General features: G+C 35.0%; 2 protein-coding genes and 1 pseudogene across 2 annotated transcripts; all 3 read right to left on the bottom strand.

Annotated features, from left to right (window-relative positions):
* Positions 1–15,438: 15,438 nt before the first annotated feature.
* Positions 15,439–37,447, bottom strand: LOC149553608 (transcription termination factor MTERF8, chloroplastic-like). The gene is made up of 2 exons (XM_089789026.1): positions 35,945–37,447; positions 15,439–15,718 (listed from the first exon to the last, which is right to left on the bottom strand). The coding sequence occupies exon 1, from the start codon at positions 37,169–37,171 to the stop codon at positions 35,969–35,971; it is 1,203 nt and encodes a 400-aa protein (XP_089645152.1). The 5' UTR covers positions 37,172–37,447; the 3' UTR covers positions 15,439–15,718; positions 35,945–35,968.
* On the bottom strand, positions 25,971–27,252 carry LOC149553609 (uncharacterized). The gene is made up of 2 exons (XM_089789928.1): positions 26,827–27,252; positions 25,971–26,731 (listed from the first exon to the last, which is right to left on the bottom strand). The coding sequence occupies exons 1-2, from the start codon at positions 27,125–27,127 to the stop codon at positions 26,115–26,117; spliced, it is 918 nt and encodes a 305-aa protein (XP_089646054.1). The 5' UTR covers positions 27,128–27,252; the 3' UTR covers positions 25,971–26,114.
* A 32,826-nt stretch (positions 37,448–70,273) lies between the features above and the next one.
* LOC149553610 (transcription termination factor MTERF8, chloroplastic-like) overlaps positions 70,274–72,089 on the bottom strand; it is a 2,451-nt pseudogene continuing 635 nt past the window's right edge.

The raw sequence follows: 72,089 nt of genomic DNA on the forward strand, positions 1-72,089 counted from the left end.
CAATGTAACAACCTCTTGTTTGGACTTGAAAATCTCATCTACCTTATCTTTTAAGGCTTCTTCTGTATCTATTTTTGCTTCCATATGTTGACCCATTTTTATGGACAAAGCTTCCAAATCTCTCTTTATATTCTTCTCTTCTAGATTCACAAACTCATTCTCCAAGGATAACTTCCAAGGCTTCAAATTCCTTAGATTTATTATTGCTATACTATGTTGGTGGTTCAACAAGATCTTGTCTCTTGTCCCTTGAATGCTTAAGTTGATCCTTCAACTTCTCAATAAATTCCTCAACATTTGCAAGATACTTCTCAAGTTGTCGTACATATCTCATTAATGTCTACATATCTTCCTTTAAGGATCCTCCTTAATTGTTAGTCTTCTTCAAGGATACTTGGCTCTAATGCCAATTGTTAGTATTATAAGGAACTGAGAGATGGTGGAGAATCAATGCAACAATAGATAATACAATTCTTTTAATCAACTCTCAAATTAACCAACATATAATGGAAACTATAACAAAGAAGTGAAGTAAATTTAACATCAACACCACACAACACAACACCAATCTTTTTTCATGGAAACTCGTGGTTAGAAGGAAAAACCAATGTGGGAATCAACACTCGCAATGTCTAACTACTATAACAATAAGATTTTTCCTATTATGAGCATTAAATCACCCTGTTAGAGGAATACTCAGTTAAGATTGTCTATAGATCTCTAAAAAGCTATTACAAAACTCATGTTAGAAGCTTCTTAATCAAGGGATTGGAACTCCTTCCTAGGGTAACTTGGTTAGAGGATTTAATATTCATACATATTAGGATCCTTCTCACCATATTAGGGGTGGCCTTGTTAAGGGATTTAAACTTACAAGCCTTTTAGGATTCAACAAGTGATGGATCTTGGATCCAACTTCTTGATTATGAGGGTATCCCCTTCCAATGCAAGACATGCCACAAGACTGGACACCTTGCTTCTCATTGCTCCTCTAAAAAACCTAGACAGAAGAAGTCTCCTTCTTGGTGGAAGGATGTTTCAGATAATCATTACATTGTTCGTAAAGCCCCCTCTATTGGGGATGGTGACTCTTCCCAAGACAATTTGGTGGCGGGCACGACTGTTGTCCTAGATGAGGCACTCCTACTGCCCCTCTATTGGTGGCCTCCTCTGTTCCACCCCTGTCTGCCTCTAGCTCTGGTGTTGTTTCCCATCTTGTTGCTCTGTCTCTGGATGGTGATGCCTAGTCTATTGATGTTTTTGTCCTTGCTTCTACCGTGATTATTGCTAATCGTGGTGATGCTGGTTGTGGTGATGATGGCTGCATTGATGCTAGTTGCGGTGATGATGTCAATGCGTGGCAAGAGGCTGCTAGTCTGGTGGAGGATGAATGGACCACATTAAAGGGGAAAAAGGTCAAGCTATCCACTCCTCCTTTTGATATGGCATTACGTTCTTAGAAAACGAGACTGAAAGGGAAAGGTTGATTCCCTTCGTCATTGTCCCGTTTTTGTTTCTCCTGGCTCCTTTGGCCTATTGTTTGTTGTAGTCAGTCATGGTTTGTTTTACCATGGGGTTTTAGGTGCTCGTTAAAAACCTATTTTTGTGGCTGGAGAATATTGTTTATCTACGATGCCACCCCAGTGGCTTGTTCTAGGTTGTTGACCTATTTCCCCTTGGGCCTGTTGTATTGTTGGTTTGGGCTTCATTGTAAAATTTATTTTATGTACGGGGTTTTAGAGCCCTTCAAAACTTGTTTTCCTTAATCAACAACAAGTGATGGTGCTCTAAAAATAACACTCGCTTCTTGACAAATTCATTATTGTTTTGCTGAATGCACTTCTCTCAAATGCTTCTACAACACTCTTAACACTTCTGCTCTACCTTCACCAATCACATTTATGCATCATAACTTGTAACAATACAATTTACATCTCCTTTTCTAGATATTTTTCATGTCATTAAAAACCCTAAAAAGTATTACAAAAGTTAGTCTTCATATCAACTAAAACATGTGTGGAGCAGGTCAATTCATCATTTGAATTCCTTGATGTCAGCTCTAAACTCTTCAATAAGAAATTAGAATGTAACTTTTGCTCCAATCGATTTATCAATTCTATCAAACTTACTATGTTAGTTCCATGTTCCAACTTCTATCACTGGTTCTCTTCCTCATATCTCTTTTTCTACTATGAACTAGTTGATGTGATTCTAGACATAGGTTTATATGATATTGACATTGATTCCACGTGAACGACACAACCTAAAACTATTTTACTATCATCATCATTGATCATCTTTTCTATAACTAACTCTTCTATAACCAATATATTGAATACTTAGTAATTTTGTTTGTTTGATCCAATCTATTGTTGATATAGTTGATCCATCACCTCCAGTATACTTTGTTGCCAACAATGACAACATCACTCTTATACTTCATGCTCTCTAACTCAATCCTCTTCATCATTATACCAACAAAATCTCTACTAAACTCACAAAGGCCTTGCACCAAAGTAGATTTTGTTAAATAATATTACTCTTAATTAACTATAGTGACAAAATAATACATATATGTGAAAGTATTTGGTCTTATATCAAGGCACCACTAAATTTAATGTTTTCATGAAATGTGAATTTTTGATTGTTCTATTGCCAAATAAGGTCTATAAATTCTATAAGCTCTATCATAATAAGACAAACACAAGTGGGTTCTCCATTATATTGAATATCAACTCCACTCTTATAGTATAATAATTGCAACTTGTCTTATATTAATGTATCTTTGGATTGATCCATCAATTTATATAAAATTCATTGGTAAATAAGTTATGTCTAATATTATATAACATTCATTAGTAAATAAGCTATGTCCAATACTATATATTTATGTCTTATTTTATTTTAACTCCTGTGTCGATGGCTTAAACGTCACATAATAAGGCTTGATTCATAGGCTAAGAGTCTTAAATACTCAAACTTGACTTAATCAAGTGTCAACTACATTTTGGATGTGTTCGGAGTTATTTTTCACAATTTTGGAACAGAATCCTTTCAGCATCAAGTTATTGTTAAAAAAAGGTATGCTTAAATAATGTATATTTCATTTAAACTTGACTAAGTGTCAAGTGCATTGTGGATGTGTTCGGAGTTATTTTTCACTATTCTGAAACAAAATCTTTTCAATATCAAGTTATTATTAAAAAAAAGTATGCTTAAATAATGTATATTCATTTAAACTTGACTTAATCAAGTGTCAAGTGCATTTGGATGTGTTCAGAGTTACTTTTCACAATTTTGAAACAAAGTCCTTTCAGCATCCAATTATTATTAAAAAAAAAGGTATGCTTAAATAATGTATCTTGATTTAAATTTGACTTAATCAAGTGTCAAGTGCATTTTGGATGTGTTCGAAATTATTTTTCACAATTTTGAAACAAAATCCTTTCAGCATCAAGTTATTAAAAAAGTATGCCTAAACAATGTATATTCATTTTTCAACTATTATAAAAATGTATGTTTAAATAATATATCCATTTATCAAAATAAAAATAAAATTTTATAAATAGTATCGACTAAAATCTTGTTCCACTGTTTGGTGCAAGTGCTAGTATAGGTAACAAGTCATTTTTCTGATGTTATAGGTGAGTGATAAATGTTAAGAGTACACTTTTGGCTAGTTCTTTGGAATGCTTTTCAGTATTTGCTATGTTACCGTGCAACCATTGCCTCCTCTTCTGTTAGAGGATTTGAAACGTGACATTTTTTCAAACACAACATAATTTCATTTCTTTTTAAAATTTAAATGTATAATATAAAATATTACAAATGAAGCCAATGTAGCCAACCATTTAACTCCAACTTGCACACTGAAATTATTTGCTTCATTAGGTTTGGTAATTGTTGATCTTAGTAACTGTTGATATTTTATTGCTTTATGCCTTGTGCTCTTCCTCAACAACAATCTGAAGAAGTTACAAATTGAAATTTTTCGTTCAATTTGGTAACCGAATCATCAATCCACAGAATTATGAGAGTGTATTTGTAAGAAATGATAATGTTGAGCAAGGAACAAGAAACAATCCAAGTAAGTTAAGTGTGAAACAATGTTACCATAAGATAAGCAAACTCCAAGAGCATACACCAAGATGGTTCAACAATGGAGACAAGGATTTATAAGGGGAAAGCAAAGAAAACCCCTTGTGAGTATTATGAATGAAGGCAAATGCCTAGAGAAGAGAGAGAGAGAGTGTTGGAGCAAAAGTAGCTCAATACAATAACATCAAGTGCTAAGAGTGAAGAAGAAAGAAGGAGGAGCATCTCTTATATAGAGATGAGAGAGGAGTTGTATTTGTAACTCCCATTTCTATGAATGCCACATTCATAATAGGTGTGTGCAAAGTGTCACAATCCTCTTAAGGAGGATAAACTAAATAAAGAAATAAACAAGAGTTGTCCTTACATGTGGAATAAAGGACAAACAATGACATGTCCTCCACATGTGTACAAGAGGACAAACTACATTTAGGGACCCTTGGAATATCCCAATTAATATATCCAAGGAAAGATTAAACCTTTCTAACACCCCCCCTTAATCTTTACTTGGGGAGTTTACATCAACGGGTTGTAAACCCAAATTTTTACAATGGAACTGAAATCTCTCTTTAGAAAGTGGTTTGGTTAAAATATCAGCCACTTGATCTTCTCCTTTACAATAAAGAAGAATAATTTTCTTGTCTTCAACTTGTTCTCGAATGAAGTGATGTTGAAGTGAAATATGTTTGGTTCGTGCATGATAAACTGGATTCTTTGCCAAGACAATAGCACTTTGATTGTCACAATGTATAGGTGTAGGTGATTGTTGAGGTAGACCCAAATCGTCAAGAAGTCTTCTAATCCACAAAGCTTCCTTAGCTGCATTGGTACAACCTTTGTATTCAGCTTCAGTTGAGCATAGGGAAATAGAGTGTTCTTTTTTGCTTTTCCAAGAAATTGGACTTGAACCAACAAAGAAAAAATAACCACAAGTGGATTTCCCATCATTGGGATCTCCACCTAGATCGGAATCAGTATAGCCATGTAAAATAAATTCAGAATTTGCATCATAAAATAATCCCATATTAATAGTTCCTTTAATGTACCTTAAGATGCGTTTAGCAACTTTAAAATGAGTTTGTTGAGGTTTAGACATAAATCGAGAAACTAAACCAACACTATAAGCAATATCAGGTCTAGTAAGAGTTAAATAATTTAAACTTCCTACCAACTGTCTATACAAGGTTTCATCAACAAAAAGAGTATTCATATCATTCATTAATTTAGTTCCTAATTCACATGGAATTGAAACATGGTTAGAGTCATTCATCTTAAATTTTTCTAAAAGATCATAAGCATACTTGCTTTGAGAAACAAAGATACCTTTAGGAGTTTGAAAAATTTGCATACCTAAGAAATAATGTAAGATACCTAAATCTGTCATCTGAAATTTCTGTTTAAGTTGGAATTTGATATCAGAAATCAAAGTGTCTGAATTAGAAGTGAGTATTAGATCATCTACATAAACAATAACAATAATAATGTCATCGATAGTATGTTTAATATACAAATTTGAATCATTCTGACTTCTAGCAAAACCTTGAGAAATAAAGAAAGAATTAATTTTAGAATACCATTCTCTAGGTGATTGTTTAAGACCATAAATAGATTTGTTCAATTTGCAAACCAGATTTTCACTACCTTTCTTAACAAATCCAGGAGGTTGAGCCATATAGATTTCTTCATGTAAATCACCATTTAAGAAGGCACTTTTAACATCCATTTGATGAATGGGCCAATTCAGTTTAGATGCTAAAGCAAGAACTAGTTTGATAGTAGGCATCTTAGCAACAGGAGCAAAAGTTTCATTATAGTCTAATCCTTCAATTTGTGAAAAACCTCTAGCAACTAGTCTAGCCTTAAATTTACTAATTTCATTATTAGTATTCAACTTTGTTTTGTATAACCATTTACATGAAACTAGATTCTTGCCATGAGGTAATTTGACTAAGTCCCAAGTTTGATTAGCAAGTAAAGAATCATATTCCTCTTGCATGGCTTTTTGCCAATGAGGTTGAGAGTTAGCTTGATCAAAAGACTTAGGATCGTTAGAATTCATAATAGTAGTCATCAAAGCATAATTACAATAATTAATCCTTCTATGTTTAATTCCACTAGATCTAGAAATATAATCATCAGCTTCATTGATTAAGTTTTGAGCCCATTTAGGTTTACGTTTAGTTGTAATGGAATTATCACTAGAGGAAGAATCATTAGTAAGTATCATTAGTATCTACTTGAATATCATGAGGTGTAGGTGCAGAAATAATAGGTGGTACTTGATTTGAAGGATTAAGAGGAGGAGTAGGGTTGAGAGAAGGAGGTTGGTCCTCCACCAGCACAATTTTAGTGCCACTAAATTCTGCATCATGTGTAGTAGAGCAATCATGGACTCCATTTTCTGCAATACAAACATCTCTACAAACTTGAACTTTGTTAGTAGTGGAATCATAAACACGATAACCTTTAGTGTTTTCATCATAACCAACAAACAGATAAGGAGATGACTTAGCATCTAATTTATGCCTTTTCTGTTTAGGAGTATGAACATAAGCAATAGAACCAAAAATCCGTAAATGATGTAAATTAGGTTTCCTACCAGACCAAGCCTCTTCTGGAGTGATAAGCTTGAGAGCTTTGGTAGGAGTCCGATTAAGAATATAAGTTGCACAATACATGGCTTCAGCCCAGAATTTATAATGCAGATTCTTAGCATGCAACATGCTTCTAGCCATTTCAACAATGGTCCGATGCTTTCTTTCCGCCACACCATTTTGTTGTGGTGTATAAGGAATAGTAAGCTTGTGTTTAATTCCACATGATTTCAAATAAGAATGAAAAGCATTATTCACATATTCTTTGCCATTATCAGTTCTAAGAATTTTAAGTTTAAAACCAGATTGCCTTTCAACATATAACTGAAATTCAATAAATATATCAAGAACTTAATCCTTGCTATGCAAAAAATAGATCCAAGTTCGTCTAGAAAAATCATCAACAAAGGTAAGTGCATACCGAGAACCTTGGATGGAGGTATTCTCCATGGGGCCCAAAAGATCACTATGGACAAGATGCAACTTATGAGTTGCCCGCCATGATTTTCCACTTGGAAAGGGCTCCCTATGCATCTTACCACTCATACAACCTATACAGGCAATCTTGGAAGGTATAATGTGAGGCAAGCCATCAAACATATTATGCTTTTGCATGAAAGTAATATAATCAGAATTTAAATGTCCAAGTCTTTCATGCCATATATTGAAGTCAATAGAAGTATGTAGTGAATATCGTGAAGTAGCAAATTCATAGAATTTAAACAAATTGTCATTATCCATTTTAGCATGAGCAATCACTTTTAGAGTTTGAGGATCTATGATATAACATGTATCTTTGTAGAATTCAACTTTATAGTCCTGACATAACTGTGAAACAGAAAGCAGATTAGTTTTCAAGTCAGGTACATATAAAACATCATGCAATTTACCATTAGGAATAGTAACATCACCTAGTCCTTCAACTTTACAAGTCTGATTATTAGCTAACTGAATAGGAATGTTAGCAACATCAGGTTGTAAAGAATCAAAGATTTCTTTATGAGAGGTTACATGTTGTGATGCACCACTGTCAACAATCCATTCTAAAGGTCTACAAAGATTAAAGGTACAAGTAAAAGCATGACGAGGATTAAAACTAGTAGAGTTACCTTTTTTATGATTTGAGTTTTGATTATTGGTACCATTATTCATAGGTTTTTTATCATTTTGCTTTTTAAAACAGTTATTGATAATATGACCATCTTTGCCACAATAAGAACAATGAGGTTTGGAATTGGAATGATTCTTGTGATTATTAGTATTACGAGTGTTATTATGATAATTGTTATTATTATTATATTTCGCATGAAATTTATTGTTGGAATTATTTGAATTAGTATTATATTGTTTGTGGTTATTATTATTATAATTAGAACGAGAATTAGTATTTGAATTTCTAGACACAAATGCATGTTCAATTGATTTAGCGGTACCAAACTGAATTAGCTTAGCTTCTTCCTGTCTTAATAAAGTTTGAAAAATAACATAAGTTAACTGAGAAGTTAAAGTAGGAATAGCAAGTTGTGCATGAATATTAGTTATAAACTGTTGAAACTGTCTAGGAAGACACTTTTTAAGAATAAGATGAATTAAACGAATGTCCTCTAATTGAACACCTAAGGCAATAATTTGACTTTTAAGAGAATCAAATTTTAACAGAAATTCATCCATACTTTTAAAATCTGCATACCTGAGATCTTCAAGTTGACCCTGTAACTGTATTTTGCGGTATTCATCTCCACTGTCATACTTGGTTTGCAAGATGGACCATGCATCATGAGCCTTAGAATAGTGAGCAATTAACACATATAAATCTGGAATAATGGAAATACCAATTAACCCTAAAGCTTCTTCATTTTTAGATTTCCAAGTATCTTTCTCGTCTTGGGTAGCCGCTGAACCAGGTTCAAAAGAAGGATCAGTGGCTATTTTGAAGAGGTGTTTAAAACGAAAAATAAATGAAATATGAGTTTTCCAAGAATGATAATTAGAATAATTAAGTTTTATTTCTGCAATTAAGGTTGACATGATTACAAAAAAAAAAAAAAAAATTTAAAAAAAATGCCTTGATTTGAAAATCAAATTAATTAAAAAAATGATGTCTTTATATATATATATATATATATATATATATATATATATATATATATATATATATATATATATATATATATATATATATATATATATGTATGTATGTATATATATATTGTTGTTAAAAATTTAGAGTAAAAAAAATATAAAATGAAAAAAAATTGTTTTGTTTGGTTTTTTTTTATAAATAAACTTTGTTTTTTTTTAAAATAAATCTCCTTTTTTTTAATTAAAAAAAGTCCTTGTAAAAAAGTAACCAAGATTGAAAAAGAAATGTCGGTGAAAAGGGCGGAGTTTTATTGTTTTTTTAAAAAAGTGGTTCAAAGAAGATAAGGATGGAGCCGCTGGTGTGGCTGCGCAGGCGGCGGTTAACGCGTGGCCTGAACGCAGGCTGCGCCTTAGGGTTTACCGCGGGTGTGAAGGGGGCGGCCAGAGTGGTGGTCCTGCGAAAAAAACGAAAAACAAAAAACGACTGGAGTTTACGTGCAGCAGAGAACACAGGGTTTATTGTAGGTTGCGCGCGGCGGCGCTGATAGCGAGCGGCGGTGATGAGGGTGCGTGGCGGCGCTGAGTGCACGCGGCGGCGTGCGGCGGTTTTAATGGTGTGCGGCGACGTTGATGGCTCGCGGCGGTGCGCGGGTGGCGCGACCGCCCACAAAAGTTTAAAGAGGAAGATCCGCGCTATGCGCGATTAAAACATGAAAATATAAGAAATTTAAGCAATTAAAATAATAAGAAATGATACCATGTAAGAGATGATATTTGAACAATAAATTAGAAGTTTTTTTTTTTAAAAGAGAAGGAAAAAAAAAAAATTTTAAAGGAGTAAGAAAATTAGAGACTTATTGAAAACTTTACTCATATAATACTTCTTGTTTTGGCGGCATGCCTTCCAAAACAAGAAAAAAAATTAAAATTTAACAAGAAAACCCTTTGGCGGCAAGCCTTCCAAAGAGGGTTAGTAAAAAAATATGAAACCTGCATACACAAGATATGTTAAAAAAGAGCTAAAATCACAACACAAACTTCTTCTCTCAATAACGTCTCCAAATAAGGTGTGCTCCAATGAATGGCAACCTTCAACACAAAACTTAAAACAAGGATTAGATAGCCAAGCTCTGATACCATGTAAGAAATGATAATGTTGAGCAAGGAACGAGAAACAATCCAAGTAAGTTAAGTGTGAAACAATGTTACCATAAGATAAGCAAACTCCAAAAGCATACACCAAGATGGTTCAACAATGGAGACAATGATTTATAAGGGGAAAGCAAAAAAAAACCCTTGTGAGTATTATGAATGAAGGCAAATGCCTAGAGAAGAGAGAGAGAGAGTGTTGGAGCAAAAGTAGCTCAATACAATAACATCAAGTGCTAAGAGTGAAGAAGAAAGAAGGAAGAGCATCTCTTATATAGAGATGAGAGAGGAGTTGTATTTGTAACTCTCATTTCTATGAATGCCACATTCATAATAGGTGTGTGCAAAGTGTCACAATCCTCTTAAGGAGGATAAACTAAATAAAGAAATAAACAAGAGTTGTCCTTACATGTGGAATAAAGGACAAACAATGACATGTCCTCCACATGTGTACAAGAGGACAAACTACATTTAGGGACCCTTGGAATATCCCAATTAATATATCCAAGGAAAGATTAACCTTTCTAACAGTATTTTTGTTTGAACTTCTACCTCACATATTATTCAATTTTATCTTATTTACTAGCACTTGCACTCGAAGGAGATGAAAGAGGTACTCCAAGCAAATCTATGTAAGATAGTTGCACGTGTGTTGTGTGTGCACGCGCGCGTGTAATGCAAGAGAAAATGCTATAAAAAAAAAAAAGTAATTAAACTTATCAAATTAAATAATAAAAGATTTAGTCGCATACATAATTTGTTCTAAATACAACTATGAAATAATATTAAAAAAGGTATTGACATGTGGAGAAAGTTTGATGAATTTATATTGACATTTTTAAAGCTAAACTACAATGACAATAAAGTTGACGTGTATGAACTGTAGAAACCAATTGTCCTAAGATGCTGCCAATTTTTTTGCATTCATAAGAACTATTCCAGCAAATATGTGCTATCACAATATTTTTCAAAGTCAAGAGTTTAATTGTTCAACATGCTTTTCTCATTCCTGAATTTTCTTGCTCACATGCACCTTTGATTTTAATCTAAATGCTATTCTCCAATTATGGGTGTTCCTCATACTTGATATGGATTTGAATATCGGAACTTTGCCGACCTCCTGTGCTATAAATTCAAAGACAAGATCTTTGGCTCTTCATTGCAACATTTAGTCTACTTTTTGAGCTTAAATATTTGCTTGGAAAAGAAGAGAAGAAATTTGTTTCCACTGCCTTTGGCAGTTTACCCAACTGGGGAAGATCTCTTAATTTAGTTGAATGTTAATGATTTTCTTTTTTAAAAACTCCAAAAAATTCCAGAGAGATGTGAGAAGTGATGAAGAAAGACCTATAATGCTTTCATCTTTACCTCATTAGTTTGAGTATCAACAAAACATTCATGTCATTGACATGGTTAACATTGCACAAGCAGAATACAAAGGAGAAGAGATTACTAAGATTGGTGATGCAGTATGTGAAAAATGGGGATTCTTTCAGTTATAACTTGAACATATTTTCTTTGGTTTGAGACACTCTTATAATTAGTTTTTGTAATTGACTGTAATTATTTTATATATGTTTAGATGGCAAAATGAGGGCTTTTGAATTGTGTATGGACAAGATGAAGGAAATGATTTTATCAGATGTTGTAGCTGTGACTGCCCTGGTAGACATGTAAGAAAAATTAGGAAGCATATACAAGGAACCATAAATAAAGAGTGCCTAGATTGTAAAATAACAAGAGGTTGAACAAGAGGCCTGTGAATGGAGGAAAATAATTACCTAAATGGCGTGGGCACATATTTCCTTTATGAGAATGCATGAAAACATTGTGTTTAGAGAGATAATGTAGTCTATTGCAGCAAGAATGAATTTTTTTTACTGAATAAATCATACTTGCCTTGCAATGTAAAGCTTCTCTTGTTGTAAAAATAAGGGAATTCTTTCATCTCAGGCTTCAGAGATTTGATACCTTCAGGTTCTCCTCGTGCCAAGAATATGTGCACATTGCTTGATGTTTCTAGAGTCGTGATAAGCCTAACAACTTATAAAACTTTGAGACATTAATCACAAAGCATAAATCACGAAAGTCTCCATTAGATGAGTTTAAATGGACACGGACAATCACCTAGCAACTTCCGTGGCATTGAGAAGACAAAGACCTTAAATCTTGTGTTCATGGAAGGTCAAATCAGAGTGAACTGTCAAAAGGCTTGGTCAATTTTTTCTCTTGTGGTGAACAATTGCATCATATTCAAAGCTCAAACCATGGATGCATCATGCTCAGACCCACATCCTTCTCAAAACAGGGTAATGTGTGGCCCCTATTTCCACATTCTCTGTGCAAGCTCAACACCAAGTTATAAAATAGGCTCTGCAAATCTGAGGGTGTGGAATGCAAGATGTTAATTGGAAAGCAACGATTGTATTCAATTATGCCAAAAAGGTTTAAGGTTCCCATTCAACAATGTCGAAAAATACGTAAGACGTTGGCTGACTACAGCAAACGATTCTCTCTTGAACTCTTTGTTGAATTCTTTACACGATCAACATCCTGAATTATATCATTGCTTCCTAAATTTGTGCTCTTCCTCCATCAAATTGGTAGCTAATGAATGGAAAGCCAATCGTAGATGCAATCCCTTTGTCTTGGAAAAAATGCCCACACATCCACAAATTCTTGCTACCCAAAAGCTTGAATTATTCACCAAACTAGTGACACGCTACCTGTTACTTTTGCACCCTTCTGGGCGACGAGCGATGCAAAACTGTGTATCATTTATGCAGGGACTGAGACCTAGGACATTTTTGTACAACTCACCATTTCCCCCTTTCTAAGATGAAATTCACTCAGGTCTATTTTTCAATCCTCAGTACTTAATCATTGAACATGGGTGCCAAAATTAATCTCTGTATCAACAGAGATTTAATTTTCTCATAGGAGATCTGATTTAATATGCAGATTTGATTCAATGATTTTCTGTTCACCAATAAAAATGGAGGCAACTGAAAATTTTACCAGCCAACAAAAAACAAGAGCAGTTTCTCAGGTGGATTTCCACCTACAGACAAGTTTTGAGTGAAATGTCCATCTATAATAGCCTATCGGCTAATTAATTTCACATGCAAAATTAATTTGTATTGATGAGAACATATTAATATATATTTAACATTAATTGATTGCTTGATCGGTAATGAAATTTCAAACTCAATTTACTCGCTATGGTTGACCATTTTGGTCATTTTAGAAATTTAAAGATTGTGATATTTGATTATCATGATTTCAAAATTATAAATCACACATCCATCCAAATTAAGTCACAATTTCATTGTTTAATTATTATCCAGATGAGGAGGTTACTATCTACTCTTGAAAACATAATTGACAATGGTTGCTTCATGCATTACAATGTCCACTAGAGCTTGAATCTTGGGCATTTTTTACATTGTTGCATTATAATTTCATAATTGAAGTCCGTGTAAACCAGAATTATGTCTACACAAAAGGCAGTAGATGACTTCCCTACATTGTAAATTGCATGCAAGACATCTGCAGCTATGATTCTTCACAGCACCAGCATCTGAACCAATGTGTGGATTTCATCAATGTCAGAGGGTTTCATCACTTTCTCTCCAAGTCTCTGAACCTATTCTTTGAGGCATTTATTTCCCAATGTTTTGGTATTATATAGCAACTTCTCCATTCTTATAAGCTTGCCGAAAGCCAGGAACACTTTTTGTCATTTTGTTTTTGGAAACTTGTGAAGGTTACCACGTTTACAGGTTCTTTTTAAGGTGGGAATTTCCTTAGTGACTAAAAATTTAGATCAATTGCTTTATAGAGATATCTTCCAAATCTTTGTCCACAACATGCATAGAATTTCACGTTCAACTGTTGCAGTAAGCTACTACAAAGTATGTTTTTGGTATATGTCATCAATGCATATTCCATGTTTCCACTTGTTTTGCATGAATATGTCTGTTTTCCACTATACATGTTAATATTTTGTTTTTGGTTGTGTATTGATGGATTGAATGTACCTAGATATCCTAATTATGGTAAGACATAATATGTCATAAAAAGTCAGCTGCTATTAGGCCATGATCGCCAAAATGTAAATAACTATTCAAAAATATAAAACCAAAAAGGCATTCGCTGTTAGATATGCACCAGATTAACTTATTTAATTGTATATATGCCAGAGAAGAGTAGGCAGCTTTCCACTGTATGACATAAAAAGTGACAATAGATTTTACAATGACTATATTAATAGAGGTAGGAAATGTGAAATTATAGCATGCTTAAAAACATATCATCTGGGATATGGTGATATGCAACATCTTGGTTAGTGCTGCAATTTGCATTCAAGCTGCTGAAAACAGAATACAAGACAATTTTTTGTTGTCACTTGTCTCTCATACAATATGGTGTACATCAGTACAACTTTGTATATATATTAGCTTCCATTACTCATAGCATATACATAAATGACAAATTGCATCTTCGTTTACTCGATTTTGCACTTTATACTTCAAATACTGGTTTTTTACATATTAAGTCCGGAAAAAAGTTCACTCGCCAAACCCATTGAACTATCTTAAAACTCAGAGAGACACTGTCAAAAACATTATTTTGAGAAACAAGTGATGCGTCGCTTGGAACATTAAAGACCTTTCAAAATACATGAACGCAGAAATTGAAGAACATCCATTGTAAAACAGCGGAGAGATACAATTATAAGCAACGGTTAATGAAGCGCAGTTATGGTAATAAGAAACAAGAGTGAATACAGAAGATACATTTTCATTAACATGGAAAACATTTACAAAACTCAAACACCCAACCTTCCATCATTACAGATCTTCAGTTTAAAGTATCCTTTCTTTGCTAACAAAGCCACCCCCTCCTAACAGAAAAAGAACTCTCTATTTTTGGTCATCAGGTAATAGCTGTTTCCCGCCAGTTTAAGTCATTATTTTTTCTTTTTTAATTGATAAATATTGATCTAATTTAATATTTTAAAATAAAGATTTTACGACAACACGATTATAAGTTTGTGGCCTGAGACCTCTCAGAATTCCTTGAAACACCACAGATCTCCAAAAACCAGCAGCCTGCCCACTACCAAGTTTCCATCTACCCATACTACTATAAAAATATAAATACAGTATAACATGCCAACTACAGAATATCCATCTACCCATTCTAAAAAGATATAAACACAGCATAAACTTCAGACCTTCCTTGACTACGAACATGTAGCATCTGATTACAAATATTTATAAAGAAACATGCAACCATTCTCCATCCTGTGCTACAGAGAAGAAAGACTCACAGAAAACTCAGTGAGTAGAGAAAAACTTGTTTTTATAATTTTTTTCGTTTTTATGATTTTTTTTCTTACACAAGTTTTCATGATTTTTTTCTTACAGAAAAAACTCACAGAAATCTTGCACAAAAGTCAGCGAGTCCAAGCCAAATATTTGGTTGCAGCAGCATATAAGTATTGACATCAAACTAGAAGTAAACTTTAGCTTTTTTTTGAATTATTGTTGTCGCTCAAGCCATAAAACATCCTCCCAAGCATATGCAAGGTCATTCACAAGCATTTTGGTCAATTTGAAGCAGTGGATTCGAAGATCATTTGAAGTGGATTTTCCAGCAAATCTGGGAGAAAAATTGCTTCAAAAATGAAGAATCAGAAAGCTGCCGAAAAATGTGCTTGGCGATGGGGCCACTACCCCACGAACCCACCCTATATTGCGACAAGAAGACTGTCCTAGGTGTTGTTGGCGACCCTGCAAGGAGTGTGATGCAGAGATATCAAAAACAACAAATTTTTTTGTAAAACCCTTGGTTTTCAAGTAAATTCAGACCTTCTGTCAAAGATTTTATCATATCTCACACATACCGGCATCTGAAGAATTCAAACCTGATTCATTTGAAAGATATTCCAAGCCCCTAAACATTTATGAAGGATTCAAACCCTTATCCTTCCGCAAAAACATGTGACAAAGCTGGAAACAAGAAAAAAACGTGAAGAACAATACCCAGAATTTTAACCACTGTTCAGTGAATTTCAGTTTTCTCCCTCATACGGAAGAGTCAGAACCTCCAACCAGATTTGTTGGAAAGCTAATTCGAATATCTATCCAACCATATAAGTTTCAGACCTTAACCAGGTCGCATATACAAATGGGAACCAGACAGCGGCAAATGTTTTTTCAGAAAATCAGAAAATCTATCTTGTTTCTATATCCAAACTTGTCAAAAAAACCCTTTTTGCTGTTCATACATTTTCCCTATGATATAACTCGACCAACAAAGCATATATAAATATGACCCTTGACCTTTTGAGCCCTTGTATATTTAAAAGACTCTTATACTTTTAAAATATCTAAAATTTCCTAGTTTTAAAAGAGCAACTTTGTATTATGCAAGCAATATTAAACTACCATGCATTTCTATTTGTGTGACCCCTATGAAACACTTAGATGATCCTAATATTGAATTAAATGAACTAATTACATGCTTATAGGCTAGTTGACAACTTGAACATGATGGCTTATAGGTGTGCCAAATCATGTAAGTGCCTTACAAAATAAGCCATTGTTATAACTAAATGCAATTAAAAGAGTAGATGACATGAACACAACCTATCAAACATGAATAACATGATCTATCTTAATGCATGATGGACATATGTACATGTGGAAATGAAATTAAAAATTTTATTAACAAAACTCTTTATGTAGGTGCTCCTACACCATACACCCCGGGCAATTTTATCTCAAGCCCACTTGAGATAAGCTCTTGTAGAGTGGTACCCTTCTTCTTTATATCTTCCTCTGTCATCCACACAGCATCTACATCAAAATAGCCTCTGTTTTTTACCAAGTACTGCTTGTACTCCTTTCCTCTTGTCCTCTTCACTACTTTGGTGTCAAGTACCTTCTCTAGCTTTGGTGCCTCCTTCAATGATAGATCTTTAATGTCTTCTACATCAGCAATTTGCCCTATATCAACTCCTTCAATGGCTGCTTTAAATGGTGTGAGGTCTGCTATGTTGAAGATGGGAGAGATTCCAATCTCAGGTGGCAATTGAATCTCATAAGCATTGGTTCCAAACTTCTTCACTATTTGGCAAGGACTTAGTTTTCTCAACATGAGCTTGGTATGTTTACCTTTTGGTAGCCTCTCCTTGAGATTAGCCCACACGAAGTCTCCAACTTCAAAATCTAAGTGTCTCCTTTTCTAATCTGCATGCTTCTTATACTTTTCAGAGGTTTGTTGGAGTTGTGCTTTGACTTCATCATGGGTCTCTTTTATGGCTGTAGCAAACTCCTCTCCTTGTGCACTAACTTGTTCTTGTGAACTCATATCTCTTAACTCCAAGATCCCTCAAGGATGAATTCCATACACCACTTGAAATGGTGACTTTCCTATGCTCCTATTGATGGAATCATTATATGCAAATTCAACTTGGGGTATGATTGCATCCCACTTTTCTCCATGTTGCCTTGTGAGTGATCTCAACAAATTTCCCAATGTTCTACTAACTACCTCTGTTTGCCCATCAGTTTGTGGGTTATAGGCTGATGAGAATAATAAATTGGTTCCAAGTTTTCTGTCCCACAAACTTCACATCCCTATCTGAAACTATGTTGAGAGGTAGCCCATGAATCCTTATGACTTCTTTGAAAAAGAGATCTGCTACATGGGAAGCATCATTGGTTGATTTACATGGTAAGAAATGAGCCATCATGCTGAACCTATCCACTACAACAAACACACTATCATGCCCTCTTTGTGTTCTTGGCAGCTCCATTACAAAATCCATTGTTATGCTTTCCCGTGGCCTAGATGGTATTGGCAAAGGTTGATAAAGCCCTGCATTTGTAGTCCTCCCTTTGGCTCTTTAACAAATCATACATGTTTCCACAAAGTTTCTAACATCAGTCTGAAGTTTAGGCCAATAGTAATACCTACTAACCAATTCTACGGTTTTATACAAATAGTTGATTTTTCAAAATGGATCCTATTTATTATTGGGTTATAATATGCTGCTTCCTCTAGCCTCTTGACCCCACTAGGGACTACAACCTCCAAACCCCGGCTTTTGATTTTAAAAAGAAAGGAAGACATTGATGGGGAAATTGTGTCAAATCAAGTTGATATTTTTATACCCACTCCACTTTATTGAATTCACCCTTGTCCTGGACGTCCCCCTGTCCCCTTGTTGCATATAGGTTTGTAAAAACTCAATAATGCCACTTCCGAAGTACTTAGAATTGTTTTCAGAGTCTAATGAACAGGATTTAGCACCATTTTCTCCATTACAAAGGTCAAGCCACAACTGTTTGTGCCAAGCGAGGAGACACAGCCATAGACCTTCTGCCACTCCCCTAGTTTTTACTAGAGCTAGGAAGAGGAAAATGTAAATTGTGTTTATCTTGTATGTACTTATAGTTTTGCAAAGGCAATTCGCTATTTTAATTTTTCTTCAGACTAGCAGGCCACCAGCCATTGGCATTCCACACGAGGATGTCATTTTGTACCCAATTTGCATTTAAATATATTCAAATTCTAGCTTTTTTCTTTTGTTTACTCATTTACTAACTCAGAGATCACATCTCCTCATTGAATTTTGCAAAAAAAATTGCATTTCTAAATAATATTTATACAATTTTTTTAGTTGTCTAGTTTTTTTGCAGGCCTTGGCAAGTGGTTGTTGACTCTGGGTTTTTCAACTACGGTGCTACAAAACATACCCTTTTTTGCCAATAATATAATTGCTCCCGTCCCCTGTGTCTACTTAGTCCCTCGTACACTCTCTTATCACCCAGTTGACATATTCCTTATTGCCAAACTCCAAGCAAAATACTAGAAAAAAGGAGGCAATATCTACATTTATCCAGTACCTGCATTCAGATTCATGTAATCTTACACCCAGCAATACTTCCAACATTTGCATCCTTTCAAAATCATTCCCAAAAATACAAGTTGTTTTAACATTATCAAAATGAAGTTTGCCTTTGGTTTTAGAAAAATGCACTTCTTCGACCATTCTGCAAGCCTCTGCCAACAACTCTGAACACAGACAATAAAACAACATCACCTCCTTTTGAAATGAATTCGCACGATCCCAATTGTGAGTTGCAAGTAATATTAACAAGGAATGAATGTTTTTAATGCATGGTGATGGAGCCTTAATTTTTCACAAAAATTAGGGCCTCCAAAACAATGTTGGAAACTTGATGAAGTATTGCAATTGATATCATCTGAAGCATCTGAAGCTTGGAGAGCATTTGTAGAATAGAAGTTAGAAGAATTGCGGGATAAAGAAAGTAAGAAAGGACCAACAATCATTCCAGGTTCAAACAGTAAAAATTTGCATCAGCCTTTTGCCCCAGCTCATCTGGTAGATATCAGATTGTAATATAAGGAAGGAACTCACATATTATTCACTGTAGCAGTACATTTCTTCCAAGTCAAGCATCCAGAATAGCAGATTCAGTTTGTTACAGTAGATTTGGAAAAGATATTGTGAGCGTTGGAGGTTGAAATGATAGATTCTTGTGGTTTCTCAGTTCAGAAACAAGGGAATTCCTAATCACTGCAAACCTAGACACTTATAGGTGACACGAGGCTACAAAGATCATCAGCTCTTCGTATCTCTCAGGTTTGGCCTTTCCCAGCTAAACAATGGACAGCAGTAATTATAGATCAGATCCAGTAACTATCTGACATGGGCTGAGGATAGAAGTGATTGGGTGGCGCTATCTGACATTCAAAAATTATATGCTGGTGTCTGCCAAGAAAATCAGACTCTCAACAACATCAAAAATTAAAATGATGGTGTAAATTCTCAAATTGATTCTATCAGTCCACCTAGTCATCAGCAGCATGAACAATGTTTATCGTATTAAAAAGTGCGATAGAAGCTAATACATTCACACTACGTTGGAAAATAATGCAACAATAATGGAATATGGGAGCACAGTGGCAGTTTGTAAATAACAATGGCCGATCAGACAGGGCAGCACGAGGGGCATTTTCACTAGGAATTAGCAGCTTCTTTTCTGCAGAATCTTCTTCTGTGTTATCGAATAGCTTTGAAAGTCGTTCATTCCAGATTTTGTATGTATGGCTGTGTGACGATATCCTGGTCCAACGTTGCAGTCAAACATCTTTTGCATCCATGACATAGAAGACTTTATAGCTTGTTGTTGTCAATAAAATCTATATTGTAGCTGATGGGTAGAATTGTATCCAAAAGGGTGCGTGACGGTTGAGTCACCCCTTCAGGAAGGTATATGTACACCGTCCAGAATGGACTTTGTAAGGATCATCATTGTATTTGGATTGTACGCATTGAGTGCATATTGCATATATGAATAAAGTATCTGTTCTGTGTTATATCATGCTATACTACATGCGTTAAGTACCCTTTTACCCTGTACGGTAAACATTTGACGTCATTGCCAGTCGAACCTGGGACAAAGGAAATGTTATGAAGATTAATGCCAAATTTGCTTAACAAAGATATGAACAAGATAAAAGATAAGGATGAAATACGTACAACACAAGAAGTTTTAATTTTAGCACAGCAGGCAAAGCGCAGACAGAAGCTTCAGCAGATTGCCGATGGACACCAAGGGGATGAAGGGGCATAGACCGAGGGAGTGCACTCAACTAGTAGGCCGAGGAGTGCCGAGGAATTGCTGAAGAGACTCGACAGCGATTGAATTTGGTAGAAGAAACAAAGGAGGAGTTCCTTAACCTGTATACGCTGAGGGTAGAGCATCAGAATAGAAGGGAAGCAACTCACATGGCTCGAAGTGTTGAGGAAGCACGAGCATGGAGTGAACTCTTCGTTCTCAATACACCTGACGAATGGATACAAGCAGAGAATCAAACAACTTTGCTTGAGGAAGATTTTCTTTCACTAAGTAATGCGGTTGTTGGAAACAAGGCGGTTGTCCGAAGTAGCGCGATTGTGCAAAACAACACAGGTACTTTGAACAGCATGGGTATTCAAAACAACACAGGTACTCTGAACAGCCAGGTACTTAGAATAGTGCGGGTACACAAGTACCACAAAATCAAAAGAAAGTAGCGATGACAGGACCCAAGGAGAAATTGCTGAAGTTTAATGGTGACAGAACGGCAAATCCGATCAGACACTGCAAGATGTGTGAAACAATATGGACAGCAAATGATGTAATAGATGAAGATGATTGGGTTCTGCAGTTTCCAGCAATCCTGCAGGGTGTGGCAATTGATTGGTTTGCGGATGCCAACCCTCAGAAATTGACTACATGGGCGGATGTCAAAAAGGAGTTCATAGCAGAGTTTCGACTGCTACAAGACAATAATGAAATTGTAACAAAGATATACAACACCAAGCAAGGAAAGAACGAAACAATCTAGGCCTATGCAAGATGGCTTAAAGAGCTGGTTGGGAAGATGGAAAGTCAACCAGCTGACGGATTGAAGAAACGATGGTTTGTTGAGGGGCTACAGCCAACTCTGAAAAAAAAGATGATGATTGTACCACCAACATCATACGCCGATGCATATAATCACATGATGGATTTGGAAAGCGAACAAAAGACAAGTAGGAAGAAGCATAAATCGTCGGATTCAAACGATTCTTCATTTGAAAGTAGCAGTAGTGATGAGGAATCAAACAAGAAAGTTCGGGTGTTACAGAAAGATATGCTATGAATAATGAAAGAATTTAAGAATTTGAAAAAGAATCCGAACTTGATGAAGGGAGAAATGTGGTGCGCGAACTGTAAAGAGGATGGCCACACAAAGGGCTCATGCCCAAAGAAACAGTTTTGTGATATCTGCCACGTTGCAGGACATTCCATAAAGGAGTGCCCATTTAACATGAAGTCAAAAGGACACTAGCAAGTATTACTGACGCAAGAAGTGTCCGCCGGAACAAACACAAACAACAATGCTACTTCAGGAGGATATCGCAACAATAATCAACACAGAAGGGGTGGTAACAATAACAATAATAGCAAATGGAAGCCGGAGCCGAATACAGTACAACGCGAGTGGATGACCAATGATACAGTGTCATGCGTGTAATCTTTGGGGCCACTTCACCAGAGATTGTACCACAAAGGAGATGTCGCAGCTACTATGCAGATGGTGTGATCCGAGAGACCACAAAGATTCAAAATGCTTGAAGCAAGGGATAAATTTATTAAGCATTGAAGGTACTAGCGGTTACACATGAGCAGGCGAAGAAGGCGAAATGCCTTGATGCAAAAGAAGAAAATGAAAGGTTACAACAAGCACAAACAGAACTGGAAAGACAGATGAGAACAGGGAAGTTACAAGTAAAAGACACTGTCGATACCTCGAAAAGGAACTTAGCTGAACAAAACGTGATAAGGTAGATAATGCAAACAGAAGTTCCTATTTAATTTAATGACCTTCTCACAATGCCACAGTTGCGGACGACTATCATGAATATGACACCACTCCCGAGAGTGACGGAGGAAATAGGAAGGGATGATAGTGGAACAACGGTAGCAGACCCCATGCTATTGGCACTTAAGACAAGAAGGCATCCGGCATTAATCGAGATGGGCATTCTAGGAACTGTACTGATAGACACAATTGTGGACGGAGGGTCAAGCGTGAACGTGTTACTGGAAGATACATGGAAAAAGTTAGGAAAACCACGCTGTGGCCACCTACATTCTAGTTACTCACGAGAGCGATGGAGGAAATAGGGACGATAGTGGAACAATGGCAGCAAACCCCATGCTATTGGAATTTACGACAGGAAGGCATCCGGTAGTAGTCGAGATGGGCATTCTCGGAATTGTACTAACAGACACAATTGTGGACTGAGGGTCAAGTGTGAACATGTTACCGAAGGATATATGGAAAAAGTTAGGATAACCCATGTTGTGGCCGCCTACATTCCAGTTACTCACGGCAGGTCAACATGGGATCAAACCGTTGGGAACTTTGATGGCATAGCCGATAAGGATTGGGACGCAACCATTTTTACTAGATTTTGTGGTCATTCCACTGAAAAGAAGAGGGTATGACACTATCCTTGGACGAGGTTGGTTGGTGCAAGCAAAAGTAACGCATGACTGGAAACAAAACACCTATCCATGGAACGCAAAGGCAAAAGATTCATAATTGACTTGCATACACAAATGGTAGGGGAAGAGGCAACGTCGTCAGACTCAAAGGTGAAGGCAAGAGTGATGATGAAGGGAAAAAGAGAATGGAACCGAACAAAGAAGGGGTATTGAGCTAGAAGGAGGGTCAAGCGTATGGTGGATCAATCTAAAAAGGGATCTGCAAGGGAAAGTGTAAACTTATCAATCTAAAAAAAAGCTTACGCCCAAACAAGTAGATGTGGAAACAAAGAAATACAGATACACACAGCCCAGTATATATAAATATACAAACATGGTGCTCAACACAGAGGATATGAATGCACTCTAAAGATGTTGAGTGTTATCCTTCACTCACACACTAGACTCACATATTCCACCTGAAGAATTTCTACTAATACACACAATGAAACAAGGAGCAAATGTCGTAATACATGGAACTGGCTCAATAGCAGGTATCTCTTGACTACAAAATGTTTTTTCTCTATATTTGAAATGATCAGTGAAACATGCTCTTCTCTATCCGAGCATGGTACTGTCGGAAACCCAAGATTAACTTGCATGCGCAAACCAAAGAAAGTGTTATGCAAAGCACTAAATGTTGAAGTGAATGAATGTGTTGCTAACAGATACTTGATGAAAACTAGATGAAAATTGAGCGGGATAATTGCAATTCAGAAATCTGTGAATGCTTAAAGAAAAACTCCAGCGGTGATTTGAAGGAAGTAAAAAATGAGGAATGAAATGTAACTACACAATACATATTCTCCATTATACTCTTATCAGATTAATTAAACACCCCATATCATTACATGTTTGAGCAAATCACCCAATAATCATATGTGAACGTCTATGTTTATCTAATAGATATGAGCAATATTGATTGCAGAAGTGTGCAGTAAGTTTCAGAAGTGGACATCAAGAGAGTGAAGGTGAAGAAATATTATAATCGAGGGAAAAGAGTATTATTGTATGAGAGCTCTGTATGAATCAAAGATAAGAGAGCTTCTAATGCCAACATTCTTGAGCCAGTGAAGGTTTGATTATTTTCAAGAAGATATGACTTTCAAATTTAAAAGGTCACGACCCTCTATATTTGAAATATAAATAGGGATAATAAGAAGCAATAACACGCATTCGAAAGAGAAGAATAAAAATAGAACACACTGTGAGAGGAACAAAGAAGGAGATATATTTATTTGTAGGGGAATTATAAAATATTGAAGTGTACCATTATATAAATTCAAACATATTATTTTAATGAAAAATAGAAGATTTTTGTTTTGTAATTATTCAAGGCAGAGAGTACAAAATACAATTTTGATTCGTCCTTTATGATCAGTATGAAGATTATTGAATTATTACGACAAAGCTTAAGCATTGGATTTTTCATTGCATTATTTGTTTGATTATCAAGAATAGGTGTGAAATATATAGGTGTTTCCTCATCTCTATCTAGTCAGGCTTTCTGCTAGAGAAGTTATTCCTTTTAGACTAACATTGAATTGCATACAAGAATTATCTTCTGCATTTAGATTATAGGGATAATTGATGATATTTTAAACAATTATTGTCTCATAAAGTTCTACCTGATAATCTTCATTGTGGTTGACTCTGTTATTCGAATAAGCGAAGGCACTGGTCTTTTGAATCATTGAATTATAGTTATCAGATTTGAAGTTGAAATCAGCAATCTATACTTCCTTCTTGCAAGCATCTAATCAATTATGGATAACCTTACATAAACAACCAACCATTTCAAGCAATTAAATAACTTTATATTGATCGAGCATGAGGATTTTGCCAACTGAATAACTCACCAAGTCTAAATTCACTATAGAAAAAACTTTTGAACCAGGTGGTCAAGTTTAAGGTGAAGGTATACCAGCCTAGGTGTGGTGAAGCCTAAAGTGCAGGGGAATTGAAATTATTCCCGTTTGTTAGCCAGAACCAATTGAGGAATCCTACTTGAGAATTGGCAAAACTCTTGGATTTCCAATCTGTGGTTTTGGGAACCAGCACATGGTAGTGTCTAAAGTCTACCAACCATCATAAGTGATGCCCTTGAAATCAATGAAAGTCTAGTCAATCTAAGTGTTATTATTGTACCTGCTCACTTCGACAAAACATTTGTCACCTCGTTATTCCCGTGTTTTATGTCAAAAATTTTGAAGCTCCATTTGAATCAATTTAATTAAAATATATATTTTCCATGTCAACGCCTCCCCTTATATTTCATTAATAACAATGTAACATCCCATTTTTCCAACCTTAACTAACGACTGTCGTATCATTGAACACAATTACTTTTTCATATTCATAAGCATTTGAAGGCAATAATAACAGTTATTTTATATGTTCATATGAAAGAGATAAACAATTTTAACAGATTAACTGAATTACCTTAACTCACAATTGAAAGAGCACTTAACCAACAAATGCTATATATATATATATAAGAGGAGAAGCATTGCCAAGAGCTTAACCTCCCAACCGTGGACCCTTCAATATAAGTACACAATCTCTACTGAGAAAGGCCCTCCCTACCTTGGAATTAGGCTTGGGACACTACTATCCAGCCACTAAGCATCCTAGTGCTAGAGTGTCCGCTAGATATCCAACAAGGCTATGGATACCTTCCATTAACCTCTCTGCCAACTACTAGCAACCCTAACCTCTAATGATCACAGCCATAGTTGAAAAACTCGCCAAATGCAAAAACTCGCCAAGCCCCCCAAAAGTTTAATCGGGAAAAACTCGGCGATTTAAAAAAAAAACTTGGGAAAAACTCGAGAACCTAAAAAACCGCTGAAATTTAATTAAAAATACATTTATTTTGCAAAATTTAATGAGAAGATGCATCTAATAAGTTAATTAAAGACAATCCAAAAGAAAGAAAGAAAGTTTAGATATATATAAATGCATAATGCGTACAAAATTGCATTCTCACGCAGAATGCTCATGGTCTAAATAGTTTCAATCTATCAAACTAGAAGTAAATACTAAAAGTCTAAATACATCAATACAATGTCAATCACATCTTCCTCTTTCCACTTGCACTAGTAGGAAAGCAAGGAGGGGGTCTAGTCCTAGAAGAAGTGCCCCGCACTGGGATAGGGCATGAGCTGCGTGACTGTGAACTCTGTGGCTGTGCCCCCTTGCTCGACGTCCCTACTGACTGGCTCGGCATCCTAGAAGAGGATGCATCTCCTCCTAATGGTAATGCCTGATCCTCGCCTGAATCATCATCATCCTCGTCCTCATCCTCAATGTCATCCATAGTGAACTGAAAATCAGTGTTAGCCTCCCCCTCCATGGCTTGCCTCTCCAAATCAGCGATCTCATCTGGTGTAAACAATGGACTTGGCTCCTGTGCTGTCCAATCAGAATAAGGATCTATCTCATCTAGATCAAGCGGACCAGGTAGTTCTAAGAGCTGTGCCTTTTTTATGCGCAACTTAAGATTATAGTGCACATAAACAAGGTCATTAAGCCGTTTTTGAGTCATTCTGTTTCTTTTCTTTGTATGGATGGACTCAAATAAGCTCCAATTGCGCTCACAATGGGATGAGCTACAAGATTGGGATAGGACTCTGAGAGCAAATTTCCTTAAATTGGGGGTATTGCCACCCCAACTTGCCCACCAAGCATCTGCAAAACAAAATTAAAAAAGTTATAAAGCAATAAAAAAAAAATCAGAAGCACAACTTATCAATTAGCAAAAGTTTTAAAGTTTGACGCTTTACCTGGTGCTTGAGTAGATCTTGCTCTCTTTGCTAGCATAGAAGAGAACAAAGGACCCCTTGATTCCACATAGATTTGTTGTTCAGTCACAATAAGGTCTCTCTCCTCTTCACTTGATATCATTCTCTCAATGCATTTAGAGAGACCTTCCATGACCTCTCCATTAGGATCTGAGTAGGAATCATTTGGACTTGGAGCTTCATAGGCATACCACCATGCCTTATCTCTTACATTTTTAGGCCGAGTGCCTATATATCCAGATGGGCATGGTGTTTGCGGCCACTCTTCTTGCGGGTTTGTCATTTTTTTAATGGTTGACCGCTGCCCTACACATAAATATATAGAAAAATGAATAAACAAAGTTAGAACTTAGAAGCTAGGGTTTCAAATGATTCAAACTTCAACCATATCCTTAGCAAACAACAAACTTCAACCATATCCTTAAAAGCTAGGGTTTCAAATGATTCAAAATGATTTTATATGATTTGAAAACATTTACAAACAACAACAAAAACAAAAGAACATTTGTTATAAAAACTATTAAAAGTTTTCAAACTATGATAAGATGAACATACCTGGAAAGAAATTTGTCTTCTAAAACCGGTTAGAATTCTCTACAATCCACTCAAATCCGCCTTGAATCACTTGCAATCAGCCAAGAATGCCTCCAAACCTTCTTCTCTTCACTCCTCAAGGCTCTAAACAATGCAAATACAAGAAAGAATGAGAAAAAACACACTCACTGCCACTTTAATCCGTCACAGGCCATGGGCAAAAATTCCACCAGTAAATCGCAAGTTTTTCATAAAAACTCGCATAGTTTTTGCCGAATACTCGGCGAGTTTTTACCAGACTGCCGAGTTTTTAAATCGGCAAGTTAACTAGTGAAAAACTCGCCGAGCTAGGAAACTCGGCTAGTTTTCCATCTATGATCACAGCAACAAGCATACCACGAACCTACCTTGGCCAAGGATTTGTGCAAGCACTATCAACAAGAGCTATACAATGGACTGCCATGAGCTGACTCAGTTTAAAACACTTGCAGATTAGTTATCGATTGTTCTTTCTCTTATGATGCAAGGATAGCCCATGGTTCAATAATTATCAGTACAAACCATTCATCTCAACCTTGCTGGTCTTCCTTGATGAATTCCTAGGGTGAATCACAGCCAATTACATTCAGAGTGCTCTGGGCTTATGGCTTAACAATAAATTCATGATGCTTGTAATTTATCCTTGACTCTACATAAGAGTGATGTCTCTTATTGCTAGAAATCTAATGGGAAAGTGAGATGTTGAGAGGGGGGGTGAATCAGGATCTCTCAAACTTTTACAACTTCAAACATAAACCATATTCAAACTTAATTCACCACATACACCTCAATGTGACTGATATGCAATATCTCCTCTCTGCATTTCTTGGTCATCGTACTCCTTCACAACACTTAACTTCACTGATTCACCCTCAGCTTCGCATGCATGAATTCCTCTCGCTTGCAACTTCAACAACAAAATTATGTCTTAAACCCTTCTTTTATAATCATTTGATGAAGCTTCTAGATCTCGATCAATGATTAGGATTCATTCCTTTTATTGCATATTCTTTCCTATTTTCTGATTGGTTGATCACGTTACATAGGGATTAATGAAATGTACTCACATGCATAATTACCTCCATGATCCTCTCCTCGAACATAGACGCTGTATTACTCGACACATATGATTTACATATGATTTTGTGTCATTCCAAACTCAAATACAAAAATTGTATTACTCAACACATATATCTCTTGACAAACAACTATGCTTGTTTCTGTGTGTTATCCCTTGTATTGAACTTTGCTCGGCTTGACTATTTCAACTCTGAATTGCTTGGCTTATATGGCACTCGATTGATATGATGTGTTTACCTCAAGCTACTCAACAAAAACTAAATGGTGAACGATGCTTATGTGCTCGGCAGTCATGTATGCCTTGGCACACACTAAACTTATAAACTATTACACTGTATGGCTTGACGTCTATTGTGGCTCAATCACAATGTTGACTGACCAACTCTACCTAGTAAATGACTAAGTGTTTTGCACTAATAGACAATATTAAGATTGCCTTTAGAGTCAACACTTATCACAGAGGGTATATAACTGTATAAGCTACACTAGTTGGATCTTATTCCAAGTTAAGCAACAATTTTGAAAAGAGATGTTATTACAGGTAGTTGCAGATTGCTCGATCTTGAGCATATTTGCAAACTTAGACAAAAATAAAATAAATAGTTCATTTCAGAGCTAGGCTCTACCTATGATATTACTGCCTTCTTTACATTCAAGCTAAGATTTACGAGCCTCTTATATCCATTTATAAAGAATAAAAATAAACAAAAGTATTGCATGACCCGGCTATAATATTGCTTCCTTGAATGCTCAACTCGGACCCTAAGTAATTGCGGGTAGATGTAAAACCATGGTTGCAAATGTAAAGCAGAGAAATATTTGATATAGCCTCTAATGTGACTCGCGAAAATTTTGTGCTTGTGACCACCAACAAGAATGCCTGACACAATATGGCAAGATATGTGCAAGAGATTCCACAGTGAATTGATCACACAACAAAGATGCACAGTTCAATAATCGAGCCAAATAGAATTGCAACTATATGCAACTGCAAGGTTGTATGAAAGAAATCATGGGCAATATGTGATTGTGAAACAATATGAATTTAAATGCAAGCAGTATGTGAGTATGAAATTGTGATATCTCTATTGTGATGTTTCAAATGCTTCTCATTAGGAACCATCACACAAATAAAATTTGTCTTACTTTGTTGCATGCTCGATTACGAGCAAGAAGTAAAAAGGTGGCAAAGAGTTACAAACAAAGAGCCATCGGCAACATATGTGGCAATATTATAAAATTTAAAATGGCCACCGAAAAATATATATATAAGGGCCCGATGAAAGAATATAAGAAATATGGCTGCTCATGATATAATAATAAAACCATTGCCAAGGTTGGAAAATGATAACTTCATACTAAATGTTCTAATATAAAACTATCATAGTATACCTATCATACTTGTATATGCACGTACATACATATGTATAAATATGCGTGATATTCTAACAAACTTATCTAGTGTATACGTCATATTTTGAGTGGGCATATACGGACGTCTCATTTGAATTTACACATACATACATATATATGTATATACATATGCAACTATATGTAGATACTATGGTACTGTTATATTAAGACATGACAGATATCACAAAAAGCTCTAAGATAAATCCAATTTATAAGGTAACACATTAGTTCTTAGTTTGCTTAGTGATTTTTCTTTTATGATACATATATTGATTGGGTTAGCTCATGGTTGTCCAAAGTATACTCTTGTTTGCCTAGTCATTTACCCTTAAGCCATGGTGGTTTAGGACTCATACCTATTTGCCCAATGATAGGTGGTGCCCCCGTGCCCAATTCCTTCTCTAGCAATGCTTCCCCCTCGTTATTGCATTCCTACAAGTGAAAATTTATCATGGTAACAACATATTGCTCAACATTTGACGAAGTCGAAATTATCATAGCATATGATCATATTAGCCATCCATTTCCAATTCATACATCATCATAACAATTGACCAATATTTCATTTTTCCATGAAATCATAACGAATAACCAACACTTCATTTTCATATGAAGCCATAACAAATAACTAATTTAACTAGTCACTCAACTTTGCACGAAGCCCCAACAGCTATAAAGGAACATTTAAAATTGAGCCAAAAATTGGGATGTAACAAATAATTAACAAGTCCACTTCTAAATGAAATTGTGGGACCCTTAGATTGCTAACCCTGCTAAGAATTGATCATGCAGCTTGAGCTTCAACTTCATTATCCATTCCTTCCATCTATTTTTTTTTGGCTCTAAACACAAATTTTCTATTGAGATCTTGAGCTACAAAACCGGCACCAAAGAGACCAAGAGTACCTTCCAATGCCCCATCGAAGTTGACATTTATCCATCCTTTTTGTAACAATCAAACACGTCTAACATAACTAAGAATAAGATGAAACTTTTATTAAAAACAGGGAAACTTGAAAACAACTTACATTCTCCTAGGAACATGAAAAGAACTACAATTAACATTCCGAAATAGTTAGTAACACCTTTTCACATGACTTCTAAAAATTAATTTTCTCAATTTCTTTCAAGGAAATAAATTATCTAGGATATACAAATAGATATTGCTTTAACAAAAATAACTAACAAATCAAAACCCATACATGCTCTTTTTCAATTTTTCCTTTCCTAAAATTTCTCCATCGTGGGCAAAAGAAAATCATCATGGTTTTTTTACCACCTAACCATGTATCTTTCGATTGTGATTATATCTCACCCACGCAACTTTCAATGAAAATAGCCCAGCCCTTCCCATGAGTGCACGAGCATGGATTCCAATTTATTGACATCCGAAACTTCGTGTAGAACCCACAACCTTCATGGTAAGTCATCCTAAAGACATCCTTGCCAACTAGTGGTGTAGGAACACCCTTGGAAGGTCTATGAAGGCTCATCTTTTGAATTGTAATAAGGTCCTTGAGATCATCTCATGACAATTTGAAAGGTTTTGAAACCATTTTATAAGGCCAAAGAGCGAGTCAATTCACTTTGTAAGCCCTATCAAGACCTTATAGGTCAATATGGGTCAAAGTGGTCAAACAAGTAGAGGGTAAGGTAGGATTTGCGTTTTTGAGTCTATTTGGTCATGTTCGGCACAAATATGATGTAATAATGTACATGTCATAGTTAGAGGTGCAAATTGTTCAAAAAGTGTAAAGTTATCTCAAAGTTGCATAGCAACTTTTGAGCAACTTTGGTTCTAATACCTATGTAAGTTTAAAAGTTGGTTGGAATTGGTTCCAACTTTCATAAAACGTTGTTTAATGCCTCAATGGTGTCAAGGCATGTACACTTGATGAAGATTGAATGAATTTGATTAGATTGTTCTACGAAATCCTAGATTTTCTTGCTATTCTTCAAGTTGTACGAACATGTACGAATTGGGAGACTCGATCCTTACACATTTCCAAGTAGAAGAGTGAATTAAGCTTCCATTGCACTTGGTTTGACGTAATTTGGTGGAGATTTGAATATGCAAAGAGCATTTTTTTTGAAGACTCGTTTGAGACCCTCATCAACCTAGGGTTTGAAGATTCATTCATGGAAACTAGACATTCCACTGGCCAAATAAGCAAAAAACCCTAGGGAATGTTAGGTTGGCATGTGTACTCTACAATGCAAGAAGTCTCAAAGTGGTCCCATGAAATGGTGATTTTGAGTTGATGCTCTAGGCTTGGCATTCCTTATGTGACAAGCCAAGAAAAGGCCTGGCATTCCTTATGTGACAAGCCAAGAAAACAAAGAAGTTACAGAGCTACAAAATAGGGGTTTGGATGCCAACTAATGGTGGAATTGTTGTTCTTATCATTGAGGTTTGGTGTAGCTGCAAGAAAGATCTTTTCATGATCAGCTCTGAAATTTTGTATTTTCTTTGTTCAATTGGTTATTCCTGCCTATAGTTTTCAATCCTACATCATTCTGTGTTTTTCTAATGCTTTATGTTCAATAAGCTAAGTGTTGGTTAACAATTTGTCCCTCTTGCTAACTTGGCTTTACCTTGACTCTAGATGCCCAAAATGTAAGGAAACAAAAGGATGTCACCAACAAATGGGTCAGTGTATGTGTTATATCACTGCCCTGTGAATTATAAGGTACAGCTCCCTTATATGCAATATATGCAATGAATTGTGTTTTTATAGATCATTGGGATGGGGGTATGCTCTTAACCTGAGAGCAGAAGAGGATAAACCAAGATGCTCATCACTACAAACATCCTAGGCAGAAATAGATTTGGGCAACTTATAACACCTAGTGGAATGGATATCACAAGTTACCTGAAAGCCCTTCTAATACAACTCCTACTGTAAATTAAATGTAAATTAATCTTACTGAAATGCAATCTAGAGATAGAGCAGAGATGCATATGAAAGATGAAATGGAATCCACCTTGACTGATAACTCTCCACTAAAATGGAATCTAGTAAGATATCACCAACTTCAAATACATCTATCCTACAATCTCATAGAAATTACTCTAAAATGCAAGGTTAGCTTGGCTGAAAGAGACAATGAAAGAAACCAAAGCATGCTAGTCCTAAATGGAATCAGAACATCACATTACCCAGCTGTAAACATCATACGAATCCTTCAATCTATTTAACTCTTTGATTCTCACTCAACATCTAGAAATGCAAGGGGGAAAGTTAGACAGAATTGTCGATCCTTGTATTATCCAAATAAATTACATTTATAGGCCCCCTTTTAGGGTTCTTGGCCAATTATAGATTCATCAATTACATTAATAGAGCACTTGAATCGCTCAGAAATCTAATAGTCATCAATTACAATTCAATACATCAGGGAAGAAAATAGAAATGATAAGAATTCCTTGAAACAGTTCATATATTCTTCTCTAATCTGTAGCAGTCACATTGGCAGCAAATCCATATAATTTGAATCTCAACGATCACAGCATGTTTAAATTCTGGCCATCAATCTTAAATTAACAATCACGATTATGACCTTCCTTTATAACTTCCTCCTCGGATCCCTCCTTGTACACATGTTGGATTGTCTCTTTATCGCATAGAATAACGGTCGAGCAACTTTTTATAGCGAGATAGCAACAACAATGGATCCATCTCAATTTGACGGTGGTAATACAACGATGTTATGTCTCTTGTTTTACGGCACAGTTCCACTCTCCAGCTACGTACATCATGGCATACAGGTGGCAAACAGGCGGCATTACTTTATTGCTTAGAAACTCTGACTTTGAACCTCTTTGCTCCGTGGCACCTCATGACTAGATTCTAACTGTGCTTTGTGAAAAGTAATGGCCCACCGGGCATGTGTCTCATTGTCACTTTTTTGCATTGTCTAAACCTCAAGCATCTTCAGAAAGAGAAAAAGCGATCGACGTCGATCTTGTAAGATCTAATGCATCTAACTTTCTTTTAATATTAAAATGGGACCCGGTCTTGACAGGTAAGCACAACTGGCCAATAGCAAGCGCTCTTTCATTCAATTGATTTTTCAACTTGGTGATGTGGACAATTAGATGTTTGATTCATCAAATTGATTCCAACTTTGATTTTCACCACCTTTGACTGTGTTCTTCGCTATTTCTGCATTTTTAACATGCATTCTGTATTTAAAACAACTAATCTTGCATGTATCTTGTGCTCGTGATCTGCATATAAACCTTTAGCCACAATCTTCAATGTTCTCTGCTGCATTTGCTCTGTATATATTTATGAAAATGTAACCTTCTCTAAATATAGATCTTTGACAATGGAGTTAGAAACTTTCAGAAATGAAGAAATGCTTCCATAAAGAACAGCTTCTCAACATGAATCTTTGTTTTCAACATGATTAGGAACAAGGAATTATGAATCATTAGAAACATCCAGACCTTCTTCTCATCAGGAAAAATGCATAACAAAACCCTCCCAAAACCTAATCACCTAGCCATGGACTGGAAATTTGCTTGTATGATTTCCCTCATTAGATTAACTCAAAGGAAAGATGAGAAGAAAGGCCATCCTATGGGCAATCTATACTCAGACTCAATACATTGACATCTTGACTCAACTTTCAAACCATAAAGCAAAATGATATGACTGAAACTTGGGCAACACTGAGGCAGCATTCTTTCCTCAGAGTTCTTCTTGTTGTCTTCACCTTGTATTGTGAAGAGCAACTTTATACATATTCTATTTATATTCTCTTTTGCCTATTGTGGCCTCTTCTTGTTGATGGCAACTCTATTCATAGTCGGTTTGCATTCTTATTTATCTATTGTGGCTGCCAGATCAATATAGAGTTAGTCAGACACTTTCATCGACTTGTCTTACATGATGACGAGTCAGCTGAGTGTGTATATTTTCCTTAACAACAAAATGAAGGACCCCCTTCGTGTGTGGAAGTCAAGAAGTCTCTTGCGGGAGTTTCCTTCCTATCAACATCCATTCCTTCTATTTGGTTCGAAGTTTTATATATTCAAATAGTTATTCTGTTTGTGTGTTCTGTTGATACTTGGGCTGTACAAGTATGTGATTATCAGTGATATCAAGCTACAGGTTCTGGTTGATCATTGTAATTGTACAGTCCTTTATTATCATTCTGTAATGAGTTTCAGCTATAGTAAGTTTGATCATTTGTAATCATATTCTACAAAAGTATAACAGGGTTACTTACTTTGTTATAAGTTCATTCAAGCAATATGTTATTATAAGAACAAGTTTTGAGAACCTGAGATATTATATTTGATTTTTGAAAATTTCAATAAAAGGACCGATTTTGGTGGGCTGGGTTGTTTCCCTCACTAAGGAGGGTTTTTCCCAGGATATCTGCTTTTTGTTGTGTGTTTACTTTGCAATTATATCTTGATATCTTCTTCTGGTTCAAAATTTAACACTTATGACTAAACAGAAGTGTCCCAATTGGTGGTTGTGAGAGAAGCCTTCTGGTTGGTAGTTCCTTTGCAAACCAAGCTTATTAGCCCTATTAAGCCTGTTTGAGAAGTAAACATTGCACATGGTCAAAGGAGGAACCCGAATCAGATTTTGGAGTATGTTTTGTAGTCAGGCAAAGGCTGCCTGAAAGTGCAATTTGTTTGTTCCACTATAAATAGAAAAGCCTAAAGTTTCTGTTTACTATTTTCACATATTTTTGAAGAAATGACACTGGTGTTCTCAATAATACAACACCAAACCCATAGTCACAACTTATCCAAACATATCAGTGTCGTAAAACTTATTTGTTCAACAAAATGTATGGTTGTTCACTCCTTGCACTATAAGACTTCCCATTACAGAAAAATTTTTGAGATGATTTTCAGATGTAACAAACTTCTGTGTATTGAATATTAACCAATTACATTACAATTAATGGCTGCACCGGTAGCAATTGGCTCACTTAAAAAATTTGATTATTACAAGGCATACCTTGCTTGAAGAGCGACTAAATGGAAAGGGCTTGGCTGCCTACTTACAAGTACTCGATTTGTTGTGGTTTCTCAGTCCCGACTCTCGCCTTCTCCATCCAAAATTATCTTTTTCGTTGAGTTCTGTGAGCGGTTAGGGGCATTAGAGATGGCATTTTCATAAATTTCCCACAATGTTTTAGACTCGGGATGCCCTTCTATAATTTTGCTAACAAACTTTGTCTTTGTCATCGTCAATACGGTCAAAAGAGAAAGCTCGGGGGCATTGATGGATTTGAGTTTCTGCCAAACCAGAAACCTGGGCCTCGTAGTCTTTTCCAGACTGATATGCAGCAAGGTAGTGTGCTTAACTACATAGTTTGCAGGGAGTTCCATGTTATTAACAATAAAGTTCATTTTTTCCTGAATACTTTCCTTAGAGTAACTAAGGACCATAGGAGCAGCTCCCAGCAGCTGCCAGATTTCTTCAGGCAAGAGTCCACAGAGTTTGAGATTCTCTATTTTGGCCTGTAACGTTTCCACGCTACTCACAGCAACTATACTCACAATATATTTATACACTTTGCTCTCTTTGTCAACGCCAATCTTGTTAATGAGATCCACTTGTGCAGGCGTTAGAGACGTGCGTGTGAGAGCACCCGGATATATCTGTAAGAAGCTTACAAGCGCCGTCCCAGAAAAACCCCATCCTTTCCAGAAAGCAAACGAGGGCTTCAGTGTCTTCTCCAAGTTAAAACTGACAAGTCTAGGTGCCCTTAACAGGGATTTAACGAGCACATCCTTAGACTGAAATACATTCTTCAGAAACTCCATCTTGGGAAGAAGTTCGTTCTTGAGGCTGGAGCACAATATGGCGGGATGGCCCGTCAAGAGTTTGGCTAGATTTCGATCCAAAATGCCGAAATCCTCCAGCACTTTGATCTTAGGTTCCAATAATCCAACTGACGACGTGATAAATGCGGGCCGATCCCTAAGCATTTTGGCAATTTGGACTTCGGTGCAACCGTGCTTCTTCAACAAATGAATAAACTGCTCTGCGTTGTGGAGATTTTGAAGGTTCTGCAGTTGGGGGGCCAGCTTGAGCATCCGAGTGATGTCGGCCTCGGACTTGTTAAGTCTGGAGGAGGCAAACTGCGAAAAGAGGCTCTGTGCGTGAGCTTCTCTAGTGAAAACATTGTGAAAATGAAATGGGTGGAAAGCAAACAGTTCGCAGCATAAATTGTAGTTTATGGGAGCTGCACCAACAAAGAGTCTACTGTACAACGTGGTGTTCATCGTGAAATCTGCTGCAACCAGAGAAAAATAGGCTAGGGTTTTTCCCAAGCTCAGTTGTATGCTAGCTACAGCGAAGGATAGGTTAGGGCTTGTGATGTATTGTAGCCATGGTTGTTTCCGTCATAAGGTTGTTTGCTTTGTAGGAAGTAGCCAACGTTTATGAGCAGGGGCTTTATGGAGGCAACGGCTATCCAGCCCCACCATTCGTCATGGCTGAATGCCCATGCCAATGGATGCCCCATCCCGCCTCCAGATTAAACACACTCAATTTTTTTCAAAATTTATGTTTTTGGGATACCAAAATATAAAATCATCAAAGATCAATAGTGCAATTTGTAGATAGGAATCATGTGATGTACATGTATGATAAAACAAATTTGTCCAATATTTTTTATTTTAGCTTAGTTAAGTAATTTAATAGATTAATAGTAATTAAATTTCAGTATTTATGTGTTTTTATTTAAAGTATATAATTTAGAAATTTTGATTAATAGTAATAATATTGTTTAATTTTTTACTAAGTATATATATAATTAATGTCTATTCTACAATGGTAGAATGGGGGAGTGGGATGGTGTGAGCACGTTAATGTTAACTTTTATTCTTCTAGGTTAAATTTGACAACCATCTACATGTCAAAAGTTTAAATCTTATTATAAATAGAACATACTTTTAAAAATAATTTAATAAATAGAACATAAAATATCCATTTAAAATAACATTTGTACATATAAATCATCCATTTTTTAATAAATTAAAATAAAAAGCTTAAATTAGTACTAATTTAATAGAGATAAAAAAAATATTTAAAAAATTAGATGTAGTAAATTAAATTATAGTTATTTTGTAGTGGATATCTATCAACATTTCTTCAGATAGATTTATTTAAGATGTCTATGGTAGTGTTATTTAAGTAGACTTTTTACTTGCCCATAATCATAAATGAAAGACATATTTGTTATAAAAAAAAAAGTGTACCATTAAATTATTTTATAAGTGAAAATTTTTAATCTTTTTTAAGGTATAATAATTCTATACTTTTTAATTTTAGTTAAACAATAAGTTAACAAATTGAGGGTAACTGGTGACCCTCAATTCAATTTTAACATTTATAATTTTTATTTATTTTATAATCTAAACTTTATATTTGAATTATGTTTCTTGTAGGAGTATTATAGTATATCCTATTATTATTTAATTGCTTAGTTTTTTAATGTAATTCTACATAAATTACAATAGAAATGCAAACTTAAAGAAGAAATAATGTTTATTAATTTAATATTTTCACTTTAACTAAGATAGTATTATAAATATATGAACAAATATATTAAAATTTTAAATTATTGAATTATTTTATTTTATTTTAAGAATTTATTTTTACTATACTTAATATGTAACAATATAAAAATAATAATTTTAATAAATAAATAAAAATTAATTTATGAAATATTTATGATTAAAACAAGAGCTCTGGTCACCTATTGCAAAAAGAATGAGAAAATATTATAATTTAAGATATATAACATTAGTTAGAGATATAATATGCAAATAATGTAATATTAACATTTTAATATTAGTTCTAGATATTTTATATTTTTGTTTTGTAATTTATTTTAAAAGATTAACTTTTGTGTATTATAAAATATATTTGATTATAGTTATGTATGAATATTCAGTTAATTTTCATAAATTTATAAACATATTAAAATTAGGTTTATAAAAATAGTGTTTTTGAAATAAAAATCAACCAAAACAAGGGGGTTGGCCCTTACAAAAAAAGCTGGTAACTTGCACACTACCAACAAACACCTACAGAATTAACAAAGTGCCACCTAGTCACATAGACAATATCAACCAAAAAGCACCAGTAATGAGGAAGCAAAACTATCAAAAGTCTACAATAAACTAACCAACTGAAGTTCAGGATCGTATAACCAAAGATAGTAACCAAAAACTATAGAGCTTAAACACACTATAAAGTTCCAAATAAAAATTGTTGGCTTAAACAGGCCAACCCAAGTCTTAGTAATAGTAGTAAACTAACAACTATGTTGCAGCAGAAAACAAACAAAAACTAGGAACCTTAAATCCCTTAAAAACATTCAATTTTTTTCCTTTTCTTTTTCTTTTCCTTTCCCAACCAGAAGGACCTGGGCCCAGTCATCAACAAGAAACTTGTAGAGGAGCTTATTATCTTCCATGTCCATCCTCAAATCATCCTTCTCTTGTGCCAGCAATTGGAGGGTGGTAGTCGTTGCATGGGTGACCTTCAGTACAAATTTAGAGAAAGAATGGAATCCCTCCTCCAAGGTTCTGACTCTTTCTTCCAGCGGTGCAGTTGTTTCATTTTGTTTTTGTTCTCATCTTTATCAACCTTTCCAGGTCCCTCATTAGTCTTTGTCAACTAAATTCTATCCTGTAAAACTTGAGGGTTAATAAAAACATGACATTTTTCTTTAATCAAGGAGGAAATAGTGATGGGGGAAGTGTCCACTTTGTTACTATCATCATAAAAAGTTATGGGTTGAAGGGTGCAACTAGTCGAAACATGAGTCTTGGTGGTAATGTCTTTACCAGCTGACACCAGGGTATTACCAGCAGATGCCTGGGAATTATCCACCAAGTTTTCACTTTTCTCTTTTTTCCCTTCCTTGTTATCTCTCTTAGAATCAGGGAGATTTTCCTCCTCTAGCTCCCTTTCCTTGTTCTCATAACTCTCCTCTTCCTCCTCTTCCTCCTCTTCCAACCTATATCTTTTGGATTTCTACTTGTACCTAGCCCAGGATTTAGCTAGCCTTCCTAACCTAGTCCTACCCTTACCCCCTCCCCCCTCTTCCGACTCCTCAATTTTCACCACAACAGGTTTTTCAACCTTAATTTTTTTACAACCCTTTTTTCTATAGCCAACTCTAATTTTTTCTTTTTCTTAACATCTTCGTTGGGGGAGGGCCGTGGGGAGTAGATTATGGTACCTGTACTAGTACTCAGGGGGGAATTTCAATTTTAGTACTAGTTATCAACCACTATAACCCTAAGGGGACAAAGTGCGAGGTGGAACTGATAGAGCCTAAAAATCAAACCTTGGTGGATAATGGTAAAATTTAGACCCTTACCCCTTTTTTTCCCTAACATCATTAACCATATCCTCCAGAGAATGTAAGAGAAAAAACATAATACAAACAAAATCCCTTTTTCTAAAATGATTGAGTAGTTGAAAGTGATAGTAGTAGTAAACTCCAAACCTACCTTCAAGCGTAAGGTATTTCATAATCACCAAGCAAACATTGTCCCACGCAGTCGGAAGCTTATCCCTTCTGAATCCTCCCCTACACCTCACTAGTTCTTCATTCTCCTTGAAGAAGTTTCTCATACCGACGTCGTCAGTAGTTTTCATGACCTTTTGCCATTTTTTCCCCCTCATCGACAGCCCAGTCGCCATTGCAATCACTTCCTCATTAACTTGGAATGTAATGCCATTTATTGTGACCTTGCGCTCATTCCAACTATTCACAAATTAGAGTGCACAATTTTTGTCATATCCCACCATCACCTGCATATAGGGAAGAAATCCCCCTTCCTTTAACAGAAACTAGGTTGCCATTGCGTCTTTAAAATTTTCAATCTTTGGTGGTTCCAGTCTATTCAAATCTCCACCCATCTCCTCCTCAATAGTTTCTGACCTTCCAACCTCAGCATTTTGCATTTGAATTTCCTTACCATCAAAATCTTGAAAACATTGATCACCAAAATCACAATAATTCTACGATTAACTCCAACGGGGGTTTTAATTGTCTCCCAAATTGGTTTTCAAGTTGTTTTGAAATCCCAATCAAAATTATGATGGGATTCACACGTACTTAACATTATTATTCTCACATCCCTGAATGCACTAACAACCTTGGTACTGAGAACTTTTGTACTTTCGAAGAGAAAGTAATTCAAATTTCACCTTGTGTTGCCATTATGGCGAAATAACTGCCACCTCAAATCACCCCTATTTATTATCCAATCAATACAATACTGTCTTATCAAGTTCCCCTTAAACTTTCCATTAAATTATAAAATAATTGTTAATCATATGATAAGACTTATATATTAAGACTTCATATGATTAGAAAATTAAATTTAAATCACTTAAATATAATTTGCACATACTAGAGAAATATGAGCTAAAGGTACACATTCCAATATCAAATGTCATTTCCTATACTTTGGTGAGTAAGTCATGTATTAAATTAGTCTAAGCTTTCAAAAATAATAACATTTAAACATATTAGTCTAAGATTATAAAAAAATATTTCATTTAATGAAAAGCAATGCATAAGATTAAATTTTGTCCTTCAACTAAAAATGTATATTAGTATAATTTTAATTTTAAAAATATTGATCTAAATGCAAAACTATTTTTTAATCACCGCAATAAGAATATATTCAATGCGGTTAATGCATATTTTTAGATTTCATTCTCTATTCATTTATAGCAAAACATTGAAATATATTAGACCTTATTGTATTAATATTTATTTTTACAAAAAATTAAACTTTTAATTAATTAAATATACAATGAGTTAATTTGATTATTAAAAGTGAACAACAACATTAAACACATAATTAATGCACTTGCAATTCTCAAACAAATGAAGGTAAAATCAATCTTTTCTATTGTCTAATATTGCTGCTCCGTACAAGAATATATAGTAATTACCGCCTTGCAAACAATGACTATAGAGAGATAGCACAATCATTTGACAAATGCTTTTAACAATTGATTTTACATGGTTGATCAATGAATAGATATTTATGGTACACTAAATGCTTATGTTAACAGAAAAAGGCTCCAAATAGTCATGATTGAAAGTATCTGGACAGCCATTAATGAAAGTGTACAATACCAAATATAGACGGTGAAGGATCCAGACAGCCATGAGTGTGAATGACAAGTATTAAATGTGATGATGTCAAGTCATATTTTTTTCTCAAATTTTTGAACTGAAAAAATGGCATAAACCCCAACAAAATTGTAATAGGGCAATTGGAAAAAAGCAATAAATCAACATAAATTAATTAAAAAATAAAAGATTTGGTAAACTTTAGAATTTGATTTTTTTTTAATGTTGCATAATTAATATGGGGTCTACTGAAAACATTAGTTCCCCGCCATCCTATATAGCAAGGACTAGTAACCATATTTTAAAATATTTTAAACTTTTAAATTTTTTTCACTTTAATTCTTACATTCTAAACGAATATATTATGTGACAAATTTTTTAATTTTTAAAACTATTTTAAAAGTAATTAATTCTTTGAACTAAAGTTTGGAAGTTTATTTATGTATGTATGTTTTAATTTTATTTTTTATATATACAAGAGTTTTAAGAAAATATAATTATAAAATTAGTTTTCTAAAATATATGATTGGCTTACACAAATTATCCTATATGAATGATTTTTTTAGATTGCAATATTGAAATGACAACATTTTCAAATTTTAAAATGTTATATACTTTCAAAGTTCTAGAATGATAACACAAATAATAAATGTTATTTTTTAATTTATAATTTTAAAATAAAATAATATCGAGGTAATAAATTATAAATGATAAGATGACATGTTAATGGGCTTGGTAGGGCTAATCCAAATCTAAAAAGGGATACAGTATGTTGGACACCACCAAAGGAAGGATGGGTTTAAATAAACTTTGACGGGGTTGTCAGGGGAAATTCAGGGTTCTTGAGGTGTGGTTGTGTAGTGAGAGATCATAAGGGCAACACTCTTGCCTTTGTGGTCAAAGGACTCAGCGATGACACGAATAATGTGGCAGAATGTTGTGCAACAAAAGAGGCTCTAGTATTAGGAGCTAAATTGGGTATTCGAAGAGTCCATTTTGAAGGGAACTCAAAGATAATCATTAATGGAATAAAGAAATGGAAATTGGAAGCGTGACAACTCAAAAAATGCATTCAGTAGATCAGAGGACTATTAATGAAATTTTAAGATTTTAAGATTTCTGGATATTTTTCGAGAAGGAAATAGGGTGGCAGACAAGCTAGCCAATACAGGCGTAAATGCAGCTTTGGGGATTCAAAATGAAATATATGAAGACCTTAGACTTCTTGTTTTAGATTAAAGAGAGGAAGTTATTATGAAGAGGCCAAAAATAAATGTGTTCTTGATGATCATTTAGGGAGTGAAACTTTCATCATGATTCCATCCCCTAATGGCATTAATGAATTATGGTATTCAAAGATCACAATCTCCGGAGCATCAAATTTTGATATAATTATTTTGGCACCCTAGGGTATGCTTGCTTCCAGAGTGTTCGAAGCAAGTGAATATAAGGAGGAGAGATAGGGAAATACACAGAGTTTTAAACAAGAGAGATAGAAATGGAGGCAAATTTTGCACTAGGATTAGAGAACCAAACGCAAACTTATGAAGGAAAGATTACAATCCGACGCTTGAAGAACATTTTTATATTTAAAGATCTAAATTTTTGGAGGGCATACAGTAGATATACGGTGTGGAGTAACTAGACGCTTATTGGAAGTGACACTTGAATCTAGATGTGGCTTCACTTTTCATGGTGCTAACATTAATGGTGGACAAATCGAAGGAGGAAGTATGTCAGATCGTGGCAGCTTGTGTCGACCCATAATGGTTGTTGGGGTTGGCAAAGATTGAGGACCGTGCTATGTTGGGTGTGGGATTAGAGATGGAACAAGAGTTGTGGAGATTGGTTAGAGGTGGGGAGTCTTATGTATAACCCCTGGTCATTTGGTCTTCGGCAAGCCCAAAAGGGGTGCATGTCCCCAAGACAGAGCAAGGATGGAGGAAGATAGTGGACTTCCTATAGGGGAGGATTTGGGTGTCAACTGAGGATAAGTGTGGATTCAAGAAGGCAACACCCCGCAAGAGTGTATTAGTGACAGGACTACCCCTATGACATCAACTTATGAGGAACAATCAAAAGGAAGGGAATAAATCCATAGTAAAAGGCATGTGGGTGGATGTGCAGGAGCAAGCAACAACAAGTGTCGCTAAGATGCCATTATGCATGGTAAGCCAAGGGTGAGGTCTATGTTGGATGATTGATCCACTCCAACCTTCACGCGGAAGGAGGTGACTCATTGGTTCAAGGACTAGCCACAGGATGTTGGTGGAGGTAGACGGTGTTAGCTCTTTGGGCACCTGAATGTTTTCTTTTCGGTGGTTAAGTTTTTAGAGGGCTAGTGTTAGTGGTAGGGTGTTAATGCCCAAATTTTTGTACAAACAAATATGTATGGCCTTGGGGTTGGGTAGATATAAGTTTGTAAGGACTTTGGCCAAACTTTACATATGATAATAATTGTAATTCCTATTTTTAATATTAATACAAAATCACAACGTTACCTACCAAAAAATATATATATATAAATGATAAGACTTAAAATAATTTATTTTATTTAAAGTATTTTATATTATAATTTTACATTTAAAAAATATGATATAACAAATTGTAAATTATAAAGTTTAAGTAATACTTTTTCAAAAGTTGATCAATATAATTCTATTGTATTTTTGTGTAATCACTCAATATACAATCTAATCTACTTTCTATGATGCTTTCAAATTGAACAATGTTATTGAATTTCATATAATATATAACTAATTTATTTTAGAATAGATAGAATATAATTTCTTATTAATATAAGTAATATAAATGTATAAATATACTACAATAGCATTGTATAAAACTTTAATATTTATGAATATGAATTATTAAATATTGTTATAATATATATTATAACAATTTATATAATTTTCTAATAATAATACTATAATTGAAATTTGGATTAGTTTTAAATTTTTAAGTTTTATAACAAAAACAAATTGAATTTTAATAATAATTTCGAAACTTATATAATTATATACATATACTTACTTACTTTATATATATATATATATATATATATATATATATATATATATATATATACACACACACACACACAAACATATTTGTACATACATACTTTATATACATACATATATACATACTCACTAGACTGATAAAAGTTTTATTTGTACATCTGCACCTTGGATAATTGATTCACCCCCCAGTTATTCTAAAGAATTCCAACATATATATATACATATATATACATATACATATATATATACATATACATATATATATATATATACATATACATATATATATATATATATATATATATATATATATATATATATACATATATATATATACATATATATATACATATATATATATACATATATATATATACATATATATACATATACATATATACATATACATATATATATATATACATAAACATATATATATGTATATACATATAGATATATCTATGTATATACATATAGAGATATATATGTATATACATATATGTATATATACATATGTATACATATGTATATATGTATATATGTATATATATACATATATATTTATATATATGTATGTATACACACACACATATATATGTATGTGTATACATATATATATATGTATGTATATACATATATATGTATATGTATATATATGTATATACATACATATATATGTATGTATATAGTATGTATATACATACATATATGTATGTATATACATACTATATACATACATATATATGTATGTATATACATATATATACATATACATATATATGTATATACATACGTGTGTGTGTGTGTGTGTGTGTGTGTGTGTGTGTGTGTGTGTGTGTGTTGGAATTCTTTAGAATAATTGGGGGGTGAATCAATTATCGAAGGTTCAGATGTACAAATATTATTTTTTTTTCAGTTTAGTGAACCCATAAAACATTCATATTCATGCATGCATCCATATGAATATGCAATTATTTGAAACTTGTAGGTTATTGTCTAATCAATTTGCAGAAATGTAAAGTATGAAACATAACAGATTCATCAACACACTTGACACAATCATTTAACATGGAAACCCAATTTGGAAAAAGCCACCAGTAATATGTTACTCCTTTTCACTCTTCTGAAGTGATGCACTGTGAAAGGCTAACCCTGTTAAAGGTTACAATACACACTGGATTTCAATCACCTTGTTAGAAGTGAGCCTTGTTAGAAGACTTTAGGCCATTCACTTGGAATGCCACCCCGTTAAAGGATTTACTAATGATTGTTAGGTCAACCTTAATCTAAAGGATTTACCCTAGACTGATACAATTGTTAGAGAGTAATAATAGAGCTTTGTTCTGATACAACTTAAAAATTCTCTTGTAGATTACAAATCTATGTTCAGTCCTCCATTCTACTTGGCCTCTACACTTTGCAGCTCTAATAGCATGTTCACCCTTCAAGCATATATCTCTTTAAGCCTTCTTGCTTAGCATGCCATTGCAGATTCTTCTCTTGGGTCACTTGATGAAGCAAAATCCTTAATTCCTTCTTCTCTCTAGGTTTTCACATATGACACGCTTCATGACCAGTCATTTCTATGAATAGGAAATTAAGATACTTTTTTGTTTTCCATCGTCCATTTTAGGGTTTGGACAAATTAGGTAGGATACAATGTATCTACCCCATATCTTGCATCTCTTCTAGAAACTTCCCCTAGAATCCATTTGAATTCACCTAAAAAATGGTTTACATCAAATTTTGTACCACCATCTCATCGACCTTATCTTCCTCCTAGTTCACAAGTTTCAAGAAAACAAACTTGTCATCTTATATTTTGCAAATCTTTGATCTTTGATATAATGCACAACAGCTTGACATTATCAATCTTCTGATGCTCGACACATACTGCATTTCTTGACATCAACTATGAAATCACTTGGCATCAACTAAAGTTTACTGATGCTCGGCATTAACTAAACTTTTCTCGACATCAACTATCTTGCTTGGCATCCACTAGAATTTGCTTTTACTCAACTCCAACTGACTTTCTGCTCTACTTTTATTAACTTTGCTCGACACCTACTATCGACTCAGTCAAGCTTGGCAGAAAAAAATTGTTTAACTTATTCTTCTGAACTTTCTTAGTGTAGCCAACATATGTAACCTTAAGTAGATCATCAAAACATCATGTCATCACTGCCTTAAATGATCCTTGTACTTTATTACATAATCATAATCAACCTTTCCTCTAGGTGCTTTTGTTACATCCTATCGATCAAAACCTCCTCATCAATCATCCTATCGATCAAAACCTCCTCATCAATCAACTAAGTGATAGTACTTGAATCTTGTAAGCAATTGTCTTACCAGCAAATAGCAAGTTTGACATCAGTGACAAAACAATGATTGAAACACATAATCTTCTTCAACAATCTCCCTCTTAACAATCTTTCTAATCAATGATATTTTCAATCAAATTTTAGCTATATATATTCACACATACATACATATGTATGTGTGTGTGTGTGTGTGTGTGTGTGTGTGTGTGTGTGTGTGTATTCTATTTTTTAAAATATTGATAAATTTATTTTATTAAACTTTATACTTTTATTTTTCAATATGCATCTATCCTATAGTAAGAAACAACAAAATAAAAAATAACCTAAAATATATGGATGTTTAAAAGATAAAGATGTTTGGACAATATGAAAGAATGTTTAAATGTATAGATGTTTAGAAAAAAATGAAGGTTTGTATATAGTAGAATATGCATATACATCATCTTTTAGAATGTTGATGGGAAGAAATTTCCTAGCTATGATATCTACATGTTTGTAGGCAAACTATAGGCGTTAAGTCTATTAGAATATTGTGGGGTATGGATTATATGGTGAGATGGGGTATCCATTGGCATGGGCATCCAACCATCTCGAATGGTAGGGTTGGATAGCCATTGCCCTTTATGGAGGTTGTTGGACTCTATTTTCGTATGTCTATGGACACAACTTTATGGAGGGTGTTTGATTCTATTTTGTGGAGATGAAATCTCTTTACAAAAATTGTATCTAATGTCAATAAGTGTTCATTATTTTTGTATCAAAATCAAATAATAAAATACAATCATCGCGGCTTTATAAAGGGTGTTAGATTCTGTTTTTGTGGCAATTTATATCTAATGTCAATAATTGTTCATTATTTTTTACATCAAAATTAAATAATAAAATGTGGTGTCTCTCATGTTTGTAGTTTGTACCTTGTTATATTTTGATCTGAGTGATACTTGTTACTCATGTTACTTTTACATTTGAGATTCCCTGATGGTTAAATGTTATACTTTGATTTCTAGTATCATAAATGTTAGATTCTTATGATGTTTAGTTGATCATATTTGCATGATGATGCCATTTTGAGATGATATTATGTTTTATGATGATAACTAGTTATTCAGTATTTGGACATATCCTTGATTATGTTATATGTTGGATCTAATGCTATGGTAATTTACTTCATTCTTGCTTTTCTATGCTTTATGCAAACATGAGTGATGTAAATGGATTATTTCAGTATAATTAATTAAATGGTTTAATTGGATTATTTAATATATTTATTGCTTTGGCTACATTATTATATGCAATTGCACTTCATCATGTGTTTTAGTGTGCAGGACTTATATCCCTGGCAGTGGCACATGGAGTTAGTGATTCAATTGTTCATATCTAGCCAATGTCATCCCTGTATGGTTGATGTATCTTGTTTTATTTTTTAAATTAAACCTTCTGGTGATTTAATAAATTTGGACTCATTTGCATTATGTGATTAGACCTGTGAACGTGTATGTGCATTTAGAGGTTCACCTTTGTTGTGAAAGTTTGTAAGGTTTTCTATGATTTTGGTTTAAGAGTTTTCGGGATTCTTGTCAACTTTGCCATAGATGAATTCCAATTACTTGGAATAGCCCATTTTCATTTGGGTTGATTTAGAGTTTAACTTGGTTACCTAGTTATCTACCTTAATCTGTTATTCACTCAAAAAGTGAATAACTATCCAAAGAGGAAATTTATTCTTCACTTCTCACTTTTGGAAATTAGAAAATTGAGAGTTTTTTTCCAAATCCTCAACTAGAGGATTGCATTTTTGTGTGTTGTTAGAGCTACAGGTGTGGGATCTTTGCTAGATTGGTCTCATTGGATCTAGCTTGGGTAGACCTTGGGTTGTCGTGAATCTTGGCAGCTTCTACTAGATATTTATTTAATTTAGCTTATTCCTATTTTGACCCATTTAGCTGTCAGGTAGGGCTCTCCCATTTTTATGTTTCAACTTTTTTTATGCTTTTGTATCTAGTAGCTAATTGTTAAGAGGCTGAGAAATAGTGTTCTCCTCCATTTCTAATTACTAGTTCTTCCCAGTGGGTCGGGTATGAACATTTTCCTGATTTTTGGGATGAGGGTTTGGAGTTTCACACCGTTATGCTGGTTGTTTTTGCATATGGTGTTCAAACTTGAATTTAATTTGATTTTCATGGCTTTTGTACCCTAAGACCAAATGGGTTTTAATTTTGAAGTATTTGACTTTTGAGGTTTTTACCTCAATTTGTGTGCCTCCCAATTTTCTTGGGTTTTCTTGGCACAATATTGGTCATGGACTTGGATGATCCATAGGATGTTAGTCAGACCACTATTGCACCTTTATGTTGAATTGGTATGTGTGTTGCATCCATTCTCCCAAGCTTGTTTTCGATTGAGTGTTATTTTGCTTGTGTCCTCATCCAACCCTTGCTTTATGATCTTTGTGATGGTAGTGCACCACACACAAGCATGTGCGCATGCATTTGTTAGGTGAATTGCGAGGTTCAAACTCCCAGTTGTATTTCAGTGGTGTTATGTTCATTTGGGGTTAGGTTAGGAATATGCATGCCTAGGGGAACTCATCAAATTAGATGAGTATGGGTAGGGTAGGGTAGCACCATGGAGGGACTTCTACAACAACCTTGGTGACTATTTCATAGGTTGGTGTGAAGAAGGCTTAATTAAGTGATAACTAAATAAATTATTGGGTAATAAATTTAAGATAATAAAATGTCGTGAGCACCCAATTAAGTCTGAGGGCACAAAATTATGCTCCTTCCATTAGGGAGTTAGAGTTGCCAATATTAGCTTGGGCTACTCGATGCCTAGTGATTTACCCTCTAGCGAGTCCCTACATAGTTGACCCATTAAGTGTCTAACCAAGACCTATTGTACTTGCATTATCTCATGATCTTGGTTGTAGTCCTCTTTACTATCTAGCGTGAGTGTTAGCCATGGATATTTTCTTTATGTGTGTTTGTGATTGGATCGTTATCTCCATCAACACGACATGAGTGGACCTATGGGTTCCACGTGGTTGAGAAGCGTTACTACCTATACAATTATTGGGGACTGGTGTACAGAGACAGTCTATTTCTAGTTGTGGCCTATGCTTGATCTTCACTTGGTATATTTGGGATTCTAGAGTATGCTTCCTTCTGATTTATGCTTTCATTGGAATGCTTGGATATCATGTTTAGATGATACTAGTTTATTTGATGCATTCCTATATTATGATTTTTAGCACATGATTATATGATGTGATTCACTTATTTGGAGTATGTATTGCTTACCTGTTTAGCATGTTAGATTTTCTTGTTCTTATGATGTTATTACATTTTAGTAGTGATGCACTCATAAGACAACTCTGACTATCTAGTTGGTAGTTTGGGATGTTACACGTAAGGGATGGTTAGGACCTTCGATGTCTCATGGTGCTATTATAGTTGGGTGGAACCGTGCAAGAGTTTAGTCATTTTTGTACATTATGATGTTGCTTTTCGTATGTTTCCTTATACTAATTTTGTTTAGATAGTTAGTTATTTTTTCTGTCTTGCTACTCTTGTCTTTGAGTGTCCAAGCCTTGATTTATGGATCTAGTACTCCCCAATGTGGAGGAATTATTTTTCCTACTTTTTTGTCTTTCATTTTCCCAGTTTGTTGTTATACTTCCTTGCATCAAAGATGTGTTTTCTCGCACGAGAATGTGTTCTCTCACACCAAAAGGCATTCTCTCGTGTGAAGTACAATGGAAGCTCACATGTGATTATACTCTCTCCTATGTGAGACTTGGTACTTCCTCACACAGATGTGGGCATTCTCTCACACGAACCTTAGCAACATAGTGGAGAGAATTCCTAGCTCTACCAAAGCATTTCCTCATGCAAGAGGGTAGTTCCTTGTGTGGCATAATGTACTTCCTCACACAAAGATGTACTTCCTTGCGTGAGACTGTGGTTGCCTTTCCTCACATGAAAAACAAGGTGTATCTCTACCATTTTTTGGGAAATGCATTTTGGTGTTTCGAGTACCCTTTAGGTTTGCTTGTATTTCCAGGCTTCAACATATTAGAGTTTTTATGTTCTATTATCATCTTTGGGTCTCGTCTTTCGGTTTGAGAATGTCAATTGGTAGTGGCGCTTGGAGATTCCTTGGTTTTCAAGATTGTTGGTTAAGTCTTTCGTTGCGATCTTTGTGATCCTTGTAAGTTGGTTTCCGTGTGCATCCATACTAGTTTTTTAAAAAAAAAATCTTGGCTTTTTTATATCCTTGTTCCAAGGATCTTCAAGCAGGGCACGTAATGCCTACGCCTAGTTGAATTTTTAGATTTGTTTTGTTGTATCCTTTTAGGCATGTTCTATGATTATATTTGATTAGTGGTACTTGGTTATCAGATTGATTAAATTTTATTTAATACTTAGTTGAGTTATGTGATGAGCTACTTGAGTTATTCAATTATTTCATACGTTGATGATTATTTTGATGATGATATATGTATGTTCATACATCGATTTCAATTATTGCATGATGTTAGTTAGATAAATTATTTATATGCAATTTTGTGGATACTTACCCCATACTTGCACATGTATGGTGTATGTGTATGTTTTACTTTATGATTGATGTTCCTAATGTGGTTGAGGGAGGGAGTCGTAGTCACCTACTAGTCAAGATCTACATGATGTACCACTCCCCACCATTGCTTGTTTGGTTTAGATTATATGTTTATGTACATGCATGGATTTTATGCATATTGCAGGTACTGAGTATCGACTTCCCTGAATTGCCAGGATAGGGATACCCTATCGCAGAATCTCAATGGTATAAGTGCGGAGATAATTCTTGAGTCCAATCCTAACCTTAAACCATTTGTCCTAAAAAGTTGGGCAAATATCTGAGCTATTTACCTTCTGAATTCGTCAAGTGATGTAAATTCATGATTATAACCTTTGAGTTTGATCTACTTTATTATGGGTTTTCATATTCAATCTCGTGGGTCTATGATGATTTTCTGTTACAATTAAATCTAATTAAAAGAGTATTTAATGATTTAATTTAATGGAAAATTTATAAAGAAATTTGATATTTTATTATATTTAATTGATTGAAAAATTAATTAACTAAAAGAATTAAATTTAAAAGATTTTATTAAAGTTCTAATTTTGGCGTATTTATATTTATTCAATTTAATAATAATTTATTTAGGAGTTTTATTTTAATTAATAAACTCTAAATAATATTATTAGTTAAATTAGTAAATATTATATTTAAAAGTGTCTCATGATTTAATGAGAGAGAGAGAGAGAGAGAGAGAGAGAGAGAGAGAGAGAGCATCAATTTAATAAAGTTTGTTTTAATTAAATTGCATAAAGCTTTGCATGAAATTATAATAATAAAATAATAAAAGAAAAAGGGTTTTCATGTGATTGCACAATCGAGGCCCTAAATTGGGGGAAACTATTTATTAGAGATTTAGAGTTCATTTCTTGATTTCACAGGTTTGGAGGAGCCGATTTTCGCGAAGAGGGTTTTTGAAAGAGAAGGAAAATTCTTGCGTGTTTTGTGCGTTCGTTGTTTAGCATTAGATCTAGGTAGGATCTTGTGAGTTTTGCGTAGTAGTTCTTGCTTTGAAAATATTTGTCTTCTCTATGTTTGTACTTATGTATTCAAAGTATATTTGGGTGAAAACCCTTGTTTGTGTATCTTCTGATCTTTGTTTTCAAAGATGTATGTGAATGAATTTCATTCTTTTGAAATCATTATTTGTTAATTTATAATTGAAACCCTTCTTTGTGTATTTATCGTTCTTCGTTTGAGAAAAGCGCCTATAAATGAATTTAGTTTTGAAAAACTTGTTCAATGGATTTGAGGGTTTGTATTTGAATGGTTAAAATTGGGATATGGGTTTAGAAAAGAAAACCCAGTTTTGTTAATTAAGTTTGGTTGTTTACCCTAGATTTCTAAATTATATCTATTGTATAGATTTATTTAGAAGGATATATATATTTATATCTATAAAATGATAATTTTATATAGTTGAAAATGGTGTTGTTTGAAAAACTACCAATTTAAAGAAATTGGGTTCTGCAAATGTGAATTCGTATAGGGGATGCAATTTCTAGGTTTTGTCCTTTTTTATTAAAAAGATATATTAAAAAAATTAAATATCGAAATGGGAGATCGAGGGCCATGAGTTCCCCCATCCCCCTTCCCTTTTTTTCTCTGGTCGTCGATTGGGAAGGCAGCCAGGGCTACTGGCAACGATCATAGGCACTATGAAAACCAAGGCTACCTAAGCAGTGGCACTACCAAAGGCAGCAAGCCAACATGCCTAAAACGTATTGACACATTTTTATTGTCTTTTTTAAATTTTGTTTTGGTTATTATATATTCAATAAAGTTTTATAATTAAATTTTTTTTAAATAAAGTTTTATAATTATATTATATTAAATTAAGTTTTAATATATATTTTGTTTTAATATTAATTAATATGATTATTTTTATATAATCATTATTAATTATTAATAACTTTTATTAAATTATTATGTGAATAGATGATCATTAAAACATATCTAGATAAATGAAGTAAAGTTTTGGAAAATGATTATTTTAGTAAACTTGGGTTTTACTTGACGAATTTTATATGAAAATAATTTTTATTATTTTGGGAAATTGTTCAGTCATCTTTTGATTATTCAACAATTCTATCAACCATTATACTTGCAAATGAAAACTGAAACCCCACTTGTATATCAAATCTTGAATTTGAAAACAAATTGAACAACTATGAAAACAATGGTTAAACAACTTTTTATGAATTGTTGAGTGTTGAGACTCATGTGGACTTGAGAACCTTAGTGAATCTGTAAAAACTTGAAAACTAATAATGAAGATTAGACTTTTGTGTTTTCAAAACCTATTGAGTTATGAAAGGGACACTATTATGTACTTTATATGATGTGTGGTTTTTCATGTTGGGTTTTGGGTTGAACTTAGTACTTTGACCAAATTAGGATGTTTACCAGAGGCTTAGAGAGTTTGTTCTATAATGATTTTATGTATATGATCTTTTATACCTTACCATTTTAATGTAGTCACATGTCTTCTTTGATGAGTTTGATCTGTTGGTTGTTATTGCTTTCTAGTTTCTCTTGTGTAGAACTGAAGTGAATGGTATGACTTTTCTAGTATAACCTTTGAGTCTTTGATCAGTTATCTTTGGATTGCTTTCCAGTTGTTTGTTTAGGATTGAGGTGATTTTTTTTTGGTGATGTCATGTTATGTCATGGTTTGGTACATGTGTACTTGATTTTGGATTAGTCTTGTTAGGATGATTGTATTGGTGAAATTTGTGATTTTGATCAATGATATTTCACTACTTTCCAATTACTTATTTAAGAACTGATGTGTCATTTATAGTCATATGAGACCTTCTACTTTTGTTGAGCTTAGGGTAGGTTATCTATATGTCATGTTGGGAAGTGACTTGCAATAGAGGCCAGAGCCCTAAGTGGTTGCCTAGGTAACCTAGTGTAGGTTTTTTTAATAGGTGATAACATTTCATTAAATGGGTTTAAAATCAATTAATAAGATATAAGTGCCATATAAAGTCACTAGGGGGGCAGAGTCCTAAGAGACTGCTAGGGTAACCTTAGAGTTGACTCATTAGTATGCCTTGTATGTACGAAAGGATACTGATGTCGCATGGAGACACTAGGGGGTTGGAGTCCATAAAGGCTGCTAAGAAAACCTTAGAATTGGATCATGCGATGACACTTGCCCACTTACATAATAGATTTTCTACATGTCTTGTTGCCTTTGGGTTTAGATGATACTTGTGTCTTGGTACTCTTTGAGATAGTTTTCTTTTAGGTGTTTCCTTGACCTAGATATTGGTTTTGACTTATGTTTTGATATCCACATGGGACTTGATTTTATCTCCTCTATGTTGTGGGAGTGGGCCATTTAGGTTCCACGAGGTTGGGTGGTAGTGCATTTTTCTTATACCATTGAGATCTAACTGTTGGATGTCATTGTTGGAGTTCCCTATTGTGTATTACCTTTGATTATGTTCTTGTGTTCTATGATGGATGGTTATACTCAATTTTATTATATTTGATTTCATAGATCTTGCAAGATTATTTATTTCATTTATGATGTATATTCTTTTAGCCTTTCATACCCTATTTATGACTTGTATAGTGGATGATTGTGCATTCTAATTATTGCCAAGTGACATCCTGTAATTCTATATTATTTAAATGGATTCATTCATGTAGTTATTCCATGGTTTGGAATTTTTATGTGTTAGATTTAATATTAATAAACTTAAATGTGATTCAACATCATTGGACCCTTAGGAGATGTAATTTGTTTATGATGGTCGTAAGTATGTGAGTTATTGCTTCCATTATTTTATCTCTTGTTATTATTGCTTCCACTATATTATATATGTTGTTGTTTATTATCTTTCAAAAAAAATGTTTGTAAAACTTAGTGAAACTTTAGATTAATTCCTTTTGGGTTCCCTAGCAGGGCATTACATCTAGTATCAAAGCCCATGTTGCAACATTGGGATCTCTATTCATGCTTCCACTATGTTATTGTTTTCAGTGTCTATGTTGTTATCTTATTTTTGTTATTTTAATATCTTGTTGTGGTTCATGCTTGTGACTCAAATGATTTCTACATATGATTTTTACCTTATCTTGTTGCTTCCACAGTGATGCCTCTTGCACGTAGACCTAGTGGTCGGGGTAGCAACCAACAAAATAAACATGAAGAAGAACACCAATAGGAAGAATGCCAAGTTGGTGGGGAAGAACAGGGTAACAAAGACCAGAGTGGCATTGGGGTATTGATGCCTTCACTATAGGAGATCATAGCTCGATTAGGACCTCATATAAAGGAAAACCAACATGACCATGGTCAGGAAGAGGAATCTCATCATGAAGATTCCCACGTATCTGAGCATAGAGAGGAGAAGCATGAGCATGAATGTTCCTGCATGCCACCAAGTGGTAGAAGGCATCATCGGGGTGGTAGGGACCGTGATGGTGAGGATTCCACCTATTTGGACATTATGAAATCTCTTCAGCAGTTCAAACCACCATTCTATGATGGTAAGGGAGGTGGCTTCAGGGCAGAAAATTGGTTATTTGATATGGAATGTTATTTTTCCATGTATCCATATGAAACCAATTTGAGGGCCCATTTTGCAGTCATGCAGCTGAGGAACCATGCATCCATTTGGTGGAATATAGAGGGGTAGAAGCTCTAGATCAACATCACAGGTCTCACCTAGGAGATCTTTGAGGAGAGATTCAGAGAGAGATTTTTATCCTCTCAGTTTAGGGAGGCTCATGTTGATGAATTCCATGAGATTAAACAAGGGAACATGTCAGTGGACTAGTACAAGATTAGATTCTTTGAGCTTAGGTAGTACTCATGCTATAATCATGATGAGATACTTCTTAATATTTTATCTAGGGTTTGAAGGACTCCATCATTGGAGAGGTTCAGATACATCAACCTATGACACTTATCCTTATTGTGGAGAAGGCACAAATTGTGAAGAGCAATTTGGCTGAACGGTTCAATGGTAAATCAGGTTCTCAGAACCATAGTGTACAAACTTCAAGATAGGATGCACAATTTACTCAGACCTCAGGAAAGGGCCAAACCAAGTTAGCACCCTCCCATGGTGGCTATGATCATAAAAATCAATGAGGGAATTGATCAAAGGAAAAATTCAAGTGCCTCAGGGAAGAAAGGGGATGACCAAAGCCATGGAAAGAAGTTTTAGCAAGATTTCCCTTCTCAAAGTGGTCAATAGAACTTTAGCAAGAGAAGTGCTCCATATTCTAGTGTTGTTCAAGGTGGGCGTGGACCCGATTCGAGCTTTGCAGCAAAAGGTTATTCTTGTGGCCAACTTGGCCATAAATTAGTGAGATTTCCTATTAAGCCTTCCTCAAGACCTAATAGAGGTGTAGCCAAGTCGGAGCCTACTGTAGGAGATGCAGGTAGTAGCCATCGATTCTTTGCAATGGTTGATAAATATCAAGTTGAGCATCAAGGTACCATATTCAAGGCTACAAGTACATTACATGGCATTTCATCTTCAATATTATTTGACTTGTGTGCTTCAGATTCTTTTATTTCACCATCTCTTATTTAGTGATGTGGGCTAGTGGTAGCACATTGAGTCAATAGGTGGAAAGTTGAGTTAGCCATAGGATCCAAAGTGGTTGTAGACTCCTTAGTCAGTGGTTGTAGATTGAACTTGGGTACCTTCACCACCACAGTGGATCTTCATACCCTACCATTAGGATTGTATGGCATTATGTTAATGGACATGGATTGGTTAACTACTCATGAGATGAATATAGATTGCCACCATAAGTCAGTACAGTGTGTTGATGACACATGTGGGCAGGTGGAACATTTAGGGGTCAAGAGACCAGTCTCACTTCGAATGATCTCAGCTAATCAACTGAATTAGAGTGTGCGAAAGGGATGTCAGATGTTTGTAGTTTCTATCAGTGATCTTAAGGAGGCCAAGAGTCGTATGGTGACACTTGATGATCAACCACTACTTTGTGAGTATGCAAACATGTTTCCTGATGAGATACCAAGTATGCATTGCAACATAACATTGATTTTTAGATTGATCTCATACCAGGAGCAAAGCCAATATCATGAGCTCCTTACCATATGACTACTCAAGAGTTGAGTGAGCTTAGATTGTAATTGGAGGACTTGTTGGACAAGGGCCATATTCATCCTAGTGTATCCTCGTGGGGTGCACCATTCATCTTTGTGAAGAAGAAAGACTGATCATTGCATTTATGCATTGACTATCGGCAATTGAATAAGGTGACAATGAAGAACTGGTACCCTTTGTTGAGCATATATGACTTATTTGATTAGATGAAGGGAGCACGAGTGTTCTCGAAGATTGATCTTAAGTTTGGATACCATTATCTTTGTATTCATGAGGCCAACATTCATTGGACAACTTTTCATACATGATATGGACATTATGAGTTCACGGTTGTACCCTTTGGGTTAACCAATGTGTCGTCGATGTTCATGAGTTTGATGAATGGACTATTTCTCACATACCTCGATTGATGTGTCATTGTATTCTTTGATGACATATTGATCTATTCAAAGACTATAAAGGAACATGAGGTCCATTTACACTAGGTGATGCAATGCTTATGAGATCATCAGTTGTATGGAAAATGGGTAAATACATGTTCTTCTAGTCAGAGGTAAATTATTTGGGGCATACCATCACTTGTGATGGTATCCCCTGAGCAATCTCTCCTAGTTTCTGCAACTTGGGCTTCATTCTCAACCTTTTCGAGTTCCTTTGCAAGATCTTCTTTCTCTTTCCTAGACTTTTCCAGATCTAGATCTAACTTCAACATAGGGGGGTTTAAAGATTTACTTGCTACTACTTGAGGCTCATTTATCTAGATTCCTATAGCTTTGCATTTTCCTTTATCTATCTATTTGACAGTAGGTTCTACCTAGTTATTTTGGACAGGCTTGTAGGGTTGAACTTGGGAAATAACAGGTTCTTGTCTTTGGCTTAGAAGCTTTTCTTGTTCCTGAACTTTGGTTCTTAAACTATCTACATCCCAAAGACATTAGCATTAAGGATTGAAGTTCTTTCTTCTAACTTCTTGTTTTGTTCTTTTAAGGAAACCATCCTTATAAGCAAATTATCTCTTTCAACAATGGCATCTAGGGTGGCTCGCTCTCTTTCCTTTTCTAGATGAGCATGTTTAGCTTCTTCCTCAGCAACCCATTTCTTCAAAACTCCTATCTCTAATCACACTTCTTTAGGATCTGCAAAAGTGGCTTCAAAATCAGCAGGATCATCCAGATCTATAAGATTGGTTTCCATGTATGGGACTACTCTAGGATTAAAAGGATCTTCAAATGCACTCCTAAATCCCAACCTATGATTCATCTTGGCTATCAGATCTGGCCTAAGGGATGCATTCCCTACTAGTGACATATTCTTGTCCTGATGGATTCTTTCATCCGATAATGGGGTACTAAATATTCCTCCTAAGAGTCTTGTGGTTTTTGATTCCGAGCTGAGTGAAGAAGGCTCTCTCCCTACCAATGGTTGGTATTGAGAATTAACTAATACACTACATCTTGGTTTCCCTAGTGGGGTTTGGGTCTACCTTTTTCTTATTTAGTTTCTTCCTACCACCTTGATGTAAGTCAATATACATTGGTACATTAGGATTTGCTCTGGTGTAAGCTCTTGTGTTTTTCCTTTCTTAGCCATATTTACTATTTATCAAATAAGCACTAGCTTCAAAACCTTGACTAAGTCACCACCCTATTCATAAGGAAAAGTAACAATAAAACAACTCCTAACTTTTAGGGAAAGGACATAAGATAAGACTGCAACTCTAGCTTGACAGATAAGACACTTGAAAGGGTTGTATACATCAGTGTACACATGTGGCATTTGGGTTTCCTTTTCTTTTTAAATTCTCAAGGTTTGTCACTAAAACAAGTCCACCATAACCACAAACAGTACTGAAACGATATGACAAACACATATACAACACGACCAAATAAATTGCAGTACTTCTCACACATGTATTAAACGACTCCCCAACAGAGTCGCCATTTTGTTGGTGTTTTTCAACTACTGAACAACAAAAGCTCAATACCAAGATAATAATGCTCACAAATCTAGGGACTAGCTACTTCCCATTAACAATTATGTATGCATATTATTTGGATCCAACTTCAACAAAACCAAAACAGGTTTTCTACTCTCTAGGCTTTGCAGAACCAAGATGGGTGTACCTAGGGGATGATTCAAATGAATGTTTTTGTATGAGAATCCTATTAGTTTCATTTTGATTCTCATCTTCTATCTCTGACATATACATATTTATCCATTCCTTGACATTTTCAGATGATATACATCCCTTATAAGTAGATGAGGTCACAATTCTCCTTAGGTTTACAAATGTTTCTGAAAATAGTAGCTATCTAAGACTCATAAATTAGATGTAAATGAGTGTTGACCCTCCTTGAAACTCTTCAAATGGTAAAATAAGATTGATTTTGATTTTAGAATTGGTGCTTATTCATGATCTCTCTATCTGCAGATTGGATCAACTAGATTAGTGCTTTATCCATTGGGATTCAGAGTCTACTTCAATTTATAGATCTAATTGATTGCATTATAACCAATACTATCAGCAATCTTTAATGAAATTCACCCTTATAGACATCCTTCCTATTACCTTAGCAACCCTATCAAATTCACTAGAGCATTTACTTAATTCATTGAATCAATAGCAATAATGAATTGACATACAATCTAAGTGAATTGCATTCAATTGGACAAGCTTTGCTTACACAACATCAAAATGACCAGGGAATAACAATGGAGACAAAATTCAACAAGAATAGATATGGGGACAATTCAACTTTGTATTAATCTTCTTTGAAAATTGTGTACAATTATAATAAAACTTAGAATGACTCTAGAAAAAACATCAAACCCCTGTAACATCAATATATTCCCAAGTATTTGCTGAAAAATACATCATAAGTTTTGTACTAATAAACTAGACCAAACCATATTCAGCATAGACCAAAATTAACAATGAAATTGACCCTTCTCTAACCTTGGAATCTCACTTAAATAGAGCGGGATGCAACAAGCTTCAGGTGTAGAGAACTGATAGATGTCAACTAGACAAAAGATATTTACATTTTTCTATCACAAAAAGACAAAAAACTATATAACAGAAAAACTTGTACATGAAATTATTCCTTTGGTAGGCTCCTCCTCTGTTACATTTTCAAATGCTACAAATCCCATGATTGGCTTTTAGTTATTCTGAGTTCTTGGCATATGTAACTATCAAGCTTGCCAATGATGTGTCAGGCTCTGATTCCTGCAAATTCACATCTACTCTGGCATTTCCACTTGTATCATCATGTACTACCAAGGTGACAATTATATTTCATTTCATTTCTGCCACATCATCCATCTGGCCCAAGGTACTTTCCACATGAGATGATTGCCCTCCTTTGTCTTCTTCTCTCCTCTGATCTTTCGAAGGTGTATTAATGATTTGTATTTCATCTGGATTCATCTCATCATCATCACTCCCAAACTCTTCCCACTACTCATCAAAAGCAACATCAACCATCCACTTGTCAAAGAGGGTGTCATCTAGCCAGTTAAACTGCAAAATATCACTTTGTTTTTTGATCACATATTCTGCCTCTTTATCAATACTAACAAAATCTTGCTTTAAAGAATCAAAGAATAATTGGGCCTTCATTATTTCTTCTATTGTGGCTGCCCACCATGCATGTCCTTTTTCATTTATGACTTCATTCACTCTTAAACAAAATAGATCATCTGATTCTTTAGCCCATTCATCTTTATTTTTCAATTTATTTTTCTTATCTAAAGCAAGTGGGAATAAATCAAATTTCTTACTCTTGTACTTATCCATATAGCTAACAATTCTTCTTTGTAGCTCAACTCTTTTATCATCAAATTCTGGGAAATCATGAGCAAGATCATAAGTTATTTCAATGTGATCATGTGAAGACCTTATGACAGAGTAGCACAAGAATGTGATTTCCTTTCTTCTCTTACTCCACTTATTGAAAATAGGTTTCAAAGCCTCATCACTTGCTTTTATTTCATCCCATATGTTTATTACTTTTGCTAATTAATCATAAAACAATAGCCATTCAATTTTATCAACCAGAAACATGAGAGCCTTTTTCAATTTGTCTTCATATTGCACATTCAGCTCTACATGTAGTGCCCATAGTTTTCTCTTTTCTTCTTCAAAAGCTTCAGCTGTGTAATATTGTGGCCTTTGTGGAGTATTTGGCATTTCTATGAGAGGAGTGGATTTAAAAGGTTCCACTAGTGGGTGAGGGTATGTGATCCTAGGCCTAGTAGATCGTCCCAACACCTTAGTCTCAAGTTCAATTCTCTTTTGAACTTCTTTATTATAGTCTTCTAAAACCTTTTCATATTTACTATGCAGTTCAAACATTGCCTTCTCTTCTTTCTCTGCAGTGGCCAGAATGAAGTGAGATGTTCCAACATTCATATGTACAGCCTCTACATGGGTGGTATTTGCTACTCTTTTCACAATGATATTCCCCATTAATCAAGAGTCATTTGGCTATGATGAAATAGCTCTTGATCCTTTCCTTAATGACCAAATAATTAAGGCAGTCTGGTCCTCACTGAATGTGGTACCTTGGAATTCTTTCTTGTTTTGATCCTATAGGTCCAATTTATTTGAAACATAATTAAAAATTAGAGCATCTGCTATATCCCAATTGGGTAGCAGTAAAATATTTGATGCTTTCACCATTTGCCCTTCCTCTTCAGGGGTTATACTTTGGAATTCCTACATCATCTCTTCTTTTACTTGATTCTGCAAGGCTGCCTCCTCAAGTTATGGATGCTCTGTTCTTAACTTATTACATTTTTCCTCATACTTTCCTATTTTTGTTCTCCATGCAAACTAGTGGAAGGCTCTGGACTTAACAAAACTATCATCTGACAAAAATTGATGACTAGCTTGCTCCATCACAAGGTCTAGTTCCCTTCCTTTATAATCTACCACCATCAAATCCAGGCTTGGCATAGGAGGCTCTTGGGAGTTTCCTTCATCTAATTCTACCTAGGTAATAAAAACTCCTTGGGACCCTAGCTGTTCAATTTGCTCTCCAGTAAATTGTTCCTCTTCAATCCACAAAGAGGATTGTGTAGGTGAATATTCCTCAATGTGAGGACCTTGATCTTTTATTATTTTTCGCCTCTTAGGGGAGGGCTCATCAGGTTTCTCTTCCAATACAACACTAGTGGATCCTATTATTTGTTTACCCTTATCCACAATAGCCTTCTTATTTTGTATCAGAGTATAACCTGACCTCTTTTGGAGAATCAAATGTCCTACCCCTACATTGGGAATGAATGCCAATCTCCTCATAACCTCTTTGGCCTTATTTGGATAAGCATTAATAAAAAAATGTTTTTTCTCATTGATGGTTTCCATTATTTTAGGAAAAGTAATCATGAGTTTATTGATTCTATTTGCCTTTGTGTTGGCATTATCTAGAGGACTATAATCTCCATCAAAACAAAGTATAAACTCCAAAACCCTTGAGAAAACCCTCCACTTTTCTTTCTTGGTTTCTTGCTCCTGCAAGGAGAACTCATTTCTTATTATGTCCTCAAGGTAATATAGCTCATGTTTTATTTTACCAAGCTTAGCTTTGTGCCTAAAAGCCAAGTCATAGAATCCCTCAGTGTCACAAAATCGAGAATGAGACACAACCATCTTATATTGGTCCAATATTTTATAAAGGGATAGCCAACCACCTTTTCTAATCACAAATTGGTGAGCTACAATGCAAGTTGGGAAAATTGACCCTCTTCCCCTTTTCACCAAATAATTTCCCTCCAATCCTCCTAGCTACCACAAAAACTTAGCTACCCCTACCTTTAATGGCACTTGATAGGGTAATACATGAGTTCCTTTGAAACCATAAATCCTAAAAATGGTTGAAACAGAGTATGGGATAATGTCTCCCCAATTATGTGATACTTTCAAATCAATAGGATTATCCATGAGCCTGATAAGATTTATCAGTGCCTTAGGCACTCTGGGATTGTCACTTAATAAAAGGCACCCCAATTTTGAAGCAAAGTACCAATCAAATCTGACCAAACTAGCTTTTTCTGCATCCTATGTCATATCTGCACTCCATAGTTGGGTTGGTAGTGCTTCTCCATCCTATTCTCTGTTCAACTTCATTTCCTTACCAAAATATGCTACTCCTTTGAACAAAAACATATGCATTAGCAAAGAATAGTGACCAAAAGTTTTCTCTACCTTGCCTTTTGCAATCCCAACCAGGCCTGTGTGAATTTCTTCTACTAAATAGGAGGCAAAATCAAAAATAACATCAACACCAAAAGAAGAAATCTGAATGATCATATACATAAAACTTATGGGCATAACATTCTCTTCATCTTCACCAAAAACTCTACACAAAGTCTTGTATGCCTCCACAACCCGGGTATTGAAATACCCCTTTTTGAAAGGTTCCCTAGAGGACGTTGTGATTACTAGAAAATTTCCAATTGTGCCTATATGTGCCCTCAGTGCACCTTACCTAATTGCATCCTTCTTTGACAAATATTCTTTTTCTAACTCTTGTAGGTCAATGGGTAGATGATATTTTGTCAGTGGCTCTAGGCCAAATATCTCTGGAATTTCCTCAGGGCTGATTGTGATCAAAATTTGGCCATCAATTCTTCTCACTACTCTGATTGTTGAATCATAATTTTTTGCAACAACCTCTAAGAGATCATAGTCCATAAAGACACTAGGAACCACTAGCCTTCCCAAATCAAAATTCTAAACACTTGCATGAGGGGCAAATTAATTCCTTTCTAAAAACCATTTTTTAAACAAAGAGAGCCTAGTTTGAGAAGTTTTGGCATCCCTAACCCAATTCCCCCTATCCTATAACCCATCTGCAATATTGAGTCTAGGGTTTAATGAGGTTAACTTTTTTACTTTCACAGTTTCATTTGTGGATTTAGGTGGTAATTCAAGAAGATCATCATGGATATTCCTAGCCAAATAGTCTTGCTAACCGGAGAAAACCTTCTTTGGAGGCATAATGAATACAATTTACAGAAACAAGATTACTTTGAAGAGTATGGAGCGCAAGAACTTACTTGATTTGCTGCTTATTCTTCTATGTAATTTTGTGATGCTTTGCGAACAAAGGGAAATTGTTTCACGTTTTGATCAAGCCCAACACAAATTCTTAATAACTTCTTCTTTGGAGACCTGAAATTTTGTTCATGTAAGATGAAAATGGAACATCTTTCTGCAATATACTATGTTTTCTACTCACACGAGAAGCTTTCATTCCTCATAAATGAACTGTAAGGAAAATAGGGTGGCACCATATTCAGATTGTAAAACAATGTTGTCGATCCTAGAAAATTTGATGATCCAAGAGTGACAACAGGAATGACTCATTTTCCACTCGCCACGCTAGAAGTCAATCCAATGAAATTTCTCCACAGGCGCTTTTCCTTCACTGTTGGTGATATAAATTGGATCCACTAGTTCTCAAGGACACGTGTCACCAAGTCACTACTTCGCTATGCATAAAAAGTGAGCATTTTGTCTATGCGACATAGCGACAGTCGTTGATCTCATTTCAATCTGATGGCATGGATTTGATTCATGGTTCAATACAACTGTGGTGGCTCCCTCCTTTGCTCCCTTTGGTCCCTATGCCGCTACCCTTAAAGAACGAGCAACTCCCCATAGTGACGAAGCGACTACCATTGATCTGAACTTGATCTGACAATGAGAAATCTACATTGATATTGTATTAACTATGGTGGGTCCTAGCATTCTTTCCTTTAGTCGCCATGTCGCGTTGAGTAAATAGTGTGCAATTCTCCATAGCAACTTGGCAATGATCATTGATTCATCTTTAATCCAACGATCACAATTTTTATATGCTCTTTCCATTTGGGTGTGGGTCCATGTCACTATCTAACTTGGAAATATCCTGACAAGCTAGCCAATAATTCAATATTTTAATTCCTTTTGTGACATCATAGGATTGGGCTCCACCATGTTTCATATTTTTAGGCACTTGGTGCTTTGTCGCTACAGGCAGAAAGCAAGGACTTTTTGGTCGTGACATAGCGACCTCCCGTGTTCTTGAAAATTTTGACACATGCATGTTTCTTTACAGGATGCCAACGTGTCAAAGTGATTTTGTGGAGTATTTTTGATGAAAGGATTGTTGGGAACCACCTTTTAAAATACTGCTGCAAACCCACTTTCTGTCAAGATGCTATGTCGCTACCAGCGGGATTCCTTATTTTCTCGATTGCGACATAGCAATCTCCTTAATACTATTAAAAATTCGGTGCCAGGAAGATCTCCACGTTTCCACCATGATTACCATAATCAATGCCTCTGACAAAGTAATAAAGGTGCACAACGATATTATAACTGAGAATTTTACAATGCCCATCTTTTTTCAAAAACCTACAGTCATTTTTACTCTCTGATAAGGTGCTATGTCGCTACTAGTAGGGTGCATTCTTTTTCCAGTTGCGACATAGCGACCTGCCAGGAAAAACCAAACTCCGGTGATGCCAATTTCAACTTGTTCCAACTGGTCCATTCTCTGGCATTGACAACTCTAACGTCAATCACATCATGGAAAATTTTGAATCAATCAAGATTTTGGCGCCCACTTCCCACTTTCTGACATTGCCATTCCAATTCATGGTGGTCGATATGTCGCATGGGTTAAAAATCTTACATTTTCTATATGCGACATAACGACCGTCGTAGATCTTATAAATATCGGACAGTGCAAACAATTTTGATAACAAGCACTAGAAAAGTGGTAATTTAAACGAGTTCGAAAGGAATATTCGAAATCCAAAACAGCTACGTGCCCAATTAAAATTTAAAAAGCACAAGACCTAGGCATAAAGCTTAGGGTTTAATAGGCTTTCTCATAGGGTTTAAAAAAAATTTAAAATTGCAACAATAGAAAATCAAACCCCTAGTAGGCAAGACATAAAAATTATTCTAATTTTATAACTAGAACTAGGAAAATTTTATTTTGTAAAAATCAGACCAACACAGTCCATTTGGATCATGCTATGTGGCATGGCTTTAGTGCTATCAACAACTTGAACTGCCAATTCTGCATCACTATTATTGGAAATAGAGAAGGTTTGCTACCCTGCCTTCTACCAAAGACTAATCAATAATATGTTTGTGGTGTTTGAGACCTGACTCCCAGTTTTCCCATCCAAAGTTTTGTTTTGTTGAGCTTATTGTGCGGTTGGAAGCATTAGAGATGGCATTTTCATAAATTGCCCACAATATTTCAGATTCAGGATGCTCTTTTATAATTTTGTTAACAAACCTAGTCTTTGCTATCCTCAATACAGTAAAAAGAGGAGGCTCGGAGGCATCGATGGATTTGTTCATTAATGACTTTGAAGCAGTGAAATGATGAAATTTGAAACTTTGATCGAGGAGGCCATGGAAAATATATGTAAAACATAAAAACACGACTTCAAAATAACTGTGATTATGACTGACAAAATATTTGAAAATGTTGGGCCTATGGAAGAACCACAACAACATGTATCTATGTTTATTAAGTTGCATCTTCATGCAATGGAAGGCCTAAAATTGTTGTCATTTGTAAGCCTATCTGTTTGTCCTTGATTCTTAACACTTTAATAACTAATGTTATATGATTTGTAATCAGACACCTAGATTTTGCTTTTAAAACATTATAAAAAAATATTGCAATTTGGGACCAGGGTCTGACTTTTATCATCAATTAGGTTGCAAGTTTGATAAAACTAAGCTAAAATCTAATTAAATTCTTGTATGGCAGGTTGGATACCATGGATGAGGATGGTGAAATAAGCTAAAGGAAACAAGGATGGCAAAAGTTTAAAGGCCAAACTGACGGTAGGTAAGGATGAGACATATGCAAGTACAACATGAAGACTAAGTTGAAGTCAGAGGTATTCAAGATGGGGTTCAAGGAGCAAGAAACGAGGGAAATGAGCAAGTTAGCATATTGTGAGCTTCAAAAACATGAATTTCCTTTGGAAATCCAAGTTCAATGAATGGTCCAATACATGCCACAATTACATCAATTCTACCTACAAGTACAACATGAAATCTAAATTGAAGTCGAAGACATTCAAGATGAGATTCAAAGAGCAAGGAACAAGGGAAATGAACAAGTCAGTATATTGAGAGTTTCTAAAACTTAAATTTCCTTACGATATCCAAGTTCAATGGATGGACCAACTACATGCCACCGCCACAATTACATCAATTTTACAAGTACAAGATCGAAGGTCTATACATCAAAAAAAGTATGAATGCAAGCACAAGTCAGCGCAATGACAAGATTTCCAAGAGTAGAAGTTCATGAAGACGAAATAACATGGGCATTCAGAATCAATCTGAGTCTTGGTAATATTGAGCATCGAAAGATATTTCTTTATCAAGGGGCATTTATCAAATCTATTATGTGATAGCATGCTCTAGTGCCCCTCATTTCTTCAACTAGTGAGAACTTGCCAAGTAACCTAATGGAGGAGCTCCATCATAATATGTCCAGATTCATTGAATTTGCCAAAAGCTAAAAAGTTAAAGAAGCTTCATTGAAATGCCATGTGGCATTTTATCATTGGCTTATCCATGGTGTCTCCTCTTGCAAGCTTCTACCCAATCTATTTTCTTAATGGCCTATGAAAGCAATGCAGTTTTCCAATTGGCCCACAAGTTGGTGTTTAATTGTAATTGGGCAAGCACCTAATGCTTGTAGCAATTAGATAGATTAGGGTAATGTTGATATAATCTTGACCTTTGATCTTGAATCAATCTTGGCCCTTCATTGCAATTGAACAACTATCAAAGGCCAAAGCCTTCTGAGATAAGAATTAAATTAGATTAGCTAAGAAGAGACTTGAAGAAAATGTTGTCATAATACTACCAAAATTATTCCTTCTCACATTGTTGGTTTCATGGTGAATGTTTGTGAAATTTGGAATATTGCATTATTTCTTCACTCCCTCACTTAAATTAGATTTCATTTCATGTTGAGTAGAAGAAGAAGTAGATGGATAAAAGACATTGTTGTTTGTGTGTTTTGGTACTTGTTGATCGTAAATAAAACTGTAAGGTTACTTTGGGGCTCAATTACAAGTGTTTAACTTCTATTGGAAATGTAAATTTAGATTGCACCTTTATTGTATATCTAAATGAGCAATGAGAGTGTGAAAACAATTCCAATGTCCTTAGAAAATAGCACTCACCTATGTCTAGTTAACACAGCAAAGCAAAGACTAGCTAGAGGCTCACTCCATCATCAACATTATCATATATTCTTAAAGTTAGATTAGTCTTTACAATCCTTATCCTTCGTAATATTTTTTAGTGGGAAGTAGTTGGAAGAAGTTGGAGTAGTTGATATCCATTGAATGAATACTATAAGTCTCTTTGTGATAACTAGCATATCACATCATTATAACTGTGTTAAGTCTATAGTAAGAAGGAAACATGTCTCATCAATCTGTTTATATTATTTAGCACACAAGCAGCCTTCTTCAAGAGAATTGGAGATCTTGTGTTCTATTTGAATACTAAGTCTGCATGTTGTAGTGAAATAAAACTCATGTCAATCCCAATACTACTATAGCCTAAGTGCACCTAGCTAAAGAGTTCCTCCAAGTTTAAGCTCATCTTAAGTATGAGATATTTTCTTCGAAGTATGATATTTCAATCAGGATTCAATTATGTAGCGTTTGAATCAAACAAATTGACCCATGCTTCATGAATACTGATTCACAAGAACCATCTCCCAAGAAAATGAAGGGAATTGAATACAATGAGAAAACAATTCTTTGTTATATATAGTTTTTCCTCAAACTAAGCTAGTTAATGTCAGCTCAATATGGTTTAAAGTGGAAATGGAAAAGCTTGTTAATGATTTCATGTATTCTTTGAAGGTGATTTCATGTATTCTTTGAAGGACTTATATGACATCTTCACGCCTCCGGTGTTATTAATAGTTCTAAATGAAATCCGTAATTACAATTTCTACAAATACTTGGGGAGATGGAAAACTTATTTGCTGAAAAATTATGCATAATCATTCACGACTTGCACCAGCTTAATTTCCATTTGGAACATAATGTTCAAATTTAAGAGACGACTTTCAGATGAAAAATAACTTCATCTATTAAATAATCACCAATTACATCACACTAAAATGGCGGCAGCGATAGCAATCAGTTCGCCAAAAAAATTAATAACTGCAATGCATACCTTGCTTGAGAAGCAAGTAAGCACAGAACGCAGGGCAGAGGAATACCAACATAGCTGCTAAAGAGTGGCAAATTCCAGTCCATTTGGATCATGCTATGTTGCATGGCTTCGTTGCCATCAGAAACTCGAACTGCCAATTCCGCATCACTATCATTGAAACTGGAGAAAGTTTGCTGCCCTGCCTTCGGCCAAAGACTAATCAGTAATATTTTTGTAGTGTTTGAGACCTGACTCCCAGTTTTCCCATCCAAAGTTTAGTTTTGTTGAGCTCATTGTGCGGTTGGAAGCGTTAGAGATGGCATTTTCATAAATTGCCCACAGCATTTCAGATTCAGGATGGTCTTTTATAATTTTGTTAACAAACCTAGTCTCTGTCATCCTCAATACAGTAAAAAGAGGAGGCTCGGAGGCATCGATGGATTTGATTTTCTGCCAAACCAGAAACGTGGGTATCGTAGTCTTTTCCAAACTGAGTTGAAAAAAAGAAGGGTGCTTCACTACATAATGTAGAGGGAGCTCCATGTTATTAACTAGCAAGTCCATCTTTTCGCTAACATTTTTCGTGAAGAAAGAAAAGATTAAAGGAAAAGCTCCAACTAATTGCCAAGTTTCTTCCGTCGAAAGCCCGAAGTTTTTGAGATTCTCTATCTTCTCCTCTAACGTTTCCACTCGGCTCACAGCCACCAGACTCACAATTTACTTGTACATTTTGCTATTTTTATCACCGCCAATCTTGTTGATGAGATCCACTTGTGCGGGGATTAAAGCCGTTCGTGTGAGAACAGCTGAATGTACCAGTAAGAAGCTTAAGAGCCCCGTACCAGAAAAACCCCATCCTTTCCAGAAAGCAAGCGAGGGCTTCAATGTCTTCTCCAAGCTGCAACTGAGAAGTCTTGGTGCTCTTAACAGGGTTTTAACAAGCAAATCCTCTGACCCAAATAAAGTCTTCAAAAACTCCATCTTGGGAAGAATGTTGTTCTCCAGGTTATTGCACAAAAAGAATGAATTTTTCGTAACAAGTTTGACCAGATCTCGACCCGCAAATCCGAAACCTTCCATCACTATGAGCTTAGTTTCCTATATTGTACTTTCTGCAGATTCGATAAGCTGGGCGTGTTTCCTTATCAAATTTGAAACTTGGAATTCAGTGCAACCGTGCTTCTTCAACAAATGAATAATCTTCTCTACGTTTTACAGCGTTTGAAGGTTCTGTGTCATGTCCCCAATTTTTGGTGACAGTTCGATTTAATTAATTTAATTAATCTGGTTGTTCAAAGACGACAAATTAATTATTTTAATTAAATAAATAAATATTAAAAGATAACCTTGTATTTAATAAAGTGACTTGGAAAATATTTAATAAAGTCACTTGAGGGATAAGATCAAAAATGTTCTAGAAGTCTCTGGAGAAGGTGGAGAGAAAAGAATAAATAGGCACCCCGGGGCTCCATTCGAAGCAGGCAGTTGTTTTATCTCTTTTGATTCCAGATTGTGATTTAATCACAGGAGCATTGTGGAACTTAGGGTTTCTGCAATTAGTTGGCCATTGAGAACGATAACTCTCAATCGGTACGCAATTTTGAGGGTGTGAAATATCATCTGAATTATTGCAGATTGGAGGTGACAATCAGTCATTTCATCGGAGCGATCATTTGTGGCTTTAGGCCAGCTTTTTGGTTCTTGCATCACTAACCTCTGAAGGATTCGATTC

The sequence above is a fragment of the Cupressus sempervirens genome, chromosome 6, assembly GCF_028749045.1.
Source record: "Cupressus sempervirens isolate cs-2001-9-10 chromosome 6, ASM2874904v1, whole genome shotgun sequence".
Taxonomy (NCBI): Eukaryota; Viridiplantae; Streptophyta; class Pinopsida; order Cupressales; family Cupressaceae; genus Cupressus; species Cupressus sempervirens.

Bases quoted from the DNA above. Each gene is read 5' to 3' on its own strand.
- LOC149553609 (XM_089789928.1), bottom strand. From the start codon at position 27,127: ATGACAAACCCGCAAGAAGAGTGGCCGCAAACACCATGCCCATCTGGA. The intron at 26,732-26,826 runs GTAAAGCGTCAA...TTTGTTTTGCAG, and splicing joins AAGATCTACTCAAGCACCAG to ATGCTTGGTGGGCAAGTTGG.
- LOC149553608 (XM_089789026.1), bottom strand. From the start codon at position 37,171: ATGAACACCACGTTGTACAGTAGACTCTTTGTTGGTGCAGCTCCCATA.